Source organism: Miscanthus floridulus, chromosome 8, assembly GCF_019320115.1.
Source record: "Miscanthus floridulus cultivar M001 chromosome 8, ASM1932011v1, whole genome shotgun sequence".
Taxonomy (NCBI): Eukaryota; Viridiplantae; Streptophyta; class Magnoliopsida; order Poales; family Poaceae; genus Miscanthus; species Miscanthus floridulus.
Genome location: NC_089587.1, coordinates 40,182,091 through 40,253,595, shown reverse-complemented (window position 1 = coordinate 40,253,595; position 71,505 = coordinate 40,182,091). Strand labels below are relative to the sequence as shown.

The window sequence follows — 71,505 nt, the reverse complement described above, 5'->3', positions numbered from 1 at the left end:
ATATTGAGATCATCTGAAAAAAAAAATCTGTAAAATCACTATCCATTACGCGCTATCATCTTTCAAGGCTTGCTTCTGCATATCATACAACAACAACAACAACATAGCCTTTCAGTCCCAAGCAAGTTGGGGTAGGCTAGAGTTGAAACCCACCAAGAGCCCCAAGTCACGGTTCAGGCACTACGCCCCAACGGTTTTCTTTCGGGTTTCATCTCCATTTGAATGGCTAGATTTAATGTTGGCTCGCCACGCCTATCACAACCCTCCTCCTTTACCAGGGCTTGGGACCTGCTATGTTGAGACAACATAGGCGGAGTTTGCTTCTGCATATCATAAATTTTGCAAAATGCAAATGTTATCTTCATATATTTATTGAACACTCTTTGTTCCTAGGTACACAACTTATATTACCTTCAAAGCTAACACAGCTGTGCTCCTCTCTGTAGGTTCTCACAGAGCCAAAGAATGCCCTTGGCAGGCAGTATACCAAGTTGTTTGAAATGAATGATGTAAGAATTTGTTTGAAATTCTGTTGTCTTGAATTATGTAATATGCACCTTAATGCCCGTGTATTTATCTTACAACTTGATTGTTACTTAGGTCAAATTGCATTTTACGGAAGAGGCTTTACGGCTTATTGCCAAAAGAGCAATAGCGAAGAATACTGGGGCTCGTGGTTTGAGGTCCATATTAGAAAGTATATTGACAGAAGCTATGTATGAGGTATACACTCTTCTCCCACCGGCAACATTGTGAAATTCATTAATTGGGTTAGGAAAACCGTTTAGTAGGAGATTTGTTGCAGCACATTGGCAAACATGCAGTACTGGTGTGATGAGTAGTAATAATTTTGTTCTTACTTTTTTGAAGTTTCTGTCTCTAAGATTGTACAATAAAAAGGGGGAAAAAGACTTAGAGCCTCTAATAGCATGTACATCCATATCCATTTGTGCCAAGAAGCCACGGGAGAGAAATTAGTTAGCACCCGTGCTAAGAAATGTGAGCGACTAAGTATGGATGCGAATGCTAGAATGCATGGTATCAATGCTAAGGTTTGCTACTGGTGCTAAGGCTACTTTTTCTAACAAAACTAAATATTCTAAATTACCTGAGCAGCTATTAAGGGGTGCTAAAGTACACCTGAGCAGCTATTAAGGAGTGCTAAAGTAATAACGTAGAGGTAACTAAGAGAGAGATGATGCTAGATAACTACCTTTTGCACCTAAATCAAGAGGTAAGTGGAAGTGCACATGGCCTCCTAGTGGGTTTGGTGACCTAATGACAAGTAATTTAGGAACTAACCATGTGAATGAAATCTTATGAACAACATAATAGAGCAAATGGTTGGCTATGGATGCTCAACGATTCCTCAAAATGAAAAGGATGACATGGAACTCAATGATGTGTTTATTTGTTTTATATTTTGAATTTGAGTTTAGGAAATGCCATACTGTAAAGAGCGATGTGATTCTAAACGACTTAGGGTAGAAACAGTGCTCAAAATATCTAAGATATCCTATGAGAGATACAAAGAGCACAACACATGCACTTCGGTCAATGTTTTAGATCTTATAGTGCTACTTCTGGCATGTCCGGAAGTTCTAGACTCCGGAAGTTTTGCTAGGGTTTGGAAGTTTGACGAATGTGGTGGGGAGTATAAATATCTCTCCCCATCTTCTCTAATGGCCAACCACTCCATTATTGCGACCTACCTTGTGACAAAAGCCCTCTTGAGCATTCATAGCACTCTTCTCACCACTCATCTTTGATTCTTTTGAGGGATCTGGTGAAAGATTGAGAGAGGAGAATGGAAAGTGGTAGAGAAACTCAAACCCATCATTTGAGCACATGTTGGATTCACATTTGTTAGTCTTGGGGCTTTGTCCTTAGACGGCTAGGCGTCGCTAGTGAAGCTCTGGGAGGTTTATATTACCCTTGATTTCTAGTGGATTTATTGTGCTTGACCTCCGTGGTCGCTTGAGAGGAGGATTGGAGTTGAAAGAGACTCTAGAGTCTAGACCTTTGTGGTCACCTCAACAACGAGGACATAGGCATGCCTTGGTGGTGTGGCCGAACCTCGGAATAAATTGTTGTCTCGTGTCCTTGTTGTTGTGGTTTCGTTTGGTTTGACCTTCCCCTTTCTCTCTTGCGTTGATCTTTAATATTTCCAATCGATCTTTCTTAGTGACGTTTCATGTCAAGGGAAAGGGTACAAAGGGGGTCTACCAGTCATAAGGATGTGGTAATTTGGCGATCTAGTTTCCGTTGAGATTTGGTGCTGGTTTCGTAGGTCTTTGGAACTTCCAGACAAAATCTTCATAGAGTTCCGGACTTGGCTAATCCGCTACTTGATGTGTGAACGAATTTCCTTTCAGTGAGATGTACATGCTCTAACTGTGCTTATTGGATCATACAAATCCATAATTAAAAACAAACCTAAGTCCCTATTCAAGAAAATGAGCCTAAAGCTAACCAATGTGCGTAGCCATATTACTGTTACCGTGGCAACTAAAATCCATTCTTGGTATGTCTCTTCATGTTTCTTGAAGCTAAATATTTTTAGGTCTGGGATACCCTAGTATCTATTCAAGTATTAACTGAACCTAAGGATTTGGATCCAAATTGCAGCAATCCAATTAGGCCTAGGCCTTCGTAGTGAACCAAAAACCATCAAATTGGCACCACATTTTTTTATTGTTAAAGGAAAATTGATGTTAGTTGTCTTGCATTGAATTATATTCTTGGTGGATGATTTGTATCATTGTGATGTTCAGTTAGCTTAGAATGCGTTTTGTCACAATATTCCATGAGTCATTTTTCCACTGTTCTGAATAAAATTTTCTAACAGATTCCAGAGACGCGAACTGGAAAAGATAAAATAGATGCTGTGGTTGTTGATGAGGAGTCTGTTGGATCTGCAAATCAGCATGGAATTGGAGCTAAGATTCTTTGCGGAGAAAGAGCTTTGGATCTCTATCTGGCCAAGCACAGTAATAAAGAATCAACGGTACATATCATTTTAATTTTAATTTTCACATAAATCGACTGCATTGTATAGTTGAATCAAAATGAAGGGCTGGTCATCTTACCTATTGGCTGATTGACATGTAGTGTTTTACAGAGCAGTTACGAGATATGTTCATGTCATTGTTATTTTTTATGATGGGCTAGAGGCATGGTATTATTTTTCAAGCAGGGCATCTCCACAATCACTTAAAATATTAAGAAATACCCATGTCTATGTTTCGTTAGTCATAAAATTCCTTATGCATAGTGGTGTACGTGCAAATGTACAAAGTGGTCAATGTGCCTAACCAATTAGTGAAGTGACCGGGCACTTGATGGACACTTAACATAAATAAATTCACTTGCATTGATGAAAAAAAATATTTAGGTTCTGGGACGTTGATTTGCTGTTCTTACGCGGCTTGTTATTTTTGCAGGGTCAACACCAGGAGAGATCGAACGGGGAATCTGAGATTGATACAGAAGCCCCCTCTCGAGTGGTCAGCATGTAGAGGGTTCCTGGCAACAATAATTATGTATATAAATAACGTGTTGTCGGCCTTGTAACTGTAGCCAATTCAAATGTAAAGTCGGGCCATATAAATTCATCATGTATAAGGCCGGCGCAGGGGTTGTATGTTGAATTTGGGGGGACTGAAGCTTGATCTTGCAGACTTTACGTTCAAGGAAAGTAATGGGGATAGCTTTGCATCTTTGGGCAAATCAAGGAGGGAGGGGAGGGTAGGGCAAATTACCGAAATTCGTGAAATTTTGAACCCTGCGTCCGACTGCCTGGCTAGGGCAACGATCGAAACAGCTCTAGTGGCTCCTGACAAAGCTGGCCCCATTGGTCGGTGGCGCAACCTAGCGGCCCCACCGAGCGACACCATGGTCCTGCCACCACACGTGCCCAGCACACGAACAAAGTTCACGTCCCATGTAGACATCCGGCCCAACAAAGCACAAAGGACACGTCCAGTGGGATTTAAGCCCAATTCATCCACTTTGCAACCTTTTTGGTAAAATAGTGCGATGGGCCGCTCCGGTGGCCCAAATCTGGTGCACATTGCTGTGCAATGTGTGGATCAACTTTCAAACTTGGCGACTCCCGTGCGAAGGCCGCCTGGCGGTCTGACCATGAGCTTCGCTTGGGCCAATCTAGCAGGCCACGGCCCAACTCCACACTAAAGGCCACATTGGGCACCTTCGATGCCTGGCGGTCCGACCGCCAGAACTCCTTCGGTAGCCCAACATGATCTTTTCTTCACCTTTTCAAATGTATCAACTCTCAACTGTTTTCACCAACTTGTGCACGTGAGTTAGCATTTTTCAAAATATTTTTCAAGGCATTTTCTCATAATCCCACCACGTCACTAGGCTTAATGCATATGCAATGTTAATCCCACCCAGTGGCACTAGATAACCATCTTAACTCTAGAGCTCCCTTCTTAATAATACAATTATCTATCCTAAACCCGATCACGCACTCTATTGCATCTTGATCGGCAAAACCGACACCCTAGCTTATACCTTTCCTTTCAATCCATAGGGTTTTCTTTTTCTTCGTTTCCAAATATTGAGCATTTGATCATCTTGTGGCCTCCTCCTCCATCACCTCCAAGGATGCCATCTTGCTCAACCCTTGGTGTCGAGTTCATAAACCCGAGTCCCTCATGGACCTGCTTCTCAGCAAAAGCTCGCCCAACAGACGACGTTGCGAACGACGCGCAACTCCTGGGCCGACCCAAATACCTAACGACGGGCCAGAAGGGCGATCAAATCTTCGACCAAAAGGCCTGGCCAAGGAGGAACGACGCTCGCTTCCGACTCCGGCCCGCCTCTCCGACCAGAAGACCTGGCTAGGAGGAACGGCGCTCGCTTCCAACTCCGGCCCGCCTCTTCGACCGGAAGGCCTCGCTTCTGACTCTGTCCCGCCTCTCCGATCGGAAGGCCTGACCGAGGAGGAACAATGCTTGCTTCCGACTCTGGCACGCTTCTCCGATCGGAAGGCCTGGCCAACGTCGCTTCCGACTCTGACCTGCGTCTTCGATCGGGGATGCACTAAACCTCTGCTTATAGCTCTTCTTCGACTAGCACAGTCGGAGCGGACTAGGACCAACCGACCGGGGACGCCCGCTTGGTGAGGACCCAGGAAACGAGCGGACCAAGTAAGGCAGGGCGCACAAGTCAACCGCAATACCAATGACCGTACCTTAAACACCTATAGCACAGTACCGACAGGGCATATCAGAAGGGTGCCCTGCCACCTTCCAGGCATGTCAGAGCCCCAATAGTGTTGTGGGCACCGACATTTACCATACAGTGTTGTGGGCGCCCTCAACTCCCATACCAGGCAAACACGGTAAAACCACCCACATGCCTCTGGGCATCAACAGTGTGGTAGGCGCCGACATCTGCCATACCAGAAGAAGACAACGGAACCTCCCATATGCATCTGACATTAACAGTATTGTGGGTGCCTACAACCATCTTGTACCCGACGGCGTGGGCAACAAGACTTAGTAGCATACGTACGCGCTCTCTCTCTCTCCCTTTCTCTTGTAAGGCCGTCCCCTTCATCTATAAAAGGGGATGCGCTCTCTCCCAATAGGGAGGACTCTCAGACGAGGTCTTGAATGATTCAAACGACCAACGATCGATTCACCCTCTATTAGCTTTAGACACTCTAAAGCTACATAGAGCACATGCTCGAATACTTAGCGCATGTAGGAGCTCCCATCACTCTCGGCCCTTCGGTCCAGAGTCCGACCAGACCTCTTGAACCCCCCATCTTACTCCCTTCCATTTGTAACCCCACAACAAACTTTGAGCACTTGGGCTCAGGAATAAAGTCATCAACCGACTCAAACTGGACGTAGGGCACGTTGCCTAAACCAGTATAAACCTTATGTCATTGAGTGCTAGGCCACATCCGATCACAACGTATGACAAAACTACAAATATTTAAGTGTTGGTCACTTTCTGCACCGACAGTTGGCGTCGTCCGTGGGGAGGATGCCGTACATTCACGCTTTTGGTCATCGGATGGCCCACCTTTTTGCCATCTTCGCCATGGCGGGCTCAAGCGATACGACTCGCTTTGGCTCACTGGAGTTTCCTGCACTCCCACCTGTTAGGATGTGGGATCCTCCCGTCTTCGAGCCATCCTAGGCCTTCCTCTTTGGAAGCCTAGACTTCATCATCGACTGGCTCGACGTACTACACCTCTGCGAGGAGGCACTTGTTCCGGCGCCCGTCGGAGGGGCACCCTCCGTCGGCTCTAGGACTCCCGGCGATTTCAACAATGAGGCGCCTACACTTCGCTCCGAGCCCACGCTAGGCTCAAACCCAACTGTGAGTAACGTATGCTTTGTTCTTTACTTGCTTTTTACTATTTTCCACCGATTCTCTAGAGGGACCCCGTTGTCCCTATCACGACCGCCATGTGACTGGTTCCTCTATGGCCTCGAGTCCCCCGCGGACACATACACCTGGGGGTTCCAAAGGATGCTGGCGCCACCCCCTCTCACATCTGAATTCATGGGGATGGCGAGCTATGCTCCTGCCTCTTTTCACGACCTCATGGATGATGATGTTGAGAGCGACGGCTCCAGCGTCGGCGACGTCGTGGCACCTAGCCACCCTCTATCTTGGGAGTGCGCTATGGCGGACGCTCCAGGACAGCCGCCGGTGGTGGTGGAGTCTCTTCAGACCCACACACCTCCGGACCCTCGCGTGGATGCCCTCGTGTGTGCCTAGGCTCACGGCGAGGAGCTACGACAAAGGCGTAGAACTAGCCGCCACCTGCGCCGGCACGCTCGGCGCACCACGATGTGCCCTGGGCGCGTAACCCGACGAGCGGCGCCCGGGGTCACGCCCGCCAGGTCCAGCACAACATCATGGATGGGGGAAATGATCTCCCATAGTTCGCTCGGGCCGGCCAGAACATCACCACAGTAGCAATGCTTCTACGCGGCCTTCCCGAGTTGGACAACCCCTAGGAACAGGCGATCCACCGGAACCTCCGGGCACTGGTGGAAATCGCCACCGTTCGATAGGTGGAAAGCTCCGCGTCACGCCACTGACTTGCGGCATCTTTCCCTACCGGGGGAATGGGGGTGCACCAGTCCAACCACTCTATCTGCTCACCACTACGGCCATGGGGCATGGAACAGGAGGGCGCGACTGCACCACAGCCTGACCTGGCACCTGCTCCACACCGACCGCCTATGCATGAACACCTCAGGCCGATCCAAGACGCTCACAGTGTCATCAGCAACCGGTGTCAGGCCCGACATGGTGATGACGTCCATCGGGCGGTGGTAAGAGCATGCGACACAGGCTCCGGTCGAACCATAGAAGGGACCGGTGAAACGCACCCTAGATGCGGTCACCAACCCAACGATCGGAGTCCTAGCCTGGATGGCCCGGGACCAGGGGCCTTTGGCCAGCGCATCCAAAGAGCGTCGTTCCCATAGCGCTTCCGGCCGCCCACCAACATCGCCAAGTATACTAGAGAGATGAACCCCGGTATATGGCTCGAAGACTTCTAGCTCACCTGCCGAGCCAGAGGAGTGGGTGATGACCACTTCATCATCCAGTACCTCCCCATCTACATGGGGGAACATGTTCGAGCGTGGCTCGAATTCCTCTCACATGACTGCATCATGACTGGGCGAACCTCAAGAGGGTCTTCATCGGAAACTTCTAGGGGACGTATGTCCACCCTAGAAACTCCTAGGACCTCAAGAGCTACCAGCAGGTGCCCAATGAGTCCCTACGGGACTACATCCGTAGGTTCTCAAAGCGGTGCAACTCCCTTCTTGATGTCATCGATGCGAACATCATCAACGCATTCCTCTCTGGGACAACCTACGAGTCCCTGATCCACAAGCTTGGCTGCCTGAAGCCTCGTACCACCCACGACCTGCTTGACGTTGCCATGAACCACGCCTCCAGTGAGGAGGCGATTGGAGCGGTCTTCAACGAAGGCTAGGACAAGGGCAAGGCCAAGCGCGAGGACCAAGACGAGGGCCCCTCCACATGGAGGGGCAAGAAGAATAAGAAGGATCGGCGCCGACCGGCCGACTCTACGTTGGTCACCGTGGCTGATCACGCGGGCAAGCAGCCCCAGTAGGGCCTGCCTGACCACTTCGACAAGCTCATGGATAGCCCATGCACCAACCACGCCTACCCCGTCAAACACCTCTATAAGGATTGCGAGCTCCTCAAGTGCTTCCTACGACAGGCCAGCAGGCCGAAAGAAGGAAAGGGCAAGGAGGCGACAGCCAAGAGAGGGGGCATGGCGAGCAAGGATGGGGACGGCTTTCCCGATCTCGAGGAATGCATCATGATCTTCGGGGGGTCTGATGTCGTCTACTCCAAGCGCTAGCACAAAGTGCGCTACAGAGAGGCAAGCGTCGCCGAAACGGTCATCTCCACCTTCCTCCGTGAAAGGATCAAGATGCCCAAGAGGGGGGTGAATTGGGCTAATTCTAAATTTTCTTGCAAAAATTAAATCCTACGGTTAGCCCAATTAACCCCTTGTGCCTAGAAAAGTGTTCCTAATAATCTAACGCACAAAGGACTTGCAACCTATGTTCCAAACTTACTTTAGCATGGCAATTCTATGAATGTAAGAACAAGTATTGAATTGCTCAAAGTAAATGCTCAATGTAAATTGAGAGAGAGGAACGCGGCGATGTTTTGCCGAGGTATCGGAGAGTCGCCACTCCCCACTATTCCTCGTTGGAGCACCCGCATAAGGGTGTAGCTCCCCCTTGATCTGCGCAAGGATCAAGTGCTCTCTACGGGTTGATTCTTTGACACTCCGTCGCGGTGAATCACCCAAAACCGCTCACAACTTGAGTTGGGTCACCCACAAGCTCCGCCGGGTGATCACCAAGCTCCCAATCACCACCAAGCCATCTAGGTGATGGCGATCACCAAGAGTAACAAGCACGAACTCTCACTTGACCACTCAAAGCCTAATGAGAATGGTGGATGCACACTTTGCTTCTTTTGATTCACTAATGTGGCTACTCTCTTGGATTCACGAATCTCAATCACCTCACTAGGACCTTGCTCTTCTTGGCACTCACAAACATGTTTCTCAGCTATTGGAATGAGCAACAGTGACTCCACGCACGAGTGGAGCTTCTATTTATAAGGCAGCCTAAAAAACGAACTGTTATGTGCCTCTACGGGGTGACTGGACGCTCCAGTCATGTTGACCGGACGCTCCAGTCAGTTCAACCCGCACACTAGTGTTTAAGTGTTGACCAAACGCTGTCAGGGTCCAATCACCACTGACCGGACGCGTCCGATCGCATTAAACCCTCACTGGATGCTTACTATACTCGATTGGACGCTAGATCCTCAGGGTCCGGTCAGTATTGACCGGACACGTCCAGTCGCAGATTTCCTTCTCTAGAACCTTACTGGAGTCGACCGGACGCTGCCTCTCAGCGTCCGGTCACTTGACCACTCCAGCATCCGGTCACACCGAATGCAATCTCCTTGATCAGATATACTGACCGAACCCTGCGGCCAGCGTCCGGTCGCACCGGAGCCAGCATCCGATCAGCATTTGACCCTCCATTCACTTCCAACTCTCGAACATATGTGAATGAAGTTTGCTCCATTGGACCATAGGGCTATTGTGGAGCTACCTAGTGCTAGTTTTAACAAGTGTGCACCACACCTAACTCACTAGACTCATCTAGGTCAAGCTACCCGTCCATACCCCCCTTAATAGTATGGCCAAAGGAAAAACATAGTCCTAAACTACTCTAAGTGTCACTCCAACTCCAATCGACACTTAGAACTAGTCATCCTTAACCTTGTTGTCCATCCTTTGAAAACTAAAACGATTTCCATCGTAGGGGCATGACAACCTTGATTGCCCAATTGATCTCCATTACCATGACCTAACTTAATTGCCTCTACAAAACACATGTTAGTCATAGTAATCTTGTATTGTCATTAATCACTGAAACCCAACAAGGGGCCTAGATGCTTTCAATCTCCCCCTTTTTGATGATTGATGACAATACCACCTCGAGTATGTGAAAGAGTGAGGTTTTTGTTATGCTTGGTTCATATAAGCTTTTGTCAATAAAAACAAAAGAGTTAGGCAAGCTTATATGACCCAAGCAAACATGATGTACTCAAAAGATATGAAATAAGCATGAGTACAAGTAGTAAAGCTCGTTTGCATCGGAGTATAAACACGGAAGGAAAGCAAATGAGCATTGCACAGGTGATATGACATATAAAGGAATTCAAAGTAGAGAGCACACATGTCATAAGTCACAATCACGTAGATATCACTATCACATAGATATAATAGTAAACATGGATGCATAATGTATCACGCATAATGTATCACACACATAGAACTCCAAATGTATATAATAAGCTAAAATAGATAACTAGCTCCCCCCTAAAAGTTGCTCCCCCTAAGTCTACATACTCGAACCCTCTCCCCCTTTAGCGTCAAACACCAAAACCTAAGGGTCGGTCGGTGGGGCTGCAGTGGACGAGCCAGGCGCTGAGGTACGAGGAGCAAGATGAAACTAGGCACCATCATCATCGGACCCTGAGCTCTATACTAACTGACCCTCTATGGCTGGAAGTGTCTCTGAAGTGGTCTGGGTCTAAGCTGGGGCAGGTGCGGCCTATGATGCTGCTGGTACGTCTGTCGTAGGATCAGAAGAGGCGACAGATGAAGGGAGCCTCTGAGTAGTCACGGCGACAGGGGCTGCAATAGAAGGACCGGCGGTATGCATATGTGACGGTGTAGGCATGCCTGTCAACTCATTGAAAGATGCTCCAAGACTCCTGGAGACTGACGTGTCAGGCACAAATAGCGAGGATGACTGATCCGATGAGAAGCCCATATGATATGGTGTGAACTATGGGGCTACCACTGGCGAGGATAACCACTAGGACACCTGTACTATGGGAGAGGCAAACGGAGCTAGAGGCTGTCCCTGACTCTGAAGCCCACTGGGCTGTACTGCTGGAGTCGTCGAAGTGGTGGTAGGCTGAGCAAGCTGGGGTGAAGGCTGTGGCTATGGAGCCCCAAGTGCTATTACTACATGCTGCATAAATCCCATAAGCTGCTGCTGCATGAGTAACTGCTGCTGATGCATCTGCTGCTACTGCTGTTGGAGGATCTGCTGCTGTCGCTGGAACTCGTCCCAACGAGCCTAAAACTATGTAAAGTTTACAACGGTCTCCTATGCCTGTCATACCTGATCCTGCTGCATCCACTCAAGAATAGCAATCAAAGTAGGGTCCGTCTACGGTGCAGGTGGAGCTGAGCTAGAACTATCGGCCTCTACATCGTGTTTGCATGGAGGCATATGAGGGATAGGCTGGTAGTCATCATCCGAACTATCACTAGACTCGGTCCTCTCCTCCTGAGCCTCAAGCTCCTTCTCCTCAGTAGCGGCTATGCCTCTGATAATCTCGTCCTACTGAGCTGCGTACTCTGGTACATCTGGACGATGACGAGGATGAGTGGGAGCCTATGGTGTGCTATGCCTGATCCTCTGTGCCATGTTATAAGCTGGAAACTCTGTGGTGGCACCTTTGTACTCTGCAACCATCTCAGGTGTCCTGACTTGCACAGCCTTAAGTATAAGGAATGTGATCCAATGTGCATAAAGAAGCTGCCTGCGACCCTTGAAGTCCTCATCTATAGTATTCTCCATCTCTGATAGAAGGAGGTCCTAAATATCGAACACAGTCTGCTGCATCAGGGCATTGAGGAGCCAAAGCTATAGGCGAGTCAGACCCTCTCTATATCCCAACCTAGGAAGAAGTGTCCTCCTGATGATAGCCTCTAGCACTCAAGCTATAGGAGTAAGGTCACTAGGGTTCCTCTTCGACCCCTCACCAAAGGGCTCCTTGAAGCAATGTCGCACAAGATCAGTAGGGGGCACCAAACCTCCATGAGGACGCCTGGGAGGCTCTTGCTGTCCATAACACACCTCATGTAACCTGACAGGCTGCTCTTGTAGCCTCAGTATCTCCCTGGCCCTAAAACTCATCACCCTGTAGTCTCTGCCTCTGAATGCAAAGTGTATGAAGTTATGATACGGGTCAACATAGAGCGAAGCATAGAACTACCGAACCCAAGATGGTACATACAATCCTGTCCGGCCAATCAGATCTGTCAACCCTGGCAAATATGATAAGTAGGGGTGGATATGCTCTCCGGCTGCTACCACAATAGCCTCAATACTGCAGACTCTCTAAGATCGAAAGACTGCCCCACTGTTCAGATATGCATTATAGAAGTCTTCCTGGAGTGGTGTATAGAAACCCTCTGCTGCTCTCTCATCCCTCCTCGGAGAAAACCATACCTCAAACTCTACAAACCTCAGCTGTCGAACCTGCTTGGTTGTGGCGGCCCTCAAGTCAAGATGTACCACTGGAGGCGGACCCTATGGTCTAGGCGGTGGACGCGATCCCCTCCGCTGTGTCGGCGGCCTCGGTGAGACTGGAACATGGGTACGACCAGAGCGGCGTAGCTATGGCTAGGGTGCCTGCTCGGTCTCCTCAGCCTGTTGGCCCTCCTGAGTCTCCTGAGCTGGCTAAAGCTCTGCTGGTGGGGGCTCCTGCTGTGGCTCCTGCTGAGACTCCCCCTGAGGCTGAGGCTCCTCAATAGCCAGATGACGTCCTGCCATCATGACAGTCCTAGGTGGACCACCATGAAGATGCTCAACCTCCTCAACTACTGCCCTCTGTGCTGGTGTAAGCTGCTGATCTACAATGACAACACCACTGCGAGCACCGCCTCTCTCGGCACGCTCTACGGCCTCAGCGACTGCTGCTGCTCTTGATGTCTCTGCATCAGGATACTTGCGCTTCTTTGATGTAACCTGCTTCGTCGCCTTGCCTTTGGTTCCTACGAGCAAGCGAGGCAGGGGCCTCCGATCGTCATCTCCTGGACCACCACCAATGTTCTTGGTGCGAGCCATCTGATCTGACAAGAGAAAAACTGCCGCTGACAAGATCAACTGTCTATTGACACTTTCGAGGCTTGGCCTCGGTCCGTACTTGCGAGCTTGGCTCCGAGTTAACTGACAACTGCACCTATCACCTCAACGGCACCGACTCGCTGCACGATGGAATAGATGGATATACAAGTAAATACGATATATCTAATAGATGCGAAACCCTATGAGAGCAAGCAATGTAGGTATGAAATTGAATCGACTGGCTTGCTACCTGACGAAATGGCAATCCGATGAAAAGAGAAGTGACATGCGGGGGAAACACCGGAACCGCTAGGGTTAGGATTCGCGATGAATCGATGGCCCTAGTTGCAATTTAGGTCAAAGCATTGAAAACGATCTAGATCAAACGAAGAGGATGCTAGGGCATGGCCTTACCGATGCTGTGAGAGCTTTGCAGTGACTCGGCGGCAAGGGAGCACGGTAGGCGCGCGAGAAGTGGACGGCGACGGAGCTCTACGTGGTGGCTCAGTGGCGCTCGGTGCTCAGGAACGACACGGCGCTAGGGCTGGCGCGACACGGGGAGGCGCTGATGATGCTGGACCAGATGCCGGCGCACGCGGGTGGCTGGAGATGGCGTGGACGCACGAGCGTGGCGGTGCGAGGTGCTCGGCGTGGGTAGTGCAGTGCGGGCAGTGCATGGAGCTAAACGGTGGCTAGGGCATGGGATTAGGCGGTCATGGAACAGGTCAGCAAGGTATGGCTCGCGCAATTAAATAGGGTCCCCCTGACGTAACAAGAAAGGAAACGGGTATGGAGTCCTAAAGCCGCACAAGATCTACTGACCGGACGCTCCGGTGGTAGCGACCGGACGCTACCACCTAGCGTCCGGTCGATTCCAGAGAGGTCCAATTCCTCTGGAATCGCGATCGAACGTGTCCGGTGGACACCGACCAGACGCAGCCAGTGTCCGGTCAACCTAGCCTTCGTCTTCATCACACGACCGGACGCTAAGACATCTTCTGACCAGACGCTGAAAGACAGAGTCCGGTCACTCCTTTGCAGCGAGTTCACCTCCTATGAACTGACCGGACGCTGGACTACAGAGTCCGGTGCAGCGTCCGGTCACTCTTTTCTAGCAAATCTTCAATGTTCCTCCACGCTGCCTGTTCCCAATCAAGTCCCAACTTAAATAAGATCCAAATAAACACCAATTGGGACTAATGTGAGTGACCTCTCTCAAACCCTCAAGTTTTTCAAAATATTTTGCCTTAGGCTATAATTCTTTTTTTAAGAAAATAGGCAATAAGAGGGCAAATGGTACAAAATGACAAAACAACATCTATGCATATGCAATACTTTGTAAGTAAATCTAGTTGCTTGTCAAGATTGATCCAAGGTTAAGCTTCTTCACACGCTTTTCGGCGGTTATCTTAACCATGTTAGACAAGCCCTATATGCATTATCAAAAAATTAAACATGTTGTATATTACAATGAATGCAAGGGACAACACAAGCTCAATTTTTAGTGAAGTTACTAAAATCAAGTACATTGAGCTCATTTCGCAATCTACAAAATGTGGCCTCATCTAGCGGTTTAGTGAAGATATCCGCTAATTGATCTTCGGTTCTTACACCTTCTAGTGATATATCATTTTTAGCAACATGATCTCTTAGAAAGTGATGGCGGATATCTATGTGCTTGGTGCGAGAGTGTTGAACTGGATTATTTGCAAGTTTTGCTGCACTTTCATTGTCGCACAAAAGAGGTACCTTTTCTAGAACTACACCATAGTCTAGCAAAGTTTGTTTCATGTATAATATTTGTGCACAACAAGCACCCGCGGCAATGTATTCCGCTTCGGCGGTGGACAAAGCCACACTATTTTGTTTCTTGGAGGACCAAGACACAAGTGATCTACCAAGCAAATGGCACCCTTTGGATGTGCTCTTTCTATCAACTTTGCAATCGGCATAATCCAAATCAGAATAGCCAACTAATTCAAATATAGCTCCTTTGGGATACCAAAGGCCAATGCTTGGTGTGTGCTTAAGATACCTAAGGATTCTTTTTACGGTAATTAAATGTGTTTCCTTAGGATTAGCTTGAAATCTAGCACACATACACACACTAAACATGATGTCGGGCCTAGATGCGGTTAAATATAACAAGCTACCAATCATGGAATGGTAGAGAGTTTGATCAACCGGGTTACCTCCCTCATCTAGGTTGAGATGTCCATTGGTAGGCATTGGTGTCTTAATTGGCTTACATTCATCCATATTGAATCTCTTGAGAAGATCTTTTGTGTATTTCTCTTGAGAGATGAAGATGCCTTCTTTCATTTGCTTGACTTGAAAACCAAGAAAGAATGTAAGCTCACCAATCATGGACATCTCGAACTCCTTCGACATCAATTCACCAAATTCTTTGCATGAGTCTTCATTTGATGATCCAAAGATGATATCATCAACATATACTTGACAAATGAAGATATGTCCATCAAGCTTCTTGGTGAATAGTGTGGTGTCGACTTTCCCAATGGTGAAGCCCTTCTTAATGAGGAAGTCCCGAAGGCGCTCATACCAAGCTCTTGGGGCTTGCTTAAGCCCATATAGTGCCTTGGACAACCTATAAACATGATTAGGATATCTAGGGTCTTCAAACCCGGGAGGTTGATCAACATAGACTAGTTCATTAATAAAGCCATTTAAAAATGCACTTTTCACATCCATTTGATATAGTTTCATTTCATGATGTGATGCATATGCAAGAAGGATACGGATGGCTTCTAATCTTGCAACCGGTGCAAAGGTCTCTCCAAAATCCAAACCTTCAACTTGAGAGAACCCCTTTGCAACTAGTCTTGCCTTGTTCCTCACAACAACACCTTGATCATCTTGCTTGTTGCGGAACACCCACTTTGTTCCAATGACTCTTGCACCTTTTGGTCGCTCTTCAAGAGTCCAAACTTCATTGCGAGTGAAGTTGTTCAACTCTTCATGCATGGCATTTATCCAATCTAGATCTTTAAGAGCTTCTTCTACCTTGGTAGGCTCATAGCAAGAGACAAAAGAGTGATGAGCAATAAATGAAGCAAGTTTTTGAGATCGAGTCATTACACCCTTTGATGGACTCCCTATGATGAGATCTTGTGGATGATCTTGTAGGAGAGGTGTATTTCTTCTATTGACCACTTGAGGAGGTGGTTGTGGAGCATCAACATCTTGTGCTTGTACCACCATTTGCTCATGGGAGATATGAGTATCTTCATTTTCTACTCTCCCATCTTTTTCACCATCTTGTGGCACACTTGAAGAAGGTTGATCAATGACTTGTACATCATCTTCATCATCTTTTGGCTTGATGTCTCCCACCGGAATATTCTTCATAGCCTCTCTCAATGGTTCATCACCTACATCATCAAGATTCTCATGTGCTCCTTGGGAGCCGTTAGATTCATCAAATTCCACATCATATGTTTCTTCAACCAAGCCGGTGGCATGATTAAATACTCTATATGCTTTGGACTTTGATGAGTAACCAACAAGAAAACCAATATCACAATGTCTTTGGAACTTCCCTAGGTGTTGCCGCTTCTTGTAGTGTAGCATTTGCAACCAAACAACCTAAAGAAGGAGACGTCTGGCTTCTTCCCATTGAGCAACTCATAAGGTATCTTGCCAAGGAACTTTTGAAGGAATAAGCGGTTTGATGCATAGCATGCGGTGTTGATTGCTTCCGCCCATAGAGCTTCAGGGGTGTTGTACTCATCTAGCATTGTCCTTGCAAGAGTGATCAAGGTCCGGTTCTTCCTCTCAACTACACCATTTTGTTGAGGAGTATAGGTTGCAGAGACTTCATGCTTGATCCCAACTTCATCACAATAAGCTTCAATGTTTGTGTTGTTAAATTCTTTTTCATTGTCATTTCTTATCTTCTTGAGCTTTACTTCAAATTCATTTTGAGCTCTCTTGGCAAACTTCTTGAAACAAGATGCAACTTCGGATTTGTCATGAAGAAAGAATACCCATGTATACCTGGAATAGTCATCAACAATCACAAGACAATAGAGATTCCCTCCCAAACTTTTGTATGTTGTTGGTCCAAATAAATCCATGTGTAGGAGTTCTAGCAGTCTTGTGGTTGACATGAAAGCTTTTGTTGGATGGGTATTTGCAACTTGCTTGCCGGCTTGACATGCACTACAAAGCTTGTCCTTTTCAAACTTCACATCCTTCAACCCTCTCACCAAATCATTCTTCATTAGCTTCTTGAGTGAAATCATACCAACATGAGCAAGTCTTCTATGCTATAGCCACCCAAGTGTTGTTTTGGTGAATAGGCAAGTCTTCAAATTTACATCTTCGGAGGTGAAGTCCACTAGATATAAGTTGTTATATCTAAATCCATTGAATATCACCTGATTATCATCTACCTTGGATACAACAACCTCCTTCTCGGTGAACAAGCATTGGAAGCCAAGATCACATAATTGTCCAACGGATAGCAAGTTGAAGCTCAATGAAGCAACATAGAGCACTTTGGAGATGGAATGATCATTTGATATTGCCACTTTGCCCAATCCTTAAACATTGCCATTTGAGTTATCTCCAAATGTTATTTTCTCTTGTCCATCTACCTCTTCATCTAGTGAGGTGAACATACGAGGATCACCGGTCATATGTTGAGTGCAACCACTATCAATAACCCAATGACTTCCACCGGTCTTGTAGTTCACCTACACACAAGAGATTCAAGCTTTAGGAATCCAAACTTGTTGAGGGCCATTCACCTTCTCAACAAGTGACTTAGCCACCCAAATCTTCTTAGGCCTATTCTTGTTAGAGGGTCCTAAGAACATGACTTTCATCTTTCCACTAGAATCCTTTCTAAGCATGTAGTGAGCATTGAAGGCAAATGGTCTAGCATGCTTAGGCAAGGGTTGTGGTGGTGGAGTTTAGCACTCATGAGCAAAGTAGCCTTCTTGTCCACACTCAAAACATCTCTTTGGCTTTGGCTTTGGCTTTGATTGTTGTTGTTGAACTTGAGCCTTCTTCTTTTCTACACTTGCCACATATCCAATGCCACTTCTATCCATCTTCATGACGGTGTTCATGAGTAGCTCACTTTGGAGGTGCTTGCCTCTAGCAAACTTGCTCAACCCAATCTTGAGATGCTCTTTCTCCAACTTGAGCTTCTTATTTTCTTCCTTTAGAGCATCATCTTTCTTCTCTTCTTTGAGCTTCTTGTTTTCTTCTTTGAGCTTCTCATTCTCAATGATCAACTCTTTGTCATGATCAAGAGTTTCTAGCACAATAGTGTTGTGGCTTTTCATCTCTTCAAGATCTTTCATGAGCTTTTCATTTGTATTCTTGAGCTTGACATATTCATCATAGTCATTGCACTCAACCACTTTCTTGCCTTTGCCACTAGATCCTTGCTCAATGCTCTCATCAATCAAATCATCACATGATGTAGCTATATCAATCTTAACAACATAGTTAGTAGCATCATGTGGCTCATTTGGTAAAAATTCTTGAGCAATAATAAGAGTATCATGATTGATCTTAAGAGTTGTATACTCATCTTTTAGCTTGTTGTGGCTAGTGATGAGCTCATTGTACACCCACTCAAGTTTATCATGTTTATCTTTAAGCTCTTTCTTAGAAGATTTGAGCTCCTTGAGTTTGGATGATATAGCATCATTAGTTTCTCTAAGCTCATCATTAGCCTTTTCCAATGTATCGCACTTTGCTAAGAGTGAATCATTTTTAGCATCAAGCTTTTCATTTTTATCTCTACTCTTTCTAATGATCTTAGTGTATTTTCTTAGTATTTTTAGCATCAAGCTAATTCTAAATTTTCTTGCAATAATTAAATCCTACGGTTAGCCCAATTAACCCCTTGTGCCTAGAAAAGTGTTCCTAATAATCTAACGTACAAAGGACTTGTAACATATGTTCCAAACTTACTTTAGCATGGTAATTCTATGAATGTAAGAACAAGTATTGAATTGCTCAAAGTAAATGCTCAATGTAAATTGAGAGAGAGGAATGCGGCGATGTTTTACCGAGCTATCGGAGAGTCGCCACTCCCCACTAGTTCTCGTTGGAGCACCCGCTCAAGGGTGTAGCTCTCCCTTGATCCACGCAAGGATCAAGTGCTCTCTATGGGTTGATTCTTCGACACTCCGTCGTGGCGAATCACCCAAAACTGCTCACAACTTGAGTTGGGTCACCCACAAGCTCCGCCGGGTGATCACCAAGCTCCCAATCACCACCAAGCCATCTAGGTGATGGCGATCACCAAGAGTAATAAGCATGAACTCTCACTTGACCACTCAAAGCCTAATGAGAACGGTGGATGCACACTTTGCTACTCTTGATTCACTAATGAGGCTACTCTCTTGGATTCACGAATCTCAATCACCTCACTAGGACCTTGCTCTTCTTGGCACTCACAAATGTGTTTCTCAGCTGTTGGAATGAGCAAAAGTGACTCCACACACGAGTAGAGCTTCTATTTATAAGGCAGCCTGAAAAACAAACCATTATGTGCCTCTGTGGGATGACCGGACGCTCTGATCATGTTGACCGGACGCTCCGGTCAGTTCAACCCGCACACCAGTGTTTAAGTGTTGACCGAACGCTGTCAGGGTCCGATCACCACTGACCGGACACGTCTGGTCGCATTAAACCCTCATTGGATGCTTACTGTACTCGACCAGACGCTAGATCCTCAGGGTCCGATCAGTATTGACTGGACGCGTCCAATCATAGATTTCCTTCTCTAAAACCTTACTAGAGACGATCGGACGCTGCCTCTCAGCATTCGGTCACTTGACCACTCCAGCATCTGGTCACACCGAACCCAATCTCCTTGATCAAATATACTGACCGGACCCTGCGGCCAGCGTCCGGTCGCACCGGAACCAGCGTCCGGTCAGCATTTGACCCTCCATTCACTTCCAACTCTCGAACATATGTTAATGAAGTTTGCTCCATAGGATCATAGGGCTATTGTGGAGCTACCTAGTGCTAGTTTTAACAACTGTGCACCATACCTAACTCACTAGACTCATCTAGGTCAAGCTACCCATTCATACCCCCTTAATAGTACGGCCAAAGGAAAAACAAAGTCCTAAACTACTTTAAGTGTCACTCCAACTCTAATCGACACTTAGAACTAGTCATCCTTAACCTTGTCATCCATCCTTTGAAAACCGAAACGATTTCCATCATAGGGGCATGACAACCTTGATTGCCCAATTGATCTCCATTACTATGACCTAACTTAATTGCCTCTGCAAAACACACGTTAGTCATAGTAATCTTGTATTGTCATTAATCACCAAAACCCAACAAGGGGCCTAGATGCTTTCACTCCGCTGGTCAGATTCTTCGATCACTTTTGATCAGAGGGACCATCCATCCCATGTCACCAGACCGAGGTGCTACCCACTTGTCGTTGACCCCATCGTCCGCAAGAAGCGCCTAACCAAGGTGCTGATGGACGAAGGCAGCGGCCTCAACATCCTCTATGTTTACACCCTCGACGTCATGCACATCCCCTGGTCAAAGCTCCGCTCGGCGAGCTCTCCCTTCCACGGCGTGATCCCGGGAGTGCAGGCATACCCGCTCGGGCAGATCGACCTACCCATCAAGTTTGGTGACTGAGCCAACTTCTGCTCAGAGGTGCTGACCTTCGAGGTGGTGGACTTCCTGGGGTCTTACCACACCATATTGGGGCGGCCATGCTATGCCAAGTTCATGGTGGTCCCCAACTACACCTACCTGAAGCTGAAGATGTCAGGACCGAACGGCATCATCACTGTGGATAGCACCTTCTCACACACCTTTATGTGCGACCATGAGCATTTCGAGCTTGCCACTGTCGTCATCAACTTGTCTGTGCTCCCACAGCTCGGGGAGTCATCGACCCCAATAGTCCCGGACAGCAACAAACCAACCCCCTCGATAGGCTTCCACCCACTCAAGGAAACTAAGGTGGTGGGGATCGACCCCACTAACCCAACCAAGATGGTGCGGATCGAGACGCAGCTCCCGGCCAAATAGGAATATGAGCTCGTTGACTTCCTACGTGCCAATCACGATGCTTTTGCATGAAAACCATTTGACATGCTAGGCATACCGTGGGACATCACCGAGCATGCACTATGCCTCATCTCGGGCTTGAAGCCCACCAAGCAGCGCCTGTGTCGCTTCGACGACGAGAGACGCAGGGCCATAGACCAAGGAGAAGCACAAACTATCTCCACCATGGGAAGGACCTATAGGTCACCGAAGTGATCCGACCAGGCGCCTACTAACTAAAGGATGACAATGGCGATGTTCTCACCAACACATGGAACATCAAATAGTTATGTCATTTCTTCCCCTAAAATTTGGTCTTTACCGTTTTCATTCAACGTTCGCTCCTGCAAAGCACCCCGGCCCAAACACTTTCAGCCCGGGTCGCTCAGGGGCTCCACAAGGGTGCAATACCACCTCTTTTTTACTATCTTATGGTAAATATTTTTCTACCCAAACGAAAGGGTAGTCCGTTCCTTTAATTACCTTACGTAACTTTGCTTTTAACATTCCGATCGATAGCACCCCGCCTCTACCTATGGTTACGAGTAGCTGAGCCTCGCGGGCCATGACTAGGCTCTTAAAGTTGCAGCCTACAGGATGAATGGGTAGGTGCGAAAAAGAAAGAATAAAAACAAAGTTATGCTAGGGTAAAAATAAGGAACAGATGGGACAAGCTTCCCCGAACGAAGTAATTTCATCACAAAAAATGAAACTGATTGTATTCATTAATACACAAAAACACTTACACGGGGGCTTCCCCACGAACTCATCCTTTACATATGCTAAGTACTTCTACTTCACATACTATTGTGGCTGCCCGGCGGCATCGGCTGCCGGCGCGACCGGCGAAGGTAAGGGCTGTCACTCTCCGGCATGGCGACACTGGGCTTAGTCAGAGGTGGGGCGTCATTTGCTTCTGACCCGGGCTCCGCTCCATCCACAGACTGGGTGATGTCCTCCTGATGCGTGCCTTTGGATGCATTTGCACAGCGGGCATCCATCACCCACTGCGTGGAGACTTGCTCGACCACCAACTGTGTGTGTGGCAGCAAGCTTTCCACGAGCGCATGGATGGCCTCTGGGCTCTAGCTGTTGGCGTACCTACTACAGATGGCAGCGAAGTCTAGGTCCAGGTGGTGTGTCTCCACCGAAGTCAACACCCCCAACATCATGTAGAACATTCTGTCAGAGATGAGGGCCCAAACCTCATCTGGAACCTCCGCCAGTCAGATGGCGGGTGTGCTGGTACTTGGCGCCGACCCGAAAACATACGAGATGACGAGCTGGGGGACATTGCGCATCTGGTCAAGATCCCCCTTGAGAGCACGTCGCTCTTCAAGGGACTTGGCCAGCACCTTCGCATTCCAGCCAATCATCGCCTTGGCCGTCTCCAGGTCCTGCTCCAGCGACCCAACCTTTCCGCCCAGTTCTCGAAGAAGGATGACAAGCTTAGAAGCAAGTTAAAGGAAAAATCAAGATATCAACCAAAAGCAGAAAAGGTACATACTGAGGCGGGTGTTCTCGAGGATGGAGAGCCCTTCCTCCTACCGAGTCACCTACTCGTGTAGCCGAGCATTCGCCTCCTCCATCTCGAGCACCCGGCCCCGGAGCGCGAGCACTTCCTGGTCGACCTCCGACCGGGCCTTTTGCTCTAACTCTAGGGCCTTCTGCTCTGACTCCAGGGCCTCCAGGGAACTCTAGAGCATCGCCTCGGTGTCTGCTAGGGACTTATATAGTGCCGCCTTGGTCTCCACCTAGCGGGCCTTCACTGCGTCAAGCCCTCGCTCGGCGATGGTCGCCCACTTCACCGCGGGCACTTCCGCTGCCCATGCCTCGGTCGCCTCCTTCGCCCGGTCTTAGGACTCGAGGCAGGCGGACTCTAGCTCACGCTCGAGCTCGATGACCTGCCATGGCTTCCCACTCCATCCAGACATGCTCCATCTAGAGGAAACGAGACTTGCGGCTTGACATCTCCTCCAGACCCTACAAAACAAGAAGCAAGCATGCTAAGCCAACCGATGAAAGACCAAGGTGTCAAGGATGAACACAGAAAACTCACCTCTATGATGTGGGGTAGGTCGACCATGACCGCCTGCTGGATGAACTTGACCCACTCTAGGGCCTCCTCCAGCTTCACCCTAGTTTGGGCGAGATCGGACTCCATCGCAAGTCCTCTCCCCCCAAGCATGTCCTAGAGTTGATCCTCCTACTCATCCCGAAGGATAAACCAAACCTTCCTCGGGTCCTCGAGGTAGGGACATACTAGGTTAGTCACCCTAGCCTACTAGAAGGCCCAGCTGACGATTGGACCACTACCAGCTCCTACGACAGTGCCGATGGCTCCACCCTATCAACTACTTCACCATCAGAGCAGACCTCCACTACCTCAATTTCGCGGCCCACCGGTGGATGTTCCACCTCTGGCCAGGCCGCATCCCTCCCCCCGACATCTCCGGGTCTAATTGGGAGGGTGAGCTGTGTGGCCCTCCGCCCGGCGAGGTAGGGAGCCCAGTCTCCCTCTCCTCTTCTGCCACAGCCGGTGGGGGAGGGACCGCTGGGGTCACCTCTAACGCAGCCTTTGCCGCCACTAGGATCGCCACCTTCACCTCTGCCACTGTCGTACTTGCGATCGGCTGGGAAGGCACCACCCCTGGAGGGGAAGGACGTGCCACCACCGGCCTGCTCCCCCCGCCGCTTGTCGTGGCTCAATGCAGGCTGGGTGTCCACTCCACCCACATAGGAGCCAAGGCGATACTCAACCCCATCAGCATCTAGCCCTTGTCAAAAGGAATAGGTCAGTCACACTACAAAAACTCAACTATGAGATAAAAAAGAAACAAAGAATACATACCGGTATGCAAGCGGCAGGGCTCTGAAGCCTCGACCCGCCGGCAATGGGCCCGCTAGACGGGGACCATTCACAGGTGGTGACCCGCGCCCCTCACTTTGACCAGGGGGGAGTTGATCCGGACGGCTCCTGATTGGCCCACGAATCACCGCGCCCTCCGGCTCGGGGCACGCCGACCAGAGCAACTGGCGGGGCATCCTTCTAGTGTGGATCGCATGCTAGCGCCATCCCCGACGATGCACGGGTGTGAGCCTGCTCCTTCGATCACCTGGCCTACCCCACCGCGCCTAGAGCAGGTGGGGACGAGGCCGGTGATGCCTTCGAGGAGCGTAGCGACCACGTCCACTTCACCTCCCGCTTGCCGACGGAGTCCGACCTTGTGGCACGCTTCCTTGGCGTGGGAACGTCGCCGCGCCTCTCTACCTCATGCCTACCGCCAACAGACATGGCTGTAGACTCACGATGCACCACCGAAGATGCGACCTCCCGGCCTCCCTCCTCCTCTAAGGAGATCACGTCGTCACCCATCTCTATGGGGTCCTTCGACTTAAGCTCCGCCTTGACGTCACTTCTATTCTCCTTGGCCCGCGTGCGTGGGGCGATATCCTGCTCCTTCTGGTGCCTCCTTCGAGCCTTCTCAGCTCTCTTCTTCTTCCAGCCGTCCACCCCCTCCTTCAGGGCCACCCGCCGAGCCATGCCCTCCAGCCCCTTCAGAAGATGCGGCTAGGACTTGTAGTGCTTGAGTCCATACGAAATGGATGACTCGAAGTCAAGATTATAGGAGAGCAGTATCGAAAGGGACATGGAATAAGGAAAGGAGACCGTACCAGGTTGCATAGCTTCGAAGCGTGAAGAGCTCTGGGCTTTCCGTCGAGGGACTCTTTGGGCCTCAGTCGCAGCACCTGGTCGAGTTAGCTCCAGACTTCGTCCTTCGCCAACTCCTCTGGTGATGCATGGTCATGGTCCGTCAGGCCGGTGTACATCCACATCCACATTGGCCATGTCCTTTCCACTAGTGGGGCGACCTGACGATGAAAGAAGGTGTGAAACACCCACACCCCATCAAGGCCCTGCTGCACCAACTTCTAGAGCTCCGCCCCAATAACCTCTAGCTTGTTCTGCTGGCTAGACAGGCCCCATGACCAGCAGTCCCGCCTCTCTGGCCTTCTACTGGTGAACGACAAAAATGGCATCTCCACCAGGTTCCTGATGTAGAATCACTCTCCGTGCCACCCCCGGTTGGAGTCATAGGGGGAGTATGCAGGGTAGGCGCCCAACGCACTTGGCTTCTTCTGCAACGCAAAGCCCCCCACCAGCGCGATCCTAGGTAGGTCCCCCGCCGACAAGGCTCACTCAGAGAAGAGCCACCGGAAGAAGTCCGCATGCGGCTCTATCCCAAGGAAGGCCTCATAGACGGTGACGAAGCCACGATATGCAGCACCCTAGTTGGGTTGAGGTGCTACAGCTCTAGGCCCCACTCATTGAGAAGCCCACGTAGGAACTAGTGCATGGGGTATCCTAGCCCACGCTCGTGGAAGGCGAGGAAGGAGATGACCTCACCGGCCCGAGGCCATAGAAAAGCCTCCCCTGTGGAAGCCCTCCAGTGCACCACCTCCTTCAGCGACAGCACCCCCTTCTCAGTGAAGGTAGTCAGCACTAAAAGCTCTAGTTTGGTTTTGGTGAATTGATGAAACCCTAAGTGCTAACCTAGTTTATCAAGTGATCATGAGATAGGTAGCACATTCCAAGTGGTGAAGCAAATAAAGATCATGACATGATGATGCCACGATGATGATCAAGTGCTTGGACTTGAAAAGAAGAAAGAGAAAAACAAAAGGCTCAAGGCAAAGGTATAAATGGTAGGAGCTATTTTGTTTTGGTGATCAAGACACTTAGAGAGTGTGATCACATTTAGGTTTGATAGTCATACTATTAAGAGGGGTGAAACTCATATCGAAATATGGTTATCAAAGTGCCACTAGATGCTCTAACGCATTGCATATGTATTTAGGATCTAGTGGAGTGCTAACACCCTTGAAAACATTTTGTGAAAATATGCTAACACACGTGCATATGGTGATACACTTGGTGGTTGGCATATTTGAGCAAGGGTTAGAAACTTCACCAGCGGAGTGTGGATAGTCCGACGGTGCCACCGGCGCCCTAGACAGAAAAGACGAAGGTCACTATAAGTGACTGGACGCTGGTCTCGGTTGGACCGAAGCGTCTGGTCAGTGGCAGCAAAGGGCGCATAGCGTCGGTCTCTAACCGAACGCTGGGTCACTCAGTGACCGGACGCTGATAGGGTGTGTCCAGTCCTGCTGATGTGGTAGTGGACAGAGGAGTTTTCGAGTGACCAGACACTGGGTGTGTCCGGTTGAGCATGACCGGACACGTCCGGTTGTGAAAAGTCATCTCTGGATGCTTACTAGAAACGATCGGACGCTGGGGTTCATCGTCCGATCACTTTGAGCTACTGCGTCTGGCCGTCACTTGACCATTGAGATTGGGCAATCAAAATTTGAAGAGAGGGGACACGTGGCACGCATCGCAAGACCAGATGCTGAGGTCCAGCGTCCAGTCGATATGACCAGAGCGTTCGGTCACCCCATGTTGTGCCTAGTTATCGGGGACCTAACACCGGGGTACCCCAGGAGGTGGAACCAATAACCATCGAATGTTAAAAACTTCTGGACAGATAAGGGCGTCGCTACATTCCTTGCCCGAATGATGGGAGTTTGGTTCCACCTCGCCCGATGCCTTTGGGCCAGCTTCGCCTCGCCCGAGGGCTGAGGGATAGACTCCGCCTCGCCCGACCACCGAGGGACGGGCTCGGTCTCACCCAAGGGATAAGGGTTAGCTCCACCTCGCCCGAAAGCTTAGGGATTGACTCCGCCTCGCCCGACCCCTGAGGGACGGGCTCAGTCTCGCCCAAGAGATGCCCACAGCACTGCTTCCTGCTCCGACCTCGCGACTCCGACCCCGCGACCGGGGCTCACGGGAAGCCTGCTCACCGCTCTTCTCCGACCGGTGCACTAAGGGCCGACTAGAGCCATCCGACCGGGGGCTCCCCGTTCAGAGGGAACCAGAAGACGTGTGGAGAAAGGCAAGGCATGGCTCATAAGTCAAAACCACTATACCAGAGTCCATACCCTGTGCCCCAATAGGAAAGGTACTGCCAGGGAATGACGGGATGGATGCTTTAGACCCTTCTAGCCGTAGCAGAGCCTGAATAGTGTTGTGGGTGCGTGCTCTTCACCCTACAGAGTTGTGGGCGCCGCCTTCAGCCCTCGGGCATGGAACCCGATGTAGACATACGCTAACCACTATGGTCTAGAAAAAGACTTGCGTCCTCCACAAATGATGGATGTGCTATCACCACGTTATGGCCCCAAGGGAGCGGCACTCGCTTCATGGCCCCTCAGGTCCACTAGACTGGAACGCTCGCTTTGGCCTCCGGATGCCCTCTCTAATCGGAAGACCTTGCCCCCAGCGCTACTTCAGACCCCGACCCTACGTCCCTCCGATGAGAACTCATAGGAACCAGAAGGCGTGCGAAGCAAGGCTGGGCAAGGCTCATAAGTCAAAACCAATGTACCAAAGTCCATACCCTACGCAGGGCAGTACTCTGTAGCCATCCTAACATTCTACAGTGGCATCGACAGTATTGTAGGCGCTTATCATCCTTTTGCACCTGCCGGAATGGACAACAAGGTTTGGTAGATGTGAACAACAAGGCTAGGTAGCATACGCATCCGAGCCCTCTCACTTGTAAAGCTGTCCCCTTCATCTATAAAAGGGGATGCACTTCCTCCAACAAAGGGACCAACCCTTGACGAACAACACACATCACACACAGTCAAGCTACTATTAGGCTCTTGACATCCTTTCGACCCTTCCATCAGAGACTTGGGACCAGTCCCTCTCTCGACCGTTTGTACCCCCTACTGCGAACCATTTTCGGTGCTAATAACACGAGCAGCAACAGACTAGACGTAGGGACATTCAGCCCGAACCGGTATAAATCTTGTGTCCTTTAGCGCACCATCCGGGCCTAACGCGCATTACTATAAATTTACTTGCCGGTGCTTATACGAAACACCGATAGTTGGCGCGCCAAGTAGGGGACTTTGCGCGTTCCAAATTAGGCCTCGGATGGCTAACCATGCAATTAGCTGGGTCCCGGGCGCACGCGTGTGTTTCGGTGACCTGGATTTCATCATCACACTGGGAGGAGAGTTGGCACTAGCCCACGTGGCCGTCCAGTCTCTCCCTCCCATCAACTTTAGCTACCGAAGGCTTGAGGGCCAGCCCGGTGTCTCCCTTGGACCCCAGTCGTCCAGAGATGCCCCACGCCACATCACCCTCTCTATGGAACGCTCCACACAGCGCGCCTCGACGGTGCTTCCATTCGGCCTCCGCAATGCTACGGCAACCGCTGGCCACCTTCTGGCACTACGCATGGTTCAGCCACCTACGGACAGCGAGTTCGTGGGGGCAATTGAACACGATCTGGAGACACTCCACGGGCTCCTCACGGAGGAACCAGAGTCGTCCTCCAGCTCTGACTCCAGCAGGGGGAGCCATCACCCTTCCCGGGAATGCTTCATGGCGCAAACCCCCAAGGGGCACGTCCAAAGCATCTCCAGAGAGGAGGCAACCCCGACAGGCAACCCCCCACAGTTCGCTCAGGCCAGCCAGAACGTTGCCGTCGCGGCAATGCTCCTACGTGACCTGCCCAAGCCAAATGACCCTCGTGGATGAGCAATCCACCAGAACCTCCAGGCACTATTGGAGACCGCCATCGTTCAACAAGCAGAGTGCTCCATATCACGATGCCGACTCGCGACCTCGCTCCCCATCTAGGGAACAAGGACGCAGCAGATGGGGCACTACACCCTATCATCGCCACAACCACTGATTGTGGCACAAGAAGCCTCAACCGCACCTCGTCTTGACTTGATGGCCACCCCGTGCCAACCGCCTATCTATGCGCGGCTTGGGCCAAACCAAGACGCGCGCAGTGTCGGTCGGAGTCCTAGCCTTGATAGCCTGGAACCATGGACCTTTGTCCAACACCCCAGCAAGCGCCTTTTCTGCCGCGCTTCAACGGGGGCCGCGACAAATGCAAGGCCAAGCACCAGGATCAAGACGAAGGCCCCTCCACACAGAGGGGAAAGAAGAACAGAAAAGATCACCACTGACTGGCCAACTCCGCGTTGGCCGCCGTGGCAGATTACGCGGGCACTTAGCGCCAGCAAGACCCTCCGGGCCACTTCCATGATCTGATGGAGAGCCCGCGCACCAACCACAACTATTCTGTCAACCATCTCTACAAGGACTGCCAGCTCCTCAGGCGCCTACTGAGGTAGCCTGGTAGGCCAAAGGAAGAAAAAGGCGAGGAGATAGCGACCGAAGAAGGGGGCGCAGCGGACAAGGATCCAGACGACTGGAGCACAAAGGGATCCGACCAAAAGTCGACCGACTGAAGGACAACAACAACGACGCTCTCTCCGATGACCTTGGAACAGCTATGTCTCTTCTTCTCTTCCTAAGTTCCAGTCTTACCTTTACTTAGCGAACGTTTCTGTAAGAGCGGCCCGACCCGAACACTTTTTGGCTTGGGGCGCTCGGGGGCTCCACTAGGGGGCTCTACTACCCCTTTGTTTTTGTTTTTACCCTAAGTACTCTTTTGGTTTTGTATGAAGAAATTCCTTCCTACCTGAACAAAAGGGTAGTTCGTTCCTTTGTTTTACCTTACGTAACTTTGCTTTAGAACATTCCGACTGATCGCACCCCGCCTTTTCCTATGGCTACGACCGGCCGAGCGTCGCGGGCCATGCCTCGGGCTTGCAAAGTTGCGACCTACGGAACAAATGGGCAGGTATGAGATAGAAAGAAATTTAAAACAAAATTATGCTAAGGGAGAACTAAGGAACGAAAGGGAACAAGCTTCCCCAAACGGAGCAACTCCATCACAAAAACAAAAAACCGATTGCAGTCATTAAAACACACACGAACATTTTACACAGGGGTTCCCCCATGAACTTAAACTTTTTACATTTACTAACTACTTGTATTTTAAAAAAAGGTATTAAACCGACCCAGCGGCATCTGCTGACGGCGCGACCGACGAAGGCGCAGGCTGCTCACTCTCCGGTAGCACGACATTTGACCCGGGGTCCCTCGAGGACCGGCTTCCACGTCTAGGCTTGGCCCAGGAAAAGAACATATATTCCATGGGATAGCCCAAAAAACTAAAACACAGTAGGCCGGAAGGGTAGTCCAGTCATCGACCGGAAGGTCTACCCGTAAGAATAGGCGCCCGCTCATCAGCTTCTTTGGCCCACTTCTCCGACCGGAGCACTCGCTTTAGGCACCAGCCATCTCTAAGCAGTCTCTCCAATCGGAAGGCTTGGCCCAAAACGCTGCTTCCTGCTTCGACCCCGTGACCGGGGCTCGTGGGAAGCCTGCTCACCGCTCTTCTTCGACCGGCGCACTAAGGGCCAACTGGAACCATCCGACCGGGGGCTCCCCATTCGGAAGGAACCAGAAGACGTGCGGAGAAAGGCAAGGGGCCGCTAGAAACTCCCATACGGCATCAAGAAGTATTTGCTGTTTTACTACATGTACTACTGTGGTCGCCGTGCCAAGCTCTCCATCGGCAATGTCTGGGCATGTACATGGGCCAGTTCGTCTACTGCGGCTGCCACACCACGCTCTCCATCGGCAACATCCCACTGCGCCGCGAGATCTTCGAAGGCACCGTCATCCGCAACGTTGAGCACCGCGCCGGCAAATGCGGTGCCCCTCCGCCGGGGTGTTCAAGGACTACGCCATCATCATCAGCTCTAACCCCGACAACGGCGTTGGGATAGGAGGCGCTTCCCACCAAAGGAAGGCCACAATGAACGATGGCAAGGTCGACAATGCTCGGTGCCCTCCAATGCCCCTCCTCCATCGGTGGTGGTGGTACGCCCACAGCAAGGGCGGCTCACACCGTCTCATCTACGTGGGATGACCTCCAGCTCAACATCGCGCCCCGGATTCACAAACAGACATGTGAGTTGTTCTCTCCCTCGCATTCGGTGGAAAGGAAGGAGAAGTGGTGGCAGCTCAGAGGCTGGCTAGGAATGGGGGGAGAACTCCTCTCCCCCTCCCTATTTAAAAAAGGGGCACAGTAGCAGAGGAAAGGCGAAAGAAATCTTAGGGGACGCACCGGAAACAATAGGACGCGCTCTGGTCGACGGGACGCCGCCTGGTAAGTCAGAACGTCACCCAGGCATGGCCCGTCACTAATACGCCCCGGGCACAAGGACCGGGGCACGCTCACCTATAGGCAACTCTCCGCTTCCCCAGGCAGACCCATGGAACAACCCAACGATGGAACCTCCCTCCAGTGGGACTCCAACGGGCCTCTTGGGTCAATTGGGCGGCCCAGGCAAAACAACGAACGAATGACCAATTGAAAGATAAGTACCCCTGTTTACTTACTTTGAGTATTAAATTCTTTACTGGGCCTCTGACCCCAGCAATGGTAGGAGCACGGACATCGCTCGGGGGCTGCCGAGGGTGCATGTTTGTTTAAACACCCTCTTAGCTCGACCCCTCCTTACGTTTGGGAAACCAAAAGCATGGCATGTGGGAATACAACGATGAGTACAACTAAACAAACCACTAGACCCTACGCCTCGACGGCTACGGTGTTTTTTTGGTTCACCAGCATAATCGCGTTCATAATTCCTCACACCACTAGCCTTAGCTCCCGCCTTCCTGAAAGGAGTTTGGAGGGGCCCACCTGCAGAGCCCCCCTTCAGGGGGAAGGCTGGCAGATCGCTTAAAAATCAATCACAAAAACAAAAGTAGTGATACTTATGCAGGTTACGCCGGCCTCGTCAAAAACATCAGACCCGAACCTGGCTCGGACACATCTAGTAGGAACTTCCCACGGCTCATACCACCAAGGTAATGTTACCGACCCCCGCTTTCATCTCGATTAAACTATATGTTAAATTCATACATTCAAACATTGCATATGCAAACCCTTGTATCTCAATGATTCGTGTCGCATCACGAAGCGGTAGCCGCCTCATTCAATATGAGCAATGCCTGACTGGGGTTCGAAGGCCGGCCCACGAAGGGCTCGATGCCGCCTCATGTCAAACAGAGCCAGGGGAGAAAAATAAAAATGAGCCCCAGTGGCCTTGCCCGACCCCGTTCAGAAGCGGACAGGGACATCTCGACCTTTCTCATTCGATTCTAACCTCGAGCCAGACCCATAGAATCTCCATCGAGGAGAGGCCAACAGGCCGCCTGAGCCCAACAAACAGCTTGAGCATCTGCAGGAGGCGGGTTTAGAAGTAGTGGAATGCCACATGAGGGCTCTGCCGACCCTGTCAGTGAATGATGGATCCGGATTCCACACGAACATACCCGCTAGCGAGCTCATTGAGCGCGACACTCGAGCCATCAAGGCAAGTGTCATCAACTTAGCCCCTCTGGCTGCGAAAACCGAGGACAGGGTAGCGTGCGAAAACACAGCCAACCCCTAGCAGACCCTCAAGGGCTCGGGGGCTCAAGCCACTCGATCCAAGATCGAGAGACCGAGGTTCGATGGCTGACCAGCGAAGGGTCCAGGGCCACCTCACATCGAACAAGAGCTAGGGGAGAAAACACAGATGAGCCTCAATGGCCTCTGCCCGACCCACGTTAAGGCGAATAGGGTCATCTCAACCTTCTTGTTCAATCTAGCCTTTAGCCGAGCCCATAGAAACCCCATTGAGGGGGAATCTATTGGAAGGCAGGCAAAGGAGTAACAGAACACCCCCCGAGGGCTTCGCCGACCCCGCCGCAAAGCAAACGGGATCAGATTCTGTCCGAACATCCCTGTTAGCAAGCTCATAACGCACGGTCATGCAGCGATCATCAAAGTCCTAGGTAAGAGGTACGAGTAAATACAAATGTAAGTTCGCCTCCCTCACTCCGGTCTCTAGTAACATCCGACCCTAGCAACCGCAAGGGGTCAGATCTCACTCGGGGGCTAATAAAGGTATGGGTACCTCCTTTCTTTTTTCGAAAAAAACATTACATTAGATCTCCTCCTCGCATCAAGACAGGCGGCAAGATTTGGGGGAACAGACTGGCAAGATGGCGTCGTTGCCAGGGATTGAACCCGGGTCACCCGCGTGAGCCCATGCCCCGATAGCTATATGGTAATTTTGCTCACCAGCACACTTAAAATTTCCTCCACAAAACTTCGGGCCCTACGGTCTTAACAAATGGAAGGATCGATTGTCAAAATCTTTTCATCACAAAAAAGAGAAGAAGGTAAGATTAAACAAATGAAACAAAAATTACAAAACTGTTTCCAGGACACAAAAATACTGACACTTGTTCACATATTACAAATAAGTGTTTATCAAGCTAACTACTTCCGCGAAGGGAGAATCTCTTATTTCAGCTGGTCCACCAGGTTCCGCACGAGGGGAGCCACTACCTTTTCCATCTTGTCTAGCTCATCGTCATCATAAACAGGCGCAAAACCATGACTCATTACTTTCAGGTTGATCTCTTGATCATAATGGGAATGGGCGACAGCAAAGGCTTGGGTGATCTCGGCATGGAAGGCGTCCTCCTCAAGTTGGCCTACCCGTGCCATGATTCTCGCGGCACGAGCTGCAAGCGAGCTAGATCCTTCTGGCTGTGCCACCTCTAGGGCATTGGTAACCACACCGACGGCAGTTTGCAGAAGGTCGTGCTCGTTGCTTTTGACCCGGAGGATCCCTCGCACCTTGACAAGCTCCTTCTTCAACCTAGTAACAACATTCTCAACGTCCAACCTCCGGCTCACCGCATCCCCAAGATCCGCCCGGAGGGAGTCAGCCACCCCACGCGCCTCATCGCGCTCCCGGATGGTCCGGTCCGCCCTCTGCTGCAACACCATGGACCTCTCCTCAACCTTAAGCTTGAGATCTCACTCCATCTCTAGCTCCGCTAGGAGCTCGCCGGCCCGCTCACTAGACGTAGCATTCTTCTGCAGTAGCTCATCTCGCTCCTTTCGGAGCCTGGCGATCTCCTCCTCATCCAGCTTCGTCCTCGCTGACAAATCCTCAAACATTGCATGGAACTCCTCCATGTCATGACGTGCCTTGACCTCCTGCCGCTGGACGACAGCAAGCTGCGCGCTCACATCTCCTCACAGCCGGGCCTCCTCGGTGAGGCGGTCCCACTCCGCCTTTCGCTCGCGGAGAAACTGAGATTTGTTCCGGCTACGGGCAGCAAGATTCTGAAAAGAAGACCGGTATTAAAAACACGAAAACACAAGGATACGAAAAGGAGGAGAACAAGGCGAATACCCGGCTAGAAGGAACGATGATTTCGCGTAGGGCTCCATTGGCCTGATTCAAGGCATTGATCATGGCCGAGAACCTGATGTCAAGGTTCTCCCACTCCACACTCTCAGCAACATCATCAAGCGAGAATAGAGCCGACGACAGATCCCGAGCATCCATCCAATGGAGCGTTGGCTTGCTCCACGCGGGAGAACGGTTGCCCCCCGACAATAGGGCTAGGGGCAATGACTGGCGAGTCCTTCCCACCACCGCCAAGATGCCCAAAGACCCACCGGTCGTATCCTCCCCCGTCTGGCCCACCTCGGAGGCCACCATGGCCGCATCCGACCCCGTCGGGCCTGACGCGGTCGCAGCCTCCCCCATCTGGACCTCTGGTGGTGCAGACTACGTCGCTCCCTCGGATGCCACTGTGGCCGCATCCAACTCCGCCCGATCCGCATCAGGCGCCGTCTCTGTGGCCACCGGAGGCGCGGACTGCGCCACCCCCTCGGACACAACCATGGCTGCGTTCGGCTGCTCCTGGCCTGACACGGTCGTGGTTGCCTGTTCAGCAGCCACCAAGGGCGCGAGCACCACCACGGGCATCGTTGGACCGGCCAACGAGGCCATGACACTCCTGCCCAAAACAAGGGCGACATCGGGCAGCACCAGCCATCCCATCTGAAGGGCAAGGCTCTTCTTGGGTGCTAGCCCTAGAGGGTGGCCCCATCGCAAGAATCTGCAAAAGAGGAAGAAGCGTAAGATCGGAACAGAAAAATAAAGGGAACAATGAGGGGAGTCTATGACATACTCTGACGCTTTTGGGCGGCGGGTATGTTTCGAGGATGAACCCTAGACCCCTGCTCCAACTCATGCGGGTGGGACCGTTTCGAGCCTGCCCCCTGCTCTGAGGTAGGGGGGCTTGTCTCCCTTATCTCAAGAGGCACGGCGCCAGAGCTGCTCCCCTCCATCGCCTCTCGGGGCATGGCGTTAGAGCCGCTCCCCTCCACCGTCTCATGGGGCGTAGCACCAGAGCCGCTCCCCTCCATCATCTCTCGGGGCATGGCATCGGAGCCGCTCCCCTCCACCATCTCATGGGGCATAGCACCAGAGCCGCTCCCCTCCATCACCTCTCGGGGCACGACGTCAGAGCTGCTCCCCTCCACCATCTTATGGGGCGCGGCACCAGAGACGCTCCCCTCCATCACCTCTCGGGGCATGGTGTCGGAGCCGCCCCCCTCCACCAGCACCGTGGGGATGGTCTCGGATCTGACCCCTCCCGTCCACCGATCCTCCACCGGCACCCCGAGGGTAGCGGCGGATCCACCGACTCACACTAGACCTAGGGGTGGGCCCTGCTCCACTGCTCCCATAGACTCGCTTCCCTCCACGTGGAACAGGAAGGGTCCCTCCATGGGCAATGAGTCCTCGTTCACTAGGTCACCCCAATCCAAGCCGGCTGCTTCCTCATCTGACTCATTGTCATCATCATCATCTTCACTACTTGTCTCCTCTCCTTGATCTCAAGCTTGCTGCTTCTGTATCTCCTTCTTCTTCGCAAGCTCCCACATCTTCTTGTCCCAACAAGCCACGGCGCGGTTCGCTGCCGCCCGGGTTGGGTCCTTCAGCAACAGAGCTGGGCTGTCCTTGAAGTGCAGTCCCCCCGACTGATCCCACCATCCCAAGGTTAACATCAGGGGATCGGAAATTACAAGAGAAGAAAGGAGCAAGAGGCAAGAAAACTTACAAAGTCAACAAACCCCGGTTTTGGTCGCATCGGGGGATGCCCTGGCACCGGATACATAAACTCAAGGACAGTGCTAGCAGAGTCCTTCATGGGCTCCATTGCCTCCTTGATTCACTGCGATACTTCAGAGAAAGGGAGCGCCTCATCGACGAGCACCGTCTCTTCAAACGACGCTTCGGGCACCATCTAATACAGGGGAAGTGCGCGCGCCATCAGCGGCGCCACCCTCCTCACATGGTAGGCGCCGATGATCCCCGACCCCTTCACGCCCCTCTACTTCAGAGTTTGGATGGCGGCAAGAAGACTGTTGAGTTACTTCTTCCTCTTGCCCGGGACGCCCCACCCCCACGACACCAGGGCCTCCAAGATGTAGCGCCTGGTGAAAGCTAGCAAGGGAGCGGCGGCGTCGTTCTTGATATAAACCCATTGTGAATGCCATCCCTTATTGGAGTAGGATAAACACATTAGCGGGTACATCCTCCCTCGATTGTTGTGGAGGTGGATGCTGGTGCACCCCACTGGCGCATGTAGCTCTTGCTGCCCGACCCACCTCTTCACCAAATTAACGGCAAAGATATACTGCCACAGGTCAAAGTGGGGACCGATCCCCAAGAACCCCTCGCACAGGGCGACAAACGCCGCAATGTGCCGGATCCCATTGGGGAAAAGGTGCTGCAGTTCCACCTGATAATAGTCCAGCAATCCCCAGAAAAACAGATGGGCGGGCATGGCGAATCCCTGCTCATGGAAGTGAGCAAAAGACACGACGTACCCTTCAGGCGGCTATGGCTCCTCCTCCTCACCGAGCAGTCACCACTCCTCGACGGCGGTCAATGGGCAAAGGAGGCCTTGGTGGATGAGGCCCTCTAGGCGTCGAAGGGAGATGTTGGATTTGAACCCTGGGTCCATTGCGACAACGGGAGCAGCATGGAGAAGAAGGCAGCAGCGAGTTTGACGGCGGTGGCAGCACGGGCGTAGGAGGCTATGGCGATTGGCAGCGGAGGTTTCAGACGTGAAGGCGAGAGGGCAAAATATGGAACCCTGGGGGCGAACCCCGTGGTTTTATAGGGGCGACAGATGCGAGAAGGGCAACCGTCTGCCTCGATCTCCGGGCCTACCACGCGCACCGTCGCGTCACGTCGCGGGACACACGCCCGCAATCCCTATCCTCTCCCACAAAAATTGCGCTGGACGGTTCGCCTTCCCGAAGCGACCGGACTCTTTTCCCACAGAGGGGACGTGGACCAGGAAAATCTCTTCTCTAATCTGTCTGGGCCCATAACGACCGGGGGTCGGCCCAAACAAACTCAATGGCTGCCCCAACGAAGCATGGGCTCGTGAGAAACCAGAACTCAAAGATGCAAGCATCACCAGGGCCTTGATCCACAGCCAGGACCCAGCTAGGCTGGAACTGAGTAAAATTCCCACGAACGGAATACCGTGATTCCCTTAAAAATGTCCCATCGACAAAAAACCAAGTTCTTCAGCCTTACCCATGAAGGGTCCAATACTACCCCCCGGGCGACTCTACTCAAGTCACCCAAGGGCTCGAGGGCTACACCCATTGGGTGCGCTCGCGCGCACCCTCTGGCAATCTAACTCCGACGAAATTGAAAACACCCCCCGGACGATTCTGTCCGAATCACCCGGGGGCTCGGGGGCTACTATTGGGGACCTAACACTGGGATACCCTAGGAGGTGGAACCAATAACCATCGAATGTTAAAAACTTTTGGATGGACAAGGGCACCACTACGTTCCTTGCCCGAATGACTGGAGTTTGGTTCCGCCTCGCCCAACGCCTTTGGGCCAGCTCCGCCTCGCCCGAGGGCTGAGGGATAGACTCCGCCTCGCCCGACCCCCGAGGGACGGGCTCGGTCTCATCCAAGGGATAAGGGCCAGCTCCGCCTCGCCTGAAAGCTTAGGGATTGACTCTGCCTCGCCCGATCCCCGAGGGACAGGCTCGGTCTCACCCAAGGGACACCCACAACACTGCTTCCTGCTCCGACCCCGCGACCGGGGCTCGCGGGAAGCCTGCTCACCGCTCTTCTCCGACCGGAGCACTGAGGGCCGACTGGAGCCATCCGACCGGGGGCTCCCCATTCGGAGGGAACTAGAAGACATGTGGAGAAAGGCAAGGCGTGGCTCATAAGTCAAAACCACTATACCAGAGTCCATACCCTGCGCCCCTATAGGAAAGGTACTGCCAGGGAACGACGGGATGGATGCTTTAGACCCTTCCAGGCATAGCAGAGCCTAAATAGTGTTATGGGCGCGTGCTCTTCGCCCTATAGAGTTGTGGGCGCCGACTTCAGCCCTCGGGCATGGACCCCGACGTAGACATACGACAACCACTATGGTCTAGAAAAAGACTCACGTCCTCCACAAATGACGGATGTGCTATCACCATGTTATGCCCCCAAGGGAGCGGCACCCGCTTCATGGCCCCTCAGGTCCACCAGACTAGAACGCTCGCTTTGGCCTCCTGACGCCCTCTTCGATCAGAAGACCTTGCCCCAGCGCTACTTCAGACCCTGACCTCACGTCCCTCTGACGGGAACTCATAGGAACCAGAAGGCGTGCGGAGCAAGGCTGGGCAAGGCTCATAAGTCAAAACCACTGTACCAGAGTCCATACCCTGCGCGAGGTAGTACTCTATAGCCATCCTGACATTCTACAGTGGCATCGATAGTATTGTAGGCGCTTATCATCCTTTTGCACCCGCCAGAATTGATAACAAGGCTTAGTAGACGTGAACAACAAGGCTAGGTAGCGTACGCATCCGAGCCCTCTCACTTGTAAAGCCACCCCCTTCATCTATAAAAGGGGATGCACTTCCTCCAACAAAGGGACCGACCCTTAACGAACAACACACATCACACACAGTCAAGCTGCTATCAGGCTCTGGACATCCTTTCGACCCTTCCATCAGAGACTTGGGACCAGTCCCTCTCTCGACCGTTTGTACCCCCTACTATGAACCATTTTTGGTGCTAATAACACGAGCAGCAACAGACTGGACGTAGGGACATTCAGCCCGAACCAATATAAATCTTGTGTCCTTTAGCGCACCATCTGGGCCTAACACGCATTACTATAAATTTACTTGCCGGTGCTTGTACGAAACACCGACACCAGTGAAGGGGTACAATGGCTCTATTTCATGGGGGCTTCTATTTAAGCCCCATGGCCGGCTCAAGCTCACTCTCTTGTCCATTTGCATTGATATAGCAACCTTGTGAGCTTAGTCAAAGCCCTCCCACTCATCTCCATCATTGATTCATCATCTTTGTGAGATTGGGAGAGAATCTAAGTGCATTGCTTGAGTGTTTGCATCTAGAGGCACTTGGTGTTCGTGTTTTGCTATGGGATTCACTTGTTACTCTTGGTGGTTGCCGCCACCTAGATGGCTTGGAGCAGCAAAGATTGTTGAGCGAAGATTGGTGATTGTCTCCGGCTCCGATCATGGTGATTGTGAGGGGTTCTTGACCTTTCTCCGATGGAGAGCCAAAAGGTACTCTAGTGGATTGCTCATGGCTTATGTGATCCTCATCTTGTATTGGTTGTGCGGCACCCTATTGAGGGTTTGGTGTGTGATGCCAATTAGCTCATGAACCTCCAAGTGAGTGAATTGCCACAACGAGGAGTAGCTTGCCGGCAAGCAAGTGAACCTCGGTAAAAATCATTGTGTTCATCATTTGATTTCGAGGTGATTGGTCTTTATTGGTATTCATTCTTGTGATTGATTGGCTCCTTCTTCGACACGTCGGTATAAACAAATTGCTCACTCTCTTTACATTACCACAAACTAGTTGTCAAGCTCTTTAGTGTAGCTAGTTGTGAGAGCTTATTAGTTTGGTTAGTGTGGCTCTTTAGTTAGCTTTTGAGAGCACACTAACTTAGTGTAGTGTCATAGCTATTGTGTGGATAGAAACTATATAAACTAGAATTGTGGTAGGTGGCTTGCATTTTTAGTAGGCTAGCGCAACACTTGCTTCGCCTCATAATTGTCTAACCAGTTTGTTAAGTGTTGTTGTAGAAATTTTTAATAGGCTATTCACCCCTCTCTAGCCATTATGACCTTTCAACCGACTCACTCACAACGGATGACCTCTAGCTCGACATTGCGCTATGAATTCATGAATGGATCTATGAGTTTCTCCTCTCCCTCGCTCTTCCCTTTGTCTCCTAGGAACCGCCGCACACGAATGCTCTTAGCAAAAAAGAAGAAGGAGGAAAGGCGACAGTTGGGGAATAGGCGGAGGAATAGGACGAAAGCCCTCTCCCTTCCCCTATTTAAAGAAGAGGCAAAGCAGTTGAGGAAAGGCAAAGGATTGGGGCAAGAAACCCTCTCTCTTCCCCATTCAATATGGATGGGATATGATGGGACGCGCCCCGACCGATGGGACGCACCCTGCCCGATGAAATAGTGCCAGGTTAGACGGGATGTGGCCTGGGCATGGCCCACCACTACCACATGCCGCGCATGGGGAACAAGACGCAACTGCCCCCAGGTGACCCTCTGCCTTCCCAGGCGGGACTTAGAAAGGCCCAACTACAGGATCTCTGCCTAGGAGAGACCAACGGGCTTCCTGAGTCGATTGGACAGCTCAGACGAATGTCGAGAGACAGGTAAGGAGCAAAGGAATGCCCCATGTGGGCCATGCCGACTCCGTCATGAATGATGAATGTGGATCCCGATCGGACATATCCAATAGGAGCTCCTCAAACCCCGTCACTCGAGTCGTGAAGGTAATTCTACCAATCCCCCTTACTTTGTTTGATTTTCTAAATGCATAAACATTCATTCATTCATTCTCATACATGCATTCACACATTCATTCATACAAATCCCATACATCCAAAGCATCGCATATGCAGTTAAATGCATCACAACGCTCCATGTTGTGTCATGAAGCGGTAGTTGCCTCATTCAACATGAGCAACGACCTACCAGGGTTCGAAGGCTGGCCCACGAAGGGCTTGAGGCCACCACGCGTCAAACAAAGCTAGGGGAGAAAACGTAGATGAACCCCAACGGCCCTCGCCTAGTCTGCTCTGAAGCAAATAGGATCATCTCAACCTTCTCGTTCGATCCTAACCTCGAGCCATGCCCACAGAATCTCCATCGAGGGAAGGCTAGCAGGCCACCTGGGTTGGTCTTCGGAATGACCTAGGCATCTATCGGAACGTGGGTTAAGGAGCAGTGGAATGCCACATGAGGGCTATGCTGACCCCGTCATGAACGACGGACCCGGATTTCACTCGAACGTGCCTGTTAGCGAGCTCACTGAGCGCGTCACTCGAGCCATCGAGGTAAGCAACATTAGCTTAGCCTCTCCGATTGCGGAAACCGTGGATGGGGTAACGCACGAAACTCAACCAACCCCTTCCGAGCCCAATGGGGCTCAGGGGCTCGGGATGACCAATACCTTGGCACGACATTGGCTGCGCCTGGATTCGTGACTCCAACTCGCCTGATCCCTCGGCACGCCCGATGTCTGGATCCGTGACTCCAACTCGCCCGACACCTGGATCCATGAGTCCGCCTCGTCCGATCCCTTGGCACGCTCGATGCCTTGATTGGCGACTCTAACTCGCTCGATCCCTCAGCTGCGCCCGACGCCTAGGTCTGCGAGTCCATCTCGCCTGATCCCTTGGCTGCACCCAACACCAGGGTCCGCGAGTCCATCTCCCTCGATCCCTCAGCTGTCCCTCAGCCTCGACCAAACACCTAGGACCGTGCTCCTAGAAACGATGGGTCAGAAACTAGAAAGAGGAGGCAACGCCCACCAAGGTGCACACACTCACACCCGCTGACAAAACCCCCTAGGCGATTCTGCCCAAATCGCCCGGGGGCTACACCCGTGGGTGTGCTCATGCGCACCCGCTGTTAAGACAAAAATCCCCTAGACAATTATGCCTGAATCGCCTAGGGGCTCAGGGGCTCCTGTTGGGTTCATAAACCTAGGGTCCCTCATGGACCTACTTCCCAGCAAAAACTTGACCCAGCAGACGATGTTGCAAACAATGCGCAACTCCTAGGCCGGCCCAAATACCTAACGACAGGCCAGAAGGGCGATCCAATCTCCGATTAGAAGGCCTGGCCAAGGAGGAACAACGCCCGCTTTCGACTCCGGCCTGCCTCTCCGACCGAAAGGCTTGGCTAGGAGGAACGATGCTCGCTTCCGACTCTAGCCTACCTCTCTGACTGAAAGGCCTCACTTCTGACTTCGGCCCGCCTCTCCGACCGAAAGGCCTAGCCGAGGAGGAACATCGCTCGCTTCCGACTCCAGCCCACTTTTTCGACTGAAAGGCCTGGCCACCGCCGCTTCTGACTCTGACCCACGTCTCCGACCGAGGATGCACTGAACCTCTGCTTACAGCTCTTCTCCGACTGGCACAGTCGGAGCCGACTAGGACCAACCGACTAGGGACGCCCGCTCAGTGAGGACCTAGGAAATGAGCGAAGCAAGTAAGGCAGGGCGCACAAGTCAACCGCAATACCAAGGATCGTACCCTGTACACCTACAACATAGTACCGACAGGGCATATCAGAAGGGTGCCCTACCACCTTCTAGGCATGTCAGAGCCCCAGCAGTGTTGTGGGCGCCGATGTTTGCCCTATAGTGTTGTGGGCGCCCTTAACTCCCATACGAGGCGAACACGGTAAAACCACCCACATGCCTCTAGGCATCAACAGTGTGGTAGGTGCCGACATCTGCCATACCAGAAGAAGACGACGGAACCTCCCACATGCATCTGACATTTATAGTATTATGGACGCCTACAACCATCTTGTACCCGACAGCATAGGCAACAAGACTTAGTAGCATACGTATGCTCTCTCTCTCTCCCTCTCTTGTAAGGTCGTCCCCTTCATCTATAAAAGGGGATGCGCTCTCTCCCAATAGGTAGGACTCTCAGACGATCAATCTCACAAACACAGAGAACATCATCAACTCTCCAAGAGAGGACTCGAACGATTTGAACGACCAACGATCGATTCACCCTCTGTTAGCTTTAGACACTCCAAAGCTACATAGAGCACATGCTCGAAAACTTAGCGCATGTAGGAGCTCCCATCACTCTCAGCCCTTCGGTCTAGAGTCCGACCGGACCTCTTGCACCCCCTATCTTACTCCCTTCCGTTTGTAACCCCACAACAAACTTCGAGCACCTGGGCTCAGGAATAAAGTCACCGACCGACTCAAACTAGACTTAGGGCACGTTGCCTGAACCAGTATAAACCCTGTGTCATTGAGTGCTAGAACATATTCGATCACAACGTACGACAAAACTATAAATATTTACGTGTTGGTCACTTTCTGCACCGACACTTGGTGTGGACATCACCTAGCTTAATCAACACTTAAGACAAAGGTTAGTCCACTAGTTGCCACTCAATTACCAAAACCAAATATAGAGCTTTTAGTTGTCTCCTGCTGTCCTCATTCTCTCCCATCTCTGACCATCCTCCTCCCGGTAGCTCTGTCTTCTACCTATTTTCTCCTATTTCCCTTCCCTATGTGAGGCCCTCATCTCTTATGTGCTCCTACCCTAGCTTTTGTTTGTCTTTTGTGATCTTTTACTTTTAGCACATGGCTGCAACAAAAGCAAAGAGGGTTTACCTCACATGGATAGATGAGATGGACATTGATTGTTGGTTGTCCTTGTTGAGCATCACAAAATGGTGATAATTCCCAAAATGGATGAAAGCCACATGTGTACAATGTTTCTATCAATAATGTATGTAACAAGTGTAATGTTGACATCACAAAGTAAAACATATCGACTTAGGTGCAAAACTTTGACAAGCATTATGAGATCATTAGTAAGATACTTTCCTAGAGTGACTTTGGCTAGGATTGGGAAAATAGTAAGCTGTCAATTGATAGTGAGGATGTTTGGTCTAGATATGTGGATGTCAGTACATGTACATTTGGTTATTTATGTTCTACTTTTGTAATAAAACAAGATTCTACTTTTGTAATAACACAAGTCTCCTTGACTGTGAATGTGTGTCTTTTGTGCAGAGTAATAAGGCAACAACTTGTTACAAGAACAAAGTAGTGAAGAATTGGTGATGGCCTCGAGACAGTTGTTGAAAGTTCTTAAGATACACCTAAACAATCAAGTGAACATCCCCAAATTTACCCCAAAAGAGGCAACAAGCTAGTGATGAAATTCTTTACATGCTTGAGATACGAAGACATCATTTCAGGATGCTCTAAAATCCATCGAGCAATTACCAATGCCTTAGGTTACTCACAAAATACCAGATGTGCATAGATGTGACATTTTGCAGTCTTATGTTAAGCTTATCCTTAATAAACACTTATTCCAAGCACTTATGGAACTCCCTATGGACTTGAGAAAATAATGGATCCTAATGTTAAAATGAGAAGAATGGTTGCTGATGTTGTGTATACTTGTTACGTAATATATATTATGAATCTTTTTACGCTAATTAGGTGGTCTACTATGGGTACTTGTAAGAGACTTGGAATGTTGATCAAGCATCGACTCTATAATGGATGCTTGTGATCAACATTTATGAGATGTTCTAATCAGTATTTTTTACCATTTTATGATATTGCTGCAATTTTGACTTTTTCTTTTTGAATATTTTCATGTTTTTGAGTGTAAACTGATATATAATCGTTACAATACATGTGCAAGTTACAAAAAATATATTTTCATGCATGTAAAATTAAACAATTTGGACATCCAACTAGGAATTGGAATTGTCGGCTTCCTTCTGATTTGAGCTATCAACTACTTGCACATAAAAACAATGACATTGGTATTCTAGGCCATTTCCATTTCCAGTCAGCTTTGGTATTCCAGACCAATCAATTCCTTCCTCTGAATATCCACATCCAAATAGAGCACTATGTTTTTCTTTTCTCTTGGTTTAGTTTAGTGTTTTTGTCACGCAATTAACGCACATAGACAGGAATATATGGGGTAAGGTGTCCCAATATGAGGTTTAGAGCGCATACGATGCACATGAGTAATTTTATTAATATTCCGATCTATATCCTAAAATATTATAATACTACAATCCAACCGAGTATCCTAAATTTTATAGTATCATGATCCTACCTAAAGGCTCCACACGATCCTACATAAATTTCATAGTATTTTGAAACTACGATCCTATGATACCATGATATCAATTATAAACGAAATTTTAAATGATTCTATTATGATAAAATACTATTTAAAGTTAAGAGGTGTTGAAATAATACAAAAAAATTCTAGCCTTCAATCTATGCAACATATTACAAATCGTACATAAAATATATAATTTCCTTCAATATGTGCAACATATTACAAATCATACATAAAATATATATAATTTATAAAACCCGATAGTATCCCGATACTATCGTATAATTCGCTATTGTTTGGCAACAAAAAATATACTACTACCTAGGATCCTAATCCTGATAACCTTGCACACAAGTAGTAGCTTGACATGTACATTTCAACACAAGTGGTCAAGGGAGAGAGGTTGCACCAAAATGGCGAAAGAAGAGAGAAGAAATCCTAGAATCCTTGTATATAACCAAAACATTTGTCCTATGTACATGGTGCATAGCCACACAACTAATTCGTGTGCGGTGTGCCCCTTTGTCCCCCGGTCCAGTCCACGACGGCACCGCAAATTCCTGAAACAGACGTGTGCCCCAGCGGTTGTCCCCGGCGCCGGCCAGCCCACGCCCGCTGTCCTCCTGCGTCCGCCGGGCGACAGGTTCAAATTTGAACGTGCGCCGCACCACACCGCAGCAGGCTGCTGCAGCCCGTCATAAAACCCGCCCGAAAAAGGCACCACGCCCACGCCGTGCTGGGTACCCGACCCCACCGCATCAGAGCACAATCAAGTGCCCCCACCACCACCCGCCGCAACCGCCGACCCCACACACATTCCTCCCTCTCCCCCCTCTCCCCAATTTCCTCCTCCCTTCACCATCATCCGCTCCGCTCCGCTCCCCTTCCCCTCCTTCGCAGCCCGCGCCCGTGGAGTTCTTCGATCGAGTCCTCGGAGCCCGCAGCACCTCGTCCAACGATCCGGGCCCGCCGCGTGGAAGGGGAGAGAGAAAGAGCCGAATCTGAGCCTCGCCCCAAGTTGGGCACCCGTCAAGATTCCCCTCGATCTGCTGCGGGACATGGAGCTGGACAGCATCGAGTGCGTGTCCTACTCCGACGGCATGGAGGACGACGACGACACCGCCGCCGTCACATCGTCCCAGCTCCCTCGCCCCTTCCTCAAATCCTCCTCCACCGCCGGCACCGCCGCCGCCGTCAACGTGGTCGTCATCTCCGACCGCGCCGGTGCCGCCGGCCCGGTAGCGGGGGCGGGGCCGCTGGTGATATCGCCGGCCACGGGCGTGCACGAGCTGCTCGAGTGCCCCGTCTGCACCAACTCCATGTACCCGCCCATCCACCAGGTGCTGCGCCCCGCCCCGATTCCTTTCTTGCCTTCGTTTCAGGATCTTAGCATGTTAGCCCTGCCAGGGTTGCGTGATCTGCTCCTACTCCCAGTATAGGAGTAGGATCTTTGTTGCTTGTGCTCGGGGTTCTTGGTCATGGGGACACCTGGCCGCTTAATTCCCCGCAATCTTTCTGTCCCCAGGCATGCGTAATCGGTACATTTGACTGATATATGAAGGGAATAACTTTTGCTTCTTCAACTATCACAGATGCTTGGCCATGCGTCTTGCTCATGCTCTGCTTCCTGCGAACCGTGTAGCTAACTGTGTAATAATTGCAGTTTAGGTACAGAGAAACATAAAATATGATTGTAATTGTCGCTTTGGCATATTGATGCTATCTATCTCAGTCTAGTTTCCTCCCGTATTTGTTAGTAGTAAACTAGTAATGGATTGTGTGTAGCTGTTCCACCGAGGTCTCTAGTCTTCTGAGTGAAATCAGTGTGCCGCATCGAGTAGCATCTCATTTGAGTGAGTTTATGCTTGTGCCTGGAATCAGAATGTGAGGCAGAGCATTAGCAGATGAGTATTGAATAAGCCTGGTCATTCATGGCATTCGTGCATTCGATGCTTGTAGTGTATTTAACACTGAGAAGCAAAAATGAGGGTTAGGGCAGATGTTTACAGAGTGCTGGGTTCCTTTGGAAGCAATATCTATGCCCTTCCATATATCTAATAAAAAAAGTCCCAACAGTTTCCATTTCTAGTTTATTTGCGCTTTTAAGGATGTTGTGTTTGCATGCTTTCATGCCCATATACATGAGGAAGGTATGGTTTTTGCAAACTAGAGATGTCCTTTTGGTTTAATGGGGCCATTTGTTCTTTAAGTTACTGTTGTGTATTCTGGATTCCTCTGAGCCTACAGAATTCTTTGTGGATTACTGCTATATTGCATAGTTCTCACAGCAAATTTTGTCTCTCCAAAATTGAACATTTCAATAATTGTTGAATTGATTTACTTTACATTCCTTATATATTCCTCACCGGAGTGCGTTTCAATAACCTTAGATATTGATAAGGTTTTATTGATGTTCTATGATTGTTTCCTGAATAGCGCACCATGATTCCAATATGTGTCTTTTTGCAGACACAAATAACACAACATTCATTCAACCATGGGATGCTCTAAAGCTTTCATGTTTGATTCTGAACTGACCAGTAAAAATCTCGACCAATAAGTTTCCTGTTGCTTGATGAGTTATTCAGTTCTCTTTAGTAGTTTGGTTGCTGACTAGGCATCTTCAAAATTTGTTTCTGAGCTCATTTACTCGTTCCTCTATATTAATTCCCATTCGGAAGTGAAGCGGAAAAAACTCAATAGCAAGTACTAGAATGCTGCAGTATTGTGCATTTTCTTTTCGTCTACCTTCCTATTTGATTTCCTTTTCCTTTACTCTTTTTGTGTGTTGGGGGTTGTGTGTGTGTGTGTGGGGGGGGGGGGGGGGGGGGGGGGGGGTTGAAGTTTCTTTGTTTCTTACTCACAGGGCTTAAGACCATCTTAACATATTTTCATAATTTTTTCCAATTGGGTGATAACTTGCCAAAGCACACAAAGGATTTCTTGTATAAGGATGGGGCATTAGGATACACATCTGTAAGAAAGGTTAATTAGTTGTATATTCAATTAAAAGTATTGCAATTACGTGGTGTCCTTTTCTGCAAAGTTAGCTTGTTTGGAGCTTTTAGAATTCACAAGTCAAGCAATCTTTCCAGTACACCAGTAAAGGTTAAAACAAAGTACATACCAAGTGTTGCTGTGTGGTCTGAATTTTATAGTATGGCACATAAATCTTTAAGAGATGAAGCTGTGTGTACGCATCTTTCATATCCATTGTATTAGTATAATCCTTTTTTGTCTAGTACATTGAACAATATATGTTTGTTGATGTAACTGTTTTCCATTCCTGTTGTTCATCTCTTCTAGAAACCATGTAAATGAAACCATACATCCTAGTTTTAGTATTTATTATATGAAACTTTGAATTTTCTAGGTTTAGCATTTGAAAGTCATGACTCAACAATCGACATAAAAATTAGCTTGTAGCAGACTGATATTTTTCCCTATGTTACAGTGCCAAAATGGTCATACTCTGTGTTCCACCTGCAAAACTCGGGTGCACAACCGCTGCCCAACTTGTCGGCAAGAGCTCGGTGACATCAGGTGTCTGGCATTAGAAAAAGTGGCTGAATCACTTGAGCTCCCCTGCAAATACTACTCTCTTGGATGTCCAGAAGTCTTCCCATACTACAGCAAACTCAAGCATGAGTCACAGTGTAATTTTAGGCCATACAACTGCCCTTATGCTGGTTCTGAATGCTCAGTTGTTGGGGATATTCCTTTTCTTGTGGCACATCTACGAGATGATCATAAAGTGGACATGCACTCTGGATGTACATTTAATCACCGCTATGTCAAGTCCAACCCAAGAGAGGTTGAAAATGCAACCTGGATGCTAACTGTAAGTATCCCCATATATTTATAATTTTCTTGATCTCTTTATTGCTTTCTTTATTAGCCAGTTAGATAAGATTTATAGTAGTGCAGATGTTTTTATATCTTACCTTCTGTTGTCTTGAATGTTCCGCATTGGAAATAAGTTAAACCGCCACAGCTAAGGAAACAATTTTTTTTAATCATATTCTACTATATGCTTTATCTATGTTTGAATTAAGTTATAGTGGTCACTTGATGCCTTCATGCCTTGTTTTATCAGTTTATGTTAGTATAGATAATAGATGTTTACTTATCCCATCATCAGTTATTTTCAACATCCCACATTGGAAATACGTGAATCAAACACATGATATGCATTCAGCTAGTGAAACAAGATTTTCTGACCACATTTCACTAGTATGATGATATAAGGAAGTTGTGCTTTATCTATTTTTGAATCAAGTGAATTTAGTCTGATACTATCTTGTCTCCTTCTAGGTTTTTCATTGTTTTGGGCAGTACTTTTGCTTGCACTTTGAGGCCTTTCAGCTTGGAATGGCACCAGTATACATGGCTTTCCTCCGGCTTATGGGTGATGAAAATGATGCTAGGAACTACAGCTATAGCCTTGAGGTTGGTGCAAATGGCAGGAAGATGATATGGGAGGGAACTCCCCGCAGCATCCGGGACAGCCACCAGAAGGTTAGGGACAGCCATGACGGCCTAATAATTCAGCGCAACATAGCTCTCTTCTTCTCAGGCGGAGATAGGAAAGAGCTGAAACTGCGGGTCACTGGCCGTATCTGGAAGGAGCAGCAGAATCCTGACTCAGGAGCCTGCATTCCCAATTTGTTCAGCTGAGCTCAGTATAACAAGGATGGATCCAGGTGTATATTGATACGGCTGATGTGCTTGTGTGCGGGTGTGTCTGTGCTTTGTGTTTTGTCCTGCCATTGCAGCCCGCCCTAAATTAGTTAGGGCGTATTTACTGTTGGCAGGATAATGAAAATACTGAGTTCCTCCATTTGTGGGCTGTGACTAAGCTCCCATGAATCTCATGATAAGCATTTTTCTCGATCCATTGTGCTTTGTGGTGTTATGTTTGTCTCGGTGTATTTTTGTGTCTGCAAATAAACTGTTGAACAGAAACTGGGTACCTTGCATAAGGTCTGGTTGGCTTTCACTTGCCTATGTTTCCCCAAGGTAATACGTGCATGCTAACTTATCTGATCACTCTGTGATGGACGTGCAGTCGTGCATCATGTTTAATGCCACCGTGGCAATGGATTTATGTTAAGATAACATTGATACTAGAGATAGCTAATACTAATTCAGATAAGAAAATATGCCTTACAATGGACGGAGGGAGTGAAATTTTAGGCCATTAATTTGTGGACCTTGTCCAACACACTAATTTTTGGCTTCTCCTTCAGTTCACTACAAATTCTTTTGGCTCGAAAAATTCATAGAAGAAAGCGAGGACACAGACAGGAAGCACCCACCAACTTATTACTACGGGCCACAGGGCATTTATGCAAGATGAAACAAAAACTTGTGTCACTTTCTGTGCACCAACTTGTTAAGGCCTTGTTTAGTTGGGCACCAAGTTGGCGCCGGCCGAATTTGCCACGCACTGTAGCTACAGTAACTTGTTTGTTTTTATTTGATAATAATTGTCCAAATATTGACTAATTAGGCTTAAAACGTTCGTCTCGCAAAGTACAACCAAACTGTGCAATTAGTTTTTAATTTCGTCTACATTTAGTACTCCATGCATGTACCGCAAATTTGATGTGACGGGGAATCTTCTTTTTGCATAGTGTCAAATTCTGGAATTTGGAGGAACTAAACACCCCCTAAAGTCAAGGGGCACGGTGAAGTGTGGCGGGCCACCATTGCAAAATGTAGCAGCGGCTAGCTTGGCGGCCTACTCCGTCAGGTACGACTCGTCCCAGAACCAGCATTGCAAGCGGTTCTCGCACGGCCCGTCGCTGAGATCAACGGCCATGCAGTCCAGGGGCTTCCGCAGACACTCGGTACGGTCACAAATCCTTCATCTATACCGTACCTGCAGTCTATTCTTTGAAAATTCACCCACAGCAAGGAGGGGCCGGAGCTCAGCATGGCTCCAACTCTTGCACGGGCGCATCCAGCGGCCAGCGCGCAGGCGTCAGCACTCGCGTACGGCGGCGCGTCCGCAACCGCGGTGACTGGCGGCACCAAGCCGGCCATCGGGTGAGAGTGAGAGGTGCGTGCTCGGTGCTCCGACCGTCTCTACCGGTCGTGACTCGTGAGGGAGGAGTCGCGGTATCAAAGTTTCCTTCTTTAGGCGAGCACCTGCCCTGGCGCATCAGTCCATCATCGACTCGACTGGACTTTTTTTCCCCCTTCATTTGGATTAGATCTCTACACCTCTTTTGATTTAGTTTGTTTGGTCCATAAATTCCTATTCCTATGATTCTCGATTTGGTGATTCCTATTCAGTCTACCCTGTTCGCTTAAACTTATCGGTGCACAACAAATTAACTTTAACCAGCTTATCAGCCGTAGAAACCATCGTCTAAACAGGGTAAATCGGACTTGAGCATTGCTCATGCATTATAGGCCCACTTGTCAGTGAAGAAAATTAATCACTTCTAATACTAGAAAAAGATGACAGATTATGATTAATGTATAAACCTGATGATGATGCTCTTTCCCGCCCCAAGTTTCCAGTATGTTATGTCTAGTCAACCTACAGTGACCGAGTGACGTAACCGCTGATGCCCTTCAAATACCAAACCTACAGTGACGTAACGGATGATGCCCAAACGCCTATTTTCCGACGGCTACGGATGCTTTTATGATCCCCCCATCCGCGTCTCTGTTTCCGTCACAGCGCGGCGGCTGCCTCAGAACTCCTCACTCCATCCACGAAGCAGGGGAGGGTCAGGCGCAACGCAACAACACAAGGCGACGGTGATGAGCTCTGCGGCGGCGGCGATGACGGGGGCGGGGAAGTTGGTGTGCGTCACCGGCGCATCAGGGTACATCGCGTCCTGGATCGTCAGGCTGCTCCTCGACCGCGGCTACACCGTCCGCGCCACCGTGCGGGACACCGGTGCGTGCGCATCCCGGCCTGTCCTCCTCCCCATCTCTTCCAGTCTTCCCTTTCCCGCTGATAGCTAGCGGAATTGCTGTGGTGTTTTGTGAGATTGGTTTGGTTAGACTGGGAATTGATTAGTTCGCTGGGGACCGGATATTCTACCTCGGTAAATTTGGGATGGTAGGTTTGGTACTACGTATTTTGCTTATGGATCCACTTGCCGGAGGCACCCCGAAATCTTGATTGCAACTGTAGACTGAAAAATTCTGCTACCGATCAACTTGGCTGGTCAGTTTATTGAGGAGCACTTTGTATCCCCATACATATCACGTTATCACCACACCAAATTCCAAAAGGGAGAGAATAAGCCCCTCTTTGCGGAAAAAAAAAAGGAACAGTAGAGGAACTCTGTTTCCTATGTAACCCTCAGGAACAAAGGAATGTGATGAATATCGGCTGAAACATGTGGCTCAAGTGTCCAACCTCATGTTCACTCTCTTCAGTTTCATTTGTATTTCCTACTTCCCTTCCAAGTGGCTACGTATAAACGAATTTTATGGGACTCTGCAGTTCTCTATGTTGCGTTTGCACTTCTACCAAACTCTTGTTTCTTTTTTAAATTTTTACTATTTTCGTGCTCTTTGTTTTTCATTTCACACACACCATAATTCTTTAGCAATATTACCTTTGACATACGGTCATTGTTGTTATCTTCACTTTTCAGCTGACCCAAAGAAAACATTGCACCTGACTGCGCTGGATGGAGCTAAGGATAGGCTGCACTTATTTAAAGCAAGCCTGCTAGAAGAGGGCTCTTTTGACGCTGCAGTTCATGGATGCGACACCGTGTTCCATACTGCCTCTCCCTTTTATCACAATGTCAAGGATCCTAAGGTTTGTTTAATGGAAACAAGAGATGCCGTCTGCTGCTAGATTTATCACACATTTACAGTTTTTTCAGCTTCAAGATGCATGGTGTCTTGAAGGCATAGAGTATTCATGTGTGTTGAGCTTCTGTACTTCCCATCAATTTATTATTGTTACTTTGCACCTAGTATAGTAACTAACATGCCCTTCAGGGTTTTGCATTGAGCCATTCCCTTGGCTGATATGTTGGGGGCATTGTACTTCAGTCTGCACTTTTCTTAGTATTCCTTATTGGATAGGGTCACTTTTTAATCCCAAAATTCCTCTTAGTGATTAGTCCATGACCATCATGCCAATACCTAGACCAACTTGTTTACTCTATATTATGTTTGTAAGCCCTACTTTTATTTTTTTCTGTAAGTCAAAATCCGAAATAATGGTTTAAGTAAAGTTACAAGGATTCTAAACAGAGGATTATTAAATTACAAATCAGGATTTTACAAGTTTTGAACAGAGTAATGTTTTTACAATAACAATTGACATGTGCCAACATCTACCTATCTACTGATTTCACCTTGTTGGAGTTGGACCCACGTATTACCTTTAACTACCCGAGAAATTACAAATTTTACTAGCTATGTAAGGAGTTATATGTTTCATTATTTTATCTGTATCTCTGTTCAGGCTGAGTTACTTGACCCAGCAGTTAAGGGAACACTCAATGTTCTTGGTTCATGCAAGAAAGCTTCTATTAAAAAAGTGGTTATCACATCATCTATGGCTGCTGTTTCCTACAACGAGAAGCCGAGGACTCCTGAGGTCACGGTTGACGAGACATGGTTTTCTGATCCACAAATTTGTGAAAAGAATCAGGTATGTTCCTCCTTTCTACCATAAATAATTATTTCCTCATATAGCTTTTGTATTATTGGTAGTATTTTGGTTGGTGGAGTAGTAACTATTATGATAGGTTTTGCTAATCCTCGTTCATTTATAAGTCCAATTATCTGAAATCTGCATGCTTCGATGCCCTTGTTTGCTTTCATATCAACATACCTTTTTCTTTGGAATATGTTTACCTTGTTCATTCAAAATAATTTCTTTAAATGGTATTGTATTGTTTATTCTGGTTATGTAGCCCATGGGCATTTTGTAGGTTTTAGCAGAGATGTATATCGTCCGGTACACCATGACCAGTAATCGCATCATTTTGTTTCATATGATAAAGGGCTGATGGCTTCATTTTTTTATGGTTGTTACTTTTCTTAGTCTCAGCATATTATTCACTTTGAAACCAACAAAGTGCATGATGCATGAACCATTTGAGTTAGATTAAAATTCATTGAATATCTTGCTCTATGTGTATTTCAATCTCGTTTGATTTTAAGTAGTTCAATGAATTGGTCATATTATGCGGTATCCTCACAAGATTGTGTAGAGACTAAATAGTTTGTGTTTGGTTGCCAGCATTAGGCATTAGCATGTATCCAGACTTGTGCAGTGCAGCTTACTAGTGTTAGGTTGCCCGCAGAGGCCTATATGTAGGCTTCCATAGTGTTCAAAGAGACCTATGGCTGCAATAGCCAGTACGCCAAATTTGGTCGTATTTACCCGATGGGGTCCACAAAAATAGAATTTCCTCGCCTCCCTTACCTCTACTAGAACATAGAAGTGGGATGATTACATGTAATACAATGTAAAAAAACAAACATAACATTACTGAATGCAGCTTGCATGTGTTGAACAACCAAATAACAACACACTGCATAATATTTTGCTGTCTTGGGTTGTGCTACTTGAAGCCTAATACAGGATAAGACTAATGTAAACAACCAATCACAATTTCTTGTGAATGCTGAAGTGCTTCACTACTGATCCTGCTTAATTGATGTTACTCTTCTCATTTGTCATTAGCATTACATAATTATTGCCTAATTTGAATATATATTCAAATCCAATCCTGACTAGTAGTGCAACCTTAAGAAACAGTCCAATAATTATTGCCTAATTTGAATATATATTCAAATCCAATCCTGACTAGTAGTGCAACCTTAAGAAACAGTCCATCCAACATTTGTAAGTCTGATTGGCTATTGATTATCGAACATTCAGCAAAGTTTGATTTCATTGTCTTATATCAATGTCTCAAGCTATCTTGTTATTTGTTTTATCATTATTAGTTTATTTTCTAAGTCTACATTCTTTGGCAGCAATGGTATGTTTTGTCCAAGACACTTGCAGAGCAGGCTGCTTGGAAGTTTTCAAGGGATAACGGATTTGAAATTGTTACTATAAACCCAGCAATGGTTATTGGTCCCCTGCTGCAGCCTACACTAAATACCAGTGCTGAAGCAATCCTGAAGTTAATCAATGGTATGATGCTTGTCCAATTAACTTTTAAGCTGACCTGTTTGTAGAGTAGAAATTATAGCAACCACATTCGTTTTGGGTTTGCTATTTGTTCAAATACCTGTAAGGACAGTAGGGACGCAGGACGCTTGTGCTTAGTATTGTGTATTCTAGTTCACAGATTTTATGCCTTTTGCTGCAAACCTTGGAAATACTTTGGAAAATTTACTGTCAAGTCTGTCATTCTGTTAATAATGATGTGTCCTCAAGCCACAGATCAAATAAAGTGTAAAATCATTCTCTGAAGCTATGCGAATGTGTAGATATGATAACTGCTATGTTGGCTTTTAATGTGTTACTCCTTAGACCAACAGCTCTATGATAACTGTTATGTGACTTTGCTTACAACTGCTACTTTGCTCATGGCACCTTCCCTAATGTCCTTGCATTGTTTTGTTCTCGATTCATCCGGGCAACAAATTGAAGATCATAGCATCATTTTCATTTTATCTTTTGAAAGTTCATCATTTTCATATTATTGCAGGATCATCTACATATCCCAATCTTAGCTTTGGATGGGTTAATGTCAAAGATGTTGCCTTGGCCCATATCCTTGCATACGAGGTTCCCTCAGCAAATGGAAGGTATTGCATGGTAGAAAGAGTTGTTCACTTCTCAGAGCTAGTCAACATCATCCGCAACATGTATCCTACCATTCGTCTTCCGGACAAGTAAGTTCATATATTTCAAATGTGATGCCTCTTATTCACAAATGCAGTGCAATGTATATATATGGTTTGTTTGGAACAAGCCACTCTCCTGTGTTTTTACTTCGTTAAATATCTTTAGGGATAAGTGTTTTCCTATGACTTCAGACCATCGTGATATGATTGAAAAAGCATTGTCACTTTAGCTGTGTCACGGTTTTTTTTTTTTGAAGGCAAAAACTGTGGGGGAGATCCCCACAGCACTTCATTTTATAAATTTAATGGTAAATAAAACAGTACAAATTTACAACAGGAATTAACTGTAAGCATCTAGCCAAAAACAAAAGGTTGATCTTAGATCATCCTTAAAGCGAAGCGACTGAAGCAGACACTGGTTTTTGAAATTTGCAAACCAAATGTCGACGTGGACTTGGCCTTGTTGAACACTCTGTCATTTCTTGTCTTCCATATCGTGTCACGGGTTGATGTTCCTCAATCAGTGTTCTGTCTCAGAATGAATAAAATACTACTTAAACCTATTAGTTCATAGAACGAATAAGAAACTAAGAGTATGTTCCTCTTGGCAGGTGTGCAGATGACAAGCCATTTGTCCCAACCTTCCAAGTATCAAAGGAGAAGATAAGAAGCTTAGGCATTGAATTAATTCCAGTGGAGACGAGCATCAAGGAGACTATCGAAAGCTTGAAAGAGAAGGGATTTGTTAGTTTTGACTCGAGCAACCTGTGAAACAGAAGTATTACTACTACGTGATACTGCATTAGAGACATGCATCAGACTTTGCAGTTCACAAGTTACTTGGTGCCTGTTTAGATGCATTTGGAATGGCAAAACTTTTGGCCCTAATCTTTTACTGCAAATCTTTAGGCATTCAAACTTTACATCTGGGTGTTGAGATGCATGGCAAAACTTTAGCACTGTACCAAATAAAGACTGATTTGTCCTCATTTAATGACTGATTTGCTTCATTAATTGTCAGCCATGCATGCTGCATGCGGGCGCCGAGCTGCTGCACGCCGGTGTTGTTGCCATGCCCGGCGGTGTTTACAAACAATAAAAAGTTACACTTTATTGCACAATTATTAAATAGTCCAAGTACTGTGTTCAATTGTCCTCAACCATACAAATCAAGCACACACGTTACAATTCAAATACACAATTCAAATTGTCACGATCTATTTAACAAACCAATGGCTATTTGGTCACGGAAACCATTCATGTACGCAGATTCATCCCTTGCCGGCGGTTGACGAGTACGTGGTTGAGAGGCCGATGCCTCATGTGGAACATAGTTCTCATCACGATCACAACGATCAAAGTCCCTATCCACTATTCCACTTGATCGAATGAAGTTATAGAGTGTCATGCATGCAACGATAATTTGGCTTTGTTTATGAGGTGCATAACTTGGCATATGGAACAAGATTCTCCACTTCATCTTCAAAACTCCAAACGACCTCTCGATGGCATTTCTAAGAGATGAATGTGCGTAGTTGAAGATCTCATTTTTACATTGTGGCTTCGGGCCGTCTCGATACTCTGAAAGATGGTACTTGGTTCCCTTGTAGGGCACAAGATAACCCGGACGGTTTGGGTAGCCCGAGTCCACCTGGTAAAATTTTCCTACACAATGCAACAGTTTGTAAGTTTCAACTACTTGAACTAGAAGCTGCAAATGCAACATTGGAAGGTGTTTACATGTAGGTGGATGTGGAAAGATGTGGCAGTACTTGGTCATAGCATTAGTGAACACTCTCATGTCATGTACAGAACCAGGCCATCCAGCAAGAATTTGTCATAGTGAATATCAAACAAAAGCATACCGTCCATAAATTCTCTGTCATCATCATCAACAAGAAGTCTGAACAGTTCCTCATCACTTGACTCATCAGAATTGTCCCCATCCCTTGTTGAATTATCATCCGGACACATAAATGCATTACAAACTTAGTTACATATTCCAGATGAAAGTGCACATGCTCACATCACAATCATAATTCAAAGTCGTCACATAGTACAACAACACATTCATAACAGACATAATGCAAATGCCAGACATAGTGCAAATGCCAAACATAGTTCAAATGACAAACATAGTTCAAATCACACATTTAGTGCAATGACAGACATAGTTCAAATGACATGCTAAGTTCAAATGACAGACTGAAGTTAAGATAATAGGATCTAGACATATTCCTCAATGAAGGCTAAGGTTTAGATTGTAGGGGACTGTGACGCCTAAGAGGGGGGGTTGAATTATGCAACTTAAAATTCGAACTCTAAACTATGGTCTCTTTTTTTAACCTTAGCGAAACCTATGCAAAAGATAAAAAATCTAAATGTGCAACTATGGTTTTGCTAGTGTGTTGCTATCTCTACCGCAAAAAGGAGTTATGCAAACAATGTAAATGCGGAAGCTAAAGAGCAAGGTAGAGATATGCAAATTCCCATCGATGACTCCGGTATTTTTACCGAGGTATCGAGAAGCGCGCAAGCTTTCCCCTAGTTCTCGTTGGAGCCCCTCGCAAGGGCCAAGCTCCCTGTCGGGTAACTCCGTGGATAGCCCCTCGCAAGTGGGTCTCCGGTGTGCCTTCTGGCAAGCCTCTCCCGGACCGCTCCCCGCCGTCTTCACTATCAATTTTCCGGCAGAAACGCCGCGGGCCTTGTTCCCTTCGGTACACGGTGGCGGCCACACCACAAACGCGGTTGGTGTGATCTTGCAAGACTACAAGCCCCTTCAATGTACAACAATGGTGCGTTCAAGCACCGAGTGGTAAGAGGTATGCAAACCTCACTAAACACTAGGCCTAAACCTAGAGTAAGCGCATAAGCGGTGGTCTAATCAACCTAAACACTTCGCAAAGCACCTACGCTAATCACCTAATGAATCACTAAGCACTATACAAGTGGAGATCGCTAAAATGGTGTATCAACACCCTTGGTATGTTTCCTCAGCTCCACTCCCTTCAACACCCTTGGTCTATTTATAAGCCCCATTGAGAAAGTAGCCGTTGGGGATGAAATTCCGCTTTTCTGCTACTGACCGGACGCTGTTGTCGTCCTGACTGGACGCGTCCGGTCGTCCCGATCGTTGAGCGCATGATCAACTGATTGGACGCTGATGGCGTCCGGTCATGTGCCACCGGACGCGTCCGGTCGCAACTTCGTCGCTCTGGAACATCTCTATACTTGATTGGACGCTGCAGTTCCAGCGTCCGGTCGATTTGCCGCCAGCGTCCGGTCCGTACTGAGTGTGTTGCCAGGATGATGAACAGTGTCAGCGGTGCGTCCGGTCACTTCCAATACTCAGCGTTCGGTCACTGCTGCTGATGCCTGCTGTCGCCGAGCCTCTTGATCGGAGCGTCCGGTCGCTGTAAGGGTTGCGTCCGGTGCTGCGTTCGGTCACCACTGTGAGCTCGTTTCTTCATGATCTTGCGTCCGGCCTGGTTTCAATCTTCGTGCTTGGACTATGCTTGATATCTTGGGTCTTCTCTTGTGCTTCTAGGGTCTTGCTTATGGTGTTGATCATCGGATCATCACGTCGCCTTCGTCCAAGTCACGTTTTGCACCCTATTGGACTACAAAACAATCACTTGCAAATTCATTAGTCCAGTTTGGTTGTGTTGGTCATCAAACACCAAAATCCAAAGTAAATAGGCCTAGGGTCCATTTTCCTTACATAGATGTTCCAATGAAGAACGCCATACTGCTTTCTTCATTGCATCCTGTGTACAGCAAACCACATCGATCGGTTTGTCTCCTCTACACCACACTCTCTAGCCAACTACTACACTAGCTTAATCTTTTCAAATTTGGCAGCCTCTTTCTGTTGCTTCGCTGCCTAATGTTGCGCGAAGTACTCATTCCTCTGAGCTTTGAATCTTAGTGTTGTCGCTCATGTACTTGTTCATGGCCCGAATTGCTGGGCTCTTATGTTGCTTGCGCAGACTAGAGCCAGTGGTGCTTGTGCTGCTTGCTCTCTTGTAGCTACCGATGCTAACTGAAGTGTGCACATCAGGGTCCTCAGCTGCCTCCTCCTCCTCTTCCTCATCCACAATGACACTTTCTCCAGCAACAAATGAGGTTGAGCCATCTACAGCTACACCATGGAACATTTGGTCCAATTGATCCATGTACTCTGGCCACCCCCACTTGCATTTCTTCCAGTCTGGATGGCCCTGCAGAACTTAAGTGTACAACTAACTAGATATCAAACATCAAACAAGCAGTTTGACAAGTACCTTAGTGTTGTCTTCCCACCATTGATCAGTGGCATCAACAGTGCCATCATCTCTATAGCCTAAGCCAGTGTCATTGCGCGGTCTTTGTATGAATTGCCATAGTCCCTTCAGTTGCCTAATCCTATTAGTGATCTGCACTCTATCATGCATGTATCAAATTGGTTGCTGCAAAATACCTTCCTATTACCTCCCTCATCCTTGTCTTGCTCATGGTTCCTTTCACACAGTTAGCCTTATTAATTTGGTCAACCCACAAATCACATAATGTCCTGGTATTTGGTTCTGACCAATTTTCCCTATCCACTCTAGACTAATCCATTCATAACAAGAATACGTACATACATTACGAAAATGACAAAATCCAACACCAAGCATATTTTTCTGGGTTTGAGAATATACCAAGCCTTGAGCGTTCAGAAAGATCTCTTGGATCTCGTCGTCTTCAGCATCATTCTAGTGGTTGATGTCGAAGTTGTCTTCCGCAACAGCTATCGTCGCGGGTCGTCGACGTCCACCGCGGCTCCTGGATCCAGCAGGCACGCCGGATGTAGATCCACGCGAGCAGCGCACGCCGGTGGTCACAGGAGGCAAGGTAGGGCCACGGCCACCACTGGAGGATGACGACACGACGCGAGCAGCCGTGGAACCTCCTCAACCTCCACTGCGAGCCGCACGTAAGCCGAGGGTACAACTGCCGCTGCAGACGCGAATGGGAGGGGGCCCATGCTGCCGCCGATGCCTCCATCTTGCGGTCCAAAGCGAATGAGGCCCTCATAGCCCGCCATTCCGGGCCACCCTTCGCCATGGGAGTTGAGGTCGAGTGCCGCCATGCCCATCCGGGGAGCATTGATGATGCTTGAGCCCGAAAAGGGATATGCTTCGTCGGAGAAGATGTCGTAGCCGCCAGCGGGGGAATACGGATCAGACTGCGACAGGAAGTCCCTAGTGTGGTCGCCGTTGCCATAGCCATCGTCGTTGTAGCCGTCCATCTGCGACGCGCGGATCTGGATCTGGCGGCGGGGAGGACAAGCTGTAGCTACGCAACGGGGAGGAGGAGCTGGATCTGGGGGGCAGGGAGGAGGAGCTGGATCTGGGCGGCGGTGGAGGGCGAGAGCAAGAGCGGCGGCGTCGGGCGAGAGCGTGAGCGGCGGGGGGTGGGAGCGGGGGAATGGATAAGGGTACCGAGCGAGCGGGGTGGGTGGATGCGGGGGTAGTGGGCGTCCAGCTCGCGCCCCCAAGCGTTTTTGCCTAGTTTTGGGCCTCTTGGATAGCAAATGGCAATAAATTAGCAGCCTAGGATTTGCTCTTTTTTGCCCGTAGTGTTTAGATCCATTTTGCCAAGAGATGAGCTTAAAAGTGCTGGCCAAAACTTTAGCACAAAGAAATAACAGGGCCTAAGGCCTAAAATAAACGTTGTAGCTTTTGGACATGTTATGTTTTGGTCGACTTGAGAATCGTGATATATAATAATCGTTGCTGAGAAATGTGGTACACTCTATTACAGAAGCTATTTTCACTAATAATGCTTCCTATCTTTTCACCGGCCACAAAAAATACAGGCGTCGCTGTAGAGCAAACCTGTAGATGGTTTTGTAGCCACTGACTACAACCGTAAGTGATCAATTTGCACAGGTCAATTTCCAATGGCGGTTAACTTAGCCTATCGTAATTTGCACAGGTCAATTTCCAATGGTGGTTAGCTAGATTCTCGCAAATCGAAATGATAGGCATTTTCACAGGTGGAAGTGGAAACATACCTATTTCTACTCGCTTAAGTCAAAATAGGTATTTCCACCATCAGAAAGTGGAAATATATCCATTTCTACTAGCTGCTGTCTTAGTGAACGGCCAATACAAATGTAGCTATAAATATCGCTTTGCTCTCTGAAATGTAACTTCCAACCTGAAATTTTGTTGGAGTTCTTGAAGGATAAAATTTTGCCAATTACAAGAGGGAGGTTTTAACCATCAGAGTACCTTACCCACCTTCCGTGAGGGAACGACTCGAGATCAAACTCTCCTCACAAGTGATTCTAGGATATCCTTAACTTTTTCCAGTAAGTTGAAACCAGTCTACTCTATAATTCCAACAGAGAACAAAACAAGGTTAAACCCGCTAGAGCGGCGATATGCTAAATGATGATAATTCAATAGAAAAATATTTAATGACATCTTAAGCCAATTGCTTGCTCGATAACGACGTTAGAAATGTCTGTTGGGTTTTCTTATGCACTAGTGTACTTTGTCGGTCAATTCCACGAGCACACAAAATTCTGTTATAGCATTTTACATAGGAGTGTTTTTATCCTTGAAGAATCTCTAATGACCAAGATTAGTCAATAAAAGATTTCTTGAATATATCACAAACAACGACCAGGCTCTAATAGGGATTAAAAATAATATGGTAGTGCGACATGCGACACTTGAATGACTTCAAATAAAAAGATAAGATAAATGGTGTAGTGATGGGAGGATAGTGCGACACACAAAGAACTTCAAATAAAAAAATAAGATAAATGGTGTAGTGATGGAGGAGGACAACAAGCGAGTAAAGATTCCTATGGACTTTATTTGAATCAAGGCAACTCCATAATAGATACTAGTAGATAAATGTAAATGACTTCAGGAAACCAATACTTTAAAGTTGTAAGGACAATGACAACTAGTAAGGGCCATATATGATTCTGGCGATTGTAACTAATAATGAAGTTTGCTATGTACAAGGTGTTTTATTCAAATGGACACGAGGATGGCTTGGACAAAGAAGGCAACATGAAGATCAAATGATCAATACCTGAAGGAAGGTCAAGGAGGTCAATTAAAGACCATAGAAGACTTGCATTGGATGAAATCCATGACACCAAGAGATCGAAACCAAGATGAGAAGACGTGGAGGAATAGAGCTCATTGGGCTCTGCACAGGGGCGCCAAAAAACTACGGTGGTATTCATGGTAGAGGGACCTAAGCTTAGGGTCTGGTCAGGAGTACTAGTCTAATCATCGCTATAATCACCGAAAAACTCCAGTGGTATAGAGTTGGTCAACACCGTAGCTTAGGCTCCAGGCCAACAATTAGGCAATAGTTTTGTAGAAGGTTTGAGCACACCGAAATTCTTCGGTGGTCTACAAGGGGCGGCACTTGAAGAAAAAGTGTGGTCCAAGAGTTTTTGCAGATGGTTTAGAGGGGCGTCCAAATCCTCTGGTGGTGCATTGGATGAAAGATTCGACTAGTCTCAAACGGGTAGCTGACGTGACAGGCATTGGATTTCTCCGGTGATCTGATTGGACCTTCCGGTTTTTTCGCTTGAGCAAAAAGGGAGTGGCCTTCTTCTTTGTCAATCCAATTGGTGCAGGTGTCGAAGAACATGTTTTTTGTTTTTCTTTTTCTTCTTTTCTCCCCCTTTCACCTTGCACTCATAGGACTTGTGCCTTTCTTATGGAAAGTGTAGCACACCACTGTTCCTCCCTCATCCAACTTCTTCACGCCTTTGACAGTGTTATCCTGATGAGGTTAGACTTGCTCACTCTTGCCTTTCAACATAATCAAGTCCTTGGTGAGGCGATCCACTTCTTCCTTAAGCACCACATTTGTCCATTGCAACTTCATTGGTGCATGAATCAACAACAACATCGTCATCAGATATACGTTGCATAACTTCTTCACCATCGTCGGAGGAGGAGGTGGAAGCTAACCTTTATCATCTTCTTCATAAATTCTTCTTCTTCTTCATCATCATGGTCCTCACTTGAACTTAAGCTTGATGATGATTCTACTTGTTTGCCCTTCTTCTTCATCTTTTCGTGCTCATCCCAAGCGACAACAATGCTTTGCTTGCTTGATAAAGAAGCTTCTTGATCCATTTTCCTTGACATTTCAAAGGTTGCAACCTTTCTGGTGACAAGTGCGGGAGTCATGGTGCTCAAGTCGTCTATGTTGTGGAGGATGGTGATGATGGAGGCATACTTGTTGTGTGGTAGCATGTAGATGATCTTCCTCACCACATCCACCTTGATCACCTTGGTCAAACCTATAGCATTAAGCTCATTGATAGTTAGGTCCACCTTGATCACCTTGGTCAAACCTATAGCATTAAGCTCATTGACAGTTAGATTCAAACGAGAATACGTGTCTTTGACAAGCTCATTTGGAAGCATAGTGAAAGCATTATAAGTTTGTTTAGTTAAGCATTATTATTTTTTGCTCACGACTGTTGTTAGAACTATCATGAAGCTCTTTTAACCAAATTCGATTAGCCTTGGTGAGGGTGAACACTTGATTAAATACACCAACGCTAATTAATTCAAAAAGGCAATTTTTAGAATGAGTGCTAAAATGGATTCCTTTTCGTCACTAGAGGTGGGTTTCTTAGGATTCTTTTGGTGTTTCATCCCATCCCTAGTGAGTCTTCAAACACCAAAATCTACTGCTTCAAGGTAGGAAGCCATTCTAGCATGCTAGTAGAAAAAGCTAGTGTTGTCAAAGTGCGAAGGTCTATGAGCAACTATTATTCCCACTCAAAATAGTGTTATGACTCAATGACGATTAAGACAAGGTTAAAATTTGAGATAACTGGCTTTGATATCAGTTGAAGGGATCATGACACCTAAGAGGGGTGAATTAGTCAATTTAAAACTAAACTTGGCCTTGAAAGAAACTAGGATGACTAGAGGGGGTGAATAGCCTACTAAAAAGTCTCCTAGAAACCACAATACTTAGGCAAAGTGATTAGTATAAATGTGGCCTAATAATAACTACTTTGCCTAGCCTATTTCACTACAGAGCAAACCTCCTAAATAATTCTAGTAGCAAAGCTTATACTACTACTAGAGCACCCAAGACTAGAGGTTGGCAACTAAACTAGTTGAGCTACACAAGAAAGCTACTCTAACAACACTACTCAACTAGAGCTACACAATCAACTATAACTACACAAACTACGAATGTAAATCACATTTACCAAGAAGTCAAACAATATCAAGTTTGAATAAAATTATATTAATATTTATGACGCGCAAGAAGTATCATTAGACAAAGCATAATATATAGTTTTATAATAAGGGAAATTATTTTTTACTCCCAGGGAGTAGTTACTCCCACGTGTATATCTCTAGATTTAGGACGTATATAGCCCGACGAAGTGTATGTAGACGAAGTATATGATCATACTAAACCATCTAGGATAATATGTATGTCAAGTATGCAATTATACATAGAGTATATGGATACTTATTTTATATAGTACTGCAGTGGTATTTTAGTAATATATTAAAAAGTATGCGCTCTTTTGAAAAAATTTCGCGTACTAAGATTTGAAGTATCTTAAATTGAGTATATAAACATACTCAATCTGATAAATTAGTATGCACACATACGTAATGTGGTTTTTTGAAGATGGGAGTAACTAACTCCCGGAAGTAGCAAAAATGCACCCTTTATAATAAATATATTTTAATATATAAATATTCCTACTTTTTTTCTATAAGCTTGGTTAAACTTAAGATTCTTTGATTTATTGGAAATCGAGATTTATATTTTTTTTTCTAGAGGAGGCGGTAATAAAACACAAGATTTGTCCGAGGTTGGATTCCTTCCCAAGAATGGATCCGGCTTTAGGGATCGCAATGTCTGGCCCAACCCAACCCAACCCCACCCAGGCAAAACCCTATCTCCGCGTGGTCAGGACTCAGGAGGCGGCACGCGCACGTCGTCTAGCCGTCGACCACGCCCATGCCGAAATCCGCCTCCGTGGCTGCCGGATGAGCAAGCGCCACGCGCACGCCGTGCCTGCCGTCAGCGTCAGCCCGCAGTCCGCAGCCACAATTTCCCTGAACCCTAGTAAAGATACGAAGCGCGAACGCTTGCCTCATCCTCGAATTCGCCATGGCGATGCCCACCACCTCCTCCGCTTCCCCATGCCAGGCACCATCGCCCGCCGGGCTGGGCCTCCCGCTCCTCAGCTCCCCTGGCGCCCGCGCGAGCATCCTCGCCTTCAGCCGCCGCCTCCGCCCCCGTGGCGCCGGCATTTCAGCACCCACTGGTGAGGACGCTACTTCGACCCTCTTCTGGTTCTCTATTGCTTGAGTAGTTGATTGAGTTGACATAAGTGATAGGAAATTAGGAAAATTCTTGTATATTGTTTGCCGCGGGCTAGGCTAGATCAAAATTACAATTCTGCCTTTATAGATTTGTCCTGGCTTAGGTTGACAAATTGCATTTGAATTGTGAGTGTGCGGATCGAAAAATTACATTCTGCAGTGCTGATGATAAATCCAATAGATATTCTTAGTCTGCCATTTGTCTGAAGATGAATTCTCAGAGTGCAGATCGAGAAATCACCCAAATCAGGTTTGCAAAGATTGTGATTGTTTAGATGTTGAACTGCCTGCTGTGGGCACCTCCTGCATGCAGGTTGAATTTTTGAAAAGAGTGGATTGGTTCCTTTTCGTGCTTGATTTTGTCTATCACATTGCTGGCTGTCCTTTTTAGTCAAGATGGCCAAACCCTCATAGGGCTATAACTTGGGAGTTGGGACACTCAGTTTCTAAACTCTAATTCGAATAGACTTTTCCTATTCTTTCTCTTTCCTAATCTACTAGCCAACTTAGTGGCTTCTGTAACCTACTTGGCTACTTGGGCCCTATATGTGCGAGCTGAATAAAGTCCAGAACAGGGGCCTTTGTATTCACGCAAAACTATCATGATGTTGATCAAAACTGTAACCATTACAATAGCTAGTGTTGGTTGTTATGTATTCGCAACTGCTGCTATTGTCAGCCCGAGAACTAAATTCATATTATTTTTAATGTATTTTGGTTGTGCAAATAAAAAATACATAAACAATAGGTAATGCTAAAAGAGGAAGATAATATATGTGGTTTTTGACATAATCTTTTGTTTATATCTCTGACAATGTTCATATTAAGATATGTGTTGTCAATTGTTGTTGATTTCTTCTGATGTCATGTCCTTGTATAATGAAAAAAAAGAATGGTTGAACATAATCATGAGATTCTTGGCATGTGAGGAAACGAATATGTGGATTTCCACACATCAGGGGCAAACATTGTGCTTGTTCTGTTTTCCTTTTTTTCCCCAGAGGCCAAGGCTGGTATGGTTTTTTTTCTCTCTCGAACATGCAGAGGAGCTGCTTATCATTGTATTAAGAAGAAGAATAAAATGGGTAGATAATCCTTACAAACAACACTCAACACGAGCCATGTTCAAGACCAACCCACACTAGGAATCCAAGGATCCCCCCTTGTTGGAACCAAAGCACAGGTTTGGGGCTGAATTTCTGATTTCATTAGCCTTACCACAAACCATGGAAGTTTGGGGATACATATAGGATAGCTTGCTTGCAACTTAAGAAAGCTACACCATATTCCAATTACTAAAGTAGATGATAAGATAGGTGATAAGGGTGTTGACACAGGCACCAACTACTCTAGATAAACACAAGACTTATAGACCAAGTATCATTCTCCCCCTAAGCCTTGTGTGGCGCCTTCTGAGGAACTTGAACCATCCCAATCCTGGCGCAAAGCTCCTGGAACTTGACCCGCCCAAGGGACTTGGTGAGAAGGTCGGCGAGTTGGTCCTAGGTGTTGATGTAGCCGGCCTTGATGCTCCCCTCATCCAAGCACCTCCTAATGAAGTGGTACTTGATTCGGATATGCTTGCTGCGCTCATGGAAGACGGGGTTCTTCGCCAAGGCCAAGGTGGACTTGTTGTCCACCCTGAGCTCCACTGCTTCTGCGTTTCTGCCCAGGAGATCGCCCAACAGCCGAGCCAACCAAAGAGCTTGAGTCGAAGCGGTTGTGGCAGCGATGTACTCCTCCTCGCAACTGGACAGAGCCACCACTTGCTGCTTGACTGACTGCCAGTTGATCAGACACTTGCCGAGGAAGAATACCGTCCCGCTGGTGCTCTTGCTTGTGTCGATGTCGCCGGCGAGGTCGCTGTCGCTGTACCCGATGAAGTGCTCTGCACCGGGACACCTCGGGTAGTGCAAGCCGGCCTCTAGGTGTGGCCGATGTCACGGGGCCGCAGAGGTCGCCGTGCATGAGCTCCAGCTTCTCCTTGGCACATAAGCCTGCCTGGCGAGGGAAGGGGAGCCGCCGCTGCTTGGTGAGGACGCAGGTGTCGCGGAACTGCTCCACGTGCTCGATTCGCGACATGCCCTGCACCATCACCTTGTTGCTGAGCTGCTTCAGGGCCTCGAAGTTGTGGTGCCCAAAGCGCTCGTGCAACCGCCAGGCATCGTCGTCGCGGCGGGCTGCAAGACACACGGGCTGTGCCACCTACACGTGAAGAATGTAGAGGCGGTTGGCGCCTCTGTTCACCTTGGCGAGAAGGCGACCATGGCGATCCCAGATGCGCAGGTCATCGTGCTCGATCTCCACGCGCGAGCCGTTCTCATCCAGCTGTCCCAAGCTGATGATGGAGTTCCTCAGCGTCGGGATGTAGTAGACACCGGTGAGCAGCCGGTGCTCGCCGGTCTTGGCGGTGAAGACGATGGAGCCGACGCCCTTGATCTCCACGGTGGGGACGTCCCCGAACTTTACGGAGCCTCGAACGCCGGAGTCGAGCTCGGAGAAGAACTCGCACCGCCCGGTCATGTGGTGGGTGGCGCCGGTGTTGAGGTACCACCCGTCGATCTTGTCGCCGCCAGACCCGTTGCCGAGGAAGACGTGGGCCTGCGGCTCGTCGAGGTAGAGGAGAGCGGCGGCGGCCAACGCTGGAGAGGAGTGCGGCTCGATGCTCCCGTACGAAGAACAGAGCTGGCTGGTCACCCTCCTGTGCTTGCACGACGTGTGCTTAACCGTCGCGTTTCGCCTGCCGGCTGTACTTCCCAGTGGCCAGTCCTCCCGCAGTTCTTGTAGGTGTCGTCGCTGGTAGGCTTGCGCTCGCCGTCGGCGCCGTCAGGAGCGCCACCACGCGCCATGTCCCGCTTGCGCGGCTGACGCTTGCGGCTGCTCGACGAAACCGAAGCCGAAGAACCCGAGGCCTCCCCCTTCTTCCGCTCCCGTAAGCGGGCGGGCCACTGCTCCTCGGTGAAGAGAAGCTTGCCACCGATGGTGACCGACTCTGAGGGAGGTAGCAGCTCGCGGTTGTCGACGGCCTTGAGGCGACCCGTCACCTCCTCGATCGACAGCTCGGAGAAGTCCAGCAACATCTCGATTGCAATGGCGACCTGCGAGTACTTCTTGGGGACGACGCGGAGGAACTTCTCGACAGCTCTCTCCTCGTCGATGTCGTTGTCGCCGTACCGCGCCAACTGCTGCATCAGGGTGTTGAGGCGGAGAGCGAAATCGTCGACGTCCTCACCCGGCTTGAAAGCCAGGTTCTCCCAGGCCTGATGCAGCTTCTGAAGCGTGGACCTGTGGGCGTGGTCGCTGCCGATGCGTGCTGCGGCGATGGCGTCCCAGGCATCCTTGGCGGTTCGCTTGTTTGCGAGGGAGGAGTGCATCTCCGTTGGAACAGCAGCAAGAAGCGCCTCCAGTGCCCGTCGATCCTCATCGAAGTCGGCGTCGCCGTACCGTACCGCGTCCCACATGCGCCACGCGTGCATCTTCACCTTCATCACCATGGACCACTCGGCATAGTTGGTCTTGGTGAGCATGGGCCATCCGCCGCCGGCGTCCTTGACGACGGTCTGCACGACGGGAGGGGAGCCGGGCCGGCCACGACGACCACGGCGCTGGTTCGGGGAAGGGGAGGCACGCGCCGCCTATGAGGGCTCCGCACGCCAGCGTCCCGTTCGCCCAGGCCGCGTCCGTACCGCGCCCATGCGTCGTGTTCGTCCAAGTCCCGCGCCGCGCACCGCTCCTCCAGCTCCAGCCAGGTGTTGGCGTCGCATGCCGCCCGTTCGTCCCGGTCCCGCGCGTCCCGGTCGAAGTCGCGTCCATGTCGTCTGTCGTAGCGGCCCGCGTCGCGGTTCCTTGCGCCCCGCAGGCCCGCGGCCGCGTCGCGGTCGCCAGCCACGCGTCCGCGCAGGTCCTGTGCATCGAAGCCGCCTGCGTCGCGGTCGCCAGCCACGCGTCCGCGCAGGTCCTGTGCATCGAAGCCGCCTGCGTCGGGCCGGACCCGCTCAGCGTCAACGCGGCCTCCCGTGCGACCTGCGCCAGCGTCCGCGCCGCGCCCATCATAGTCGAACCGCTCCGCGTCGTCCTCTGCTCGCAGAGCAGCCGCGACTGCGGCGGCCTGCTTGGCCATCTCAGCGGCGCGCGGCTTCCGCCTCAGCAACCACGAGTCGGGCCGCCCATGAAGCCACACGCTCCCATGCCTCTGCCTCCTCACGTGCCTGGCGCGCCTCCCGCGCAGCCGCCCACGCCGTGCGCTCGGTGTCCCGCGCAGCCCGCACCGCAGCAACCGTGTTGAGCTCGTCCACGCCGCCAGCCGCAGCCGCCGACTGCCTGCTCTGCCTGCTGGAGGTGGTGGAGCCATTGGAGGAGTGGGAGGAGAGGGAAGGGGAGCGATTGGACCGGTTGGGCATGGCGACCGGATTGAGGATGGGTAAAGGGGAAAACCCCAGGTAAGAAACTAGGCTCTAGATACCATTTGTTGGAACCAAAGCACAGGTTTGAGGCTGAATTTCTGATTTCATTAGCCTTGCCACAAACCATGGTAGTTTGGGGATACATATAGGATAGCTTGCTTGCAACTTAAGAAAGCTACAGCATATTCCAACTACTAAAGTAGATGCTAAAGTAGGATAAGATAGATGATAAGGGTGCTGACACGGGCACCAACTACTCTAGATAAACACAAGTCTTATAGACCAAGTCTATCACCCCTCACCCGCGGTCCAAAAGGAAAAGAAAACCGACCAATATCAACCCCAAAATCTGACCTAGACTTCCTCAGGTGCTAGGGCAGTGAGGTAGGAAATACCACTTGCCCCACTAAACCCCAAAATTTCAACTCATCTCTAACCTGGACCGTGTGATCGAGGATAAACTCGGTGATACTCATAAAAGAAACACTGGTTACGGAGGTTCCAAATAGACCAAGCTCCCAAGATGATCATTGAATTGAGTCCCTGTCTAACCTCCCCATCAACCTTGGAACTTGCATCAGACCACCAATCATCAAAGGATGGGACTGTAGGCTGCGGTGAAAGGCTCTGCAGCCCAACCCTTCGGAGCAACAAGAACCAGAATCCTTGGACAAATACACAACCAACAAGCAAATGGTTGATCATTTTCAGGCTCCTGGTCACAGAGGGGGCAATGGGCTGGGTGTGGCAAACCTCTCTTTTCAATTCTATCAGCTGTCCAACATTTGTTTTGAGTCACCAGTCACATAT

At 48.7% G+C, this 71,505-nt stretch overlaps 5 protein-coding genes across 5 annotated transcripts in view; all 5 read left to right on the top strand.

The window, feature by feature from the left end:
* Positions 1–3,717, top strand: part of LOC136476230 (CLP protease regulatory subunit CLPX1, mitochondrial-like) — an 11,095-nt gene extending 7,378 nt beyond the window's left edge. Inside the window, exons 12-15 of the mRNA XM_066473991.1 lie at positions 447–509; positions 601–723; positions 2,849–3,007; positions 3,444–3,717. Coding sequence (XP_066330088.1) covers positions 447–509; positions 601–723; positions 2,849–3,007; positions 3,444–3,518 — 420 coding nt within the window. The 3' untranslated portion in view covers positions 3,519–3,717. The remainder of the gene's footprint in view (positions 1–446; positions 510–600; positions 724–2,848; positions 3,008–3,443) is intronic.
* A 17,030-nt stretch (positions 3,718–20,747) lies between these two features.
* Positions 20,748–21,053, top strand: LOC136468917 (uncharacterized). Its single transcript, XM_066467317.1, has one exon. The coding sequence runs from the start codon at positions 20,748–20,750 to the stop codon at positions 21,051–21,053; it is 306 nt and encodes a 101-aa protein (XP_066323414.1).
* Positions 21,054–45,927: 24,874 nt separating this feature from the next.
* LOC136476229 (E3 ubiquitin-protein ligase SINAT5-like) lies at positions 45,928–50,004 on the top strand. Its single transcript, XM_066473989.1, has 3 exons — positions 45,928–46,453; positions 48,568–48,954; positions 49,428–50,004. The coding sequence occupies exons 1-3, from the start codon at positions 46,172–46,174 to the stop codon at positions 49,788–49,790; spliced, it is 1,032 nt and encodes a 343-aa protein (XP_066330086.1). The 5' UTR covers positions 45,928–46,171; the 3' UTR covers positions 49,791–50,004.
* A 1,781-nt stretch (positions 50,005–51,785) lies between these two features.
* Positions 51,786–56,923, top strand: LOC136476228 (phenylacetaldehyde reductase-like). Its single transcript, XM_066473988.1, has 6 exons — positions 51,786–52,029; positions 52,739–52,908; positions 53,566–53,754; positions 55,092–55,254; positions 55,775–55,961; positions 56,525–56,923. Exons 1-6 carry the CDS (start codon positions 51,891–51,893, stop codon positions 56,682–56,684), a joined length of 1,008 nt encoding a protein of 335 aa, XP_066330085.1. The 5' UTR covers positions 51,786–51,890; the 3' UTR covers positions 56,685–56,923.
* Positions 56,924–65,842: 8,919 nt separating this feature from the next.
* LOC136476227 (uncharacterized protein At4g37920-like) overlaps positions 65,843–71,505 on the top strand; it is a 9,454-nt gene continuing 3,791 nt past the window's right edge. The window contains exon 1 of the mRNA XM_066473987.1: positions 65,843–66,234. Coding sequence (XP_066330084.1) covers positions 66,078–66,234 — 157 coding nt within the window. The 5' untranslated portion in view covers positions 65,843–66,077. The remainder of the gene's footprint in view (positions 66,235–71,505) is intronic.

Bases quoted from the DNA above. Each gene is read 5' to 3' on its own strand.
- LOC136476228 (XM_066473988.1), top strand. From the start codon at position 51,891: ATGAGCTCTGCGGCGGCGGCGATGACGGGGGCGGGGAAGTTGGTGTGC. The intron at 52,909-53,565 runs GTTTGTTTAATG...ATCTCTGTTCAG, and splicing joins ACAATGTCAAGGATCCTAAG to GCTGAGTTACTTGACCCAGC. The intron at 53,755-55,091 runs GTATGTTCCTCC...ATTCTTTGGCAG, and splicing joins AAATTTGTGAAAAGAATCAG to CAATGGTATGTTTTGTCCAA.
- LOC136468917 (XM_066467317.1), top strand. From the start codon at position 20,748: ATGGTGGTCCCCAACTACACCTACCTGAAGCTGAAGATGTCAGGACCG.
- LOC136476229 (XM_066473989.1), top strand. From the start codon at position 46,172: ATGGAGCTGGACAGCATCGAGTGCGTGTCCTACTCCGACGGCATGGAG. The intron at 46,454-48,567 runs GTGCTGCGCCCC...CCTATGTTACAG, and splicing joins TGTACCCGCCCATCCACCAG to TGCCAAAATGGTCATACTCT. The intron at 48,955-49,427 runs GTAAGTATCCCC...GTCTCCTTCTAG, and splicing joins ATGCAACCTGGATGCTAACT to GTTTTTCATTGTTTTGGGCA.